The sequence below is a fragment of the Rhizophagus irregularis genome, chromosome 9 (assembly GCF_026210795.1).
Source record: "Rhizophagus irregularis chromosome 9, complete sequence".
In the NCBI taxonomy this organism is placed as follows: domain Eukaryota; kingdom Fungi; phylum Glomeromycota; class Glomeromycetes; order Glomerales; family Glomeraceae; genus Rhizophagus; species Rhizophagus irregularis.
In genome coordinates, this window is record NC_089437.1 from 3893000 (window position 1) to 3951878 (window position 58879).

The 58879-nt window shown below is 32.4% G+C and overlaps 21 protein-coding genes across 21 annotated transcripts; 6 read left to right on the forward strand and 15 right to left on the reverse strand.

Annotated features, from left to right (window-relative positions):
- Positions 1 to 1346: 1346 nt before the first annotated feature.
- On the forward strand, positions 1347 to 1800 carry OCT59_029911 (uncharacterized protein; the record flags this gene model as incomplete). Its single annotated transcript, XM_066146302.1, has 2 exons — positions 1347 to 1436; positions 1552 to 1800. The coding sequence occupies 2 exons, from the start codon at positions 1347 to 1349 to the stop codon at positions 1798 to 1800; spliced, it is 339 nt and encodes a 112-aa protein (XP_065994959.1).
- Positions 1801 to 12568: 10768 nt separating this feature from the next.
- On the reverse strand, positions 12569 to 12877 carry OCT59_029912 (uncharacterized protein; the record flags this gene model as incomplete). The annotated part of the gene is made up of 1 exon (XM_066146303.1): positions 12569 to 12877. The coding sequence occupies one exon, from the start codon at positions 12875 to 12877 to the stop codon at positions 12569 to 12571; it is 309 nt and encodes a 102-aa protein (XP_065994960.1).
- Positions 12878 to 12942: 65 nt separating this feature from the next.
- On the forward strand, positions 12943 to 13302 carry OCT59_029913 (uncharacterized protein; the record flags this gene model as incomplete). Its single annotated transcript, XM_066146304.1, has 1 exon — positions 12943 to 13302. One exon carries the CDS (start codon positions 12943 to 12945, stop codon positions 13300 to 13302), a length of 360 nt encoding a protein of 119 aa, XP_065994961.1.
- Positions 13303 to 14433: 1131 nt separating this feature from the next.
- On the reverse strand, positions 14434 to 16247 carry OCT59_029914 (uncharacterized protein; the record flags this gene model as incomplete). Its single annotated transcript, XM_066146305.1, has 3 exons — positions 14434 to 14669; positions 14827 to 15270; positions 15503 to 16247. 3 exons carry the CDS (start codon positions 16245 to 16247, stop codon positions 14434 to 14436), a joined length of 1425 nt encoding a protein of 474 aa, XP_065994962.1.
- A 357-nt stretch (positions 16248 to 16604) lies between these two features.
- On the forward strand, positions 16605 to 17123 carry OCT59_029915 (uncharacterized protein; the record flags this gene model as incomplete). The annotated part of the gene is made up of 1 exon (XM_025328833.1): positions 16605 to 17123. The coding sequence occupies one exon, from the start codon at positions 16605 to 16607 to the stop codon at positions 17121 to 17123; it is 519 nt and encodes a 172-aa protein (XP_025164939.1).
- Positions 17124 to 17188: 65 nt separating this feature from the next.
- OCT59_029916 (uncharacterized protein) lies at positions 17189 to 19166 on the reverse strand (the record flags this gene model as incomplete). The annotated part of the gene is made up of 2 exons (XM_025329690.2): positions 17189 to 18258; positions 18989 to 19166. 2 exons carry the CDS (start codon positions 19164 to 19166, stop codon positions 17189 to 17191), a joined length of 1248 nt encoding a protein of 415 aa, XP_025164940.2.
- A 21-nt stretch (positions 19167 to 19187) lies between these two features.
- OCT59_029917 (uncharacterized protein) lies at positions 19188 to 20039 on the reverse strand (the record flags this gene model as incomplete). Its single annotated transcript, XM_066146306.1, has 1 exon — positions 19188 to 20039. One exon carries the CDS (start codon positions 20037 to 20039, stop codon positions 19188 to 19190), a length of 852 nt encoding a protein of 283 aa, XP_065994963.1.
- Positions 20040 to 21319: 1280 nt separating this feature from the next.
- On the reverse strand, positions 21320 to 21961 carry OCT59_029918 (uncharacterized protein; the record flags this gene model as incomplete). The annotated part of the gene is made up of 1 exon (XM_066146308.1): positions 21320 to 21961. One exon carries the CDS (start codon positions 21959 to 21961, stop codon positions 21320 to 21322), a length of 642 nt encoding a protein of 213 aa, XP_065994964.1.
- A 988-nt stretch (positions 21962 to 22949) lies between these two features.
- Positions 22950 to 23382, forward strand: OCT59_029919 (uncharacterized protein; the record flags this gene model as incomplete). The annotated part of the gene is made up of 2 exons (XM_025312140.2): positions 22950 to 23028; positions 23114 to 23382. The coding sequence occupies 2 exons, from the start codon at positions 22950 to 22952 to the stop codon at positions 23380 to 23382; spliced, it is 348 nt and encodes a 115-aa protein (XP_025164941.2).
- Positions 23383 to 24026: 644 nt separating this feature from the next.
- Positions 24027 to 24608, reverse strand: OCT59_029920 (uncharacterized protein; the record flags this gene model as incomplete). The annotated part of the gene is made up of 1 exon (XM_025330975.2): positions 24027 to 24608. One exon carries the CDS (start codon positions 24606 to 24608, stop codon positions 24027 to 24029), a length of 582 nt encoding a protein of 193 aa, XP_025164942.1.
- Positions 24609 to 25414: 806 nt separating this feature from the next.
- OCT59_029921 (uncharacterized protein) lies at positions 25415 to 27829 on the reverse strand. The gene is made up of 3 exons (XM_066146309.1): positions 27594 to 27829; positions 27103 to 27306; positions 25415 to 27039 (listed from the first exon to the last, which is right to left on the reverse strand). The coding sequence occupies exons 1-3, from the start codon at positions 27819 to 27821 to the stop codon at positions 26059 to 26061; spliced, it is 1413 nt and encodes a 470-aa protein (XP_065994965.1). The 5' UTR covers positions 27822 to 27829; the 3' UTR covers positions 25415 to 26058.
- Positions 27830 to 28550: 721 nt separating this feature from the next.
- Positions 28551 to 29492, reverse strand: OCT59_029922 (uncharacterized protein; the record flags this gene model as incomplete). Its single annotated transcript, XM_025332951.2, has 1 exon — positions 28551 to 29492. One exon carries the CDS (start codon positions 29490 to 29492, stop codon positions 28551 to 28553), a length of 942 nt encoding a protein of 313 aa, XP_025164945.1.
- A 54-nt stretch (positions 29493 to 29546) lies between these two features.
- Positions 29547 to 30122, reverse strand: OCT59_029923 (uncharacterized protein; the record flags this gene model as incomplete). Its single annotated transcript, XM_066146310.1, has 1 exon — positions 29547 to 30122. One exon carries the CDS (start codon positions 30120 to 30122, stop codon positions 29547 to 29549), a length of 576 nt encoding a protein of 191 aa, XP_065994966.1.
- Positions 30123 to 30366: 244 nt separating this feature from the next.
- On the reverse strand, positions 30367 to 33239 carry OCT59_029924 (uncharacterized protein; the record flags this gene model as incomplete). The annotated part of the gene is made up of 5 exons (XM_066146311.1): positions 30367 to 30427; positions 30513 to 31281; positions 31398 to 31832; positions 32810 to 33122; positions 33225 to 33239. 5 exons carry the CDS (start codon positions 33237 to 33239, stop codon positions 30367 to 30369), a joined length of 1593 nt encoding a protein of 530 aa, XP_065994967.1.
- Positions 33240 to 33818: 579 nt separating this feature from the next.
- OCT59_029925 (uncharacterized protein) lies at positions 33819 to 34022 on the reverse strand (the record flags this gene model as incomplete). The annotated part of the gene is made up of 1 exon (XM_066146312.1): positions 33819 to 34022. The coding sequence occupies one exon, from the start codon at positions 34020 to 34022 to the stop codon at positions 33819 to 33821; it is 204 nt and encodes a 67-aa protein (XP_065994968.1).
- Positions 34023 to 34153: 131 nt separating this feature from the next.
- On the reverse strand, positions 34154 to 35395 carry OCT59_029926 (uncharacterized protein; the record flags this gene model as incomplete). The annotated part of the gene is made up of 1 exon (XM_025330976.2): positions 34154 to 35395. The coding sequence occupies one exon, from the start codon at positions 35393 to 35395 to the stop codon at positions 34154 to 34156; it is 1242 nt and encodes a 413-aa protein (XP_025164949.2).
- A 72-nt stretch (positions 35396 to 35467) lies between these two features.
- OCT59_029927 (uncharacterized protein) lies at positions 35468 to 36643 on the reverse strand (the record flags this gene model as incomplete). Its single annotated transcript, XM_066146313.1, has 1 exon — positions 35468 to 36643. One exon carries the CDS (start codon positions 36641 to 36643, stop codon positions 35468 to 35470), a length of 1176 nt encoding a protein of 391 aa, XP_065994969.1.
- Positions 36644 to 37533: 890 nt separating this feature from the next.
- On the reverse strand, positions 37534 to 38169 carry OCT59_029928 (uncharacterized protein; the record flags this gene model as incomplete). Its single annotated transcript, XM_066146314.1, has 1 exon — positions 37534 to 38169. The coding sequence occupies one exon, from the start codon at positions 38167 to 38169 to the stop codon at positions 37534 to 37536; it is 636 nt and encodes a 211-aa protein (XP_065994970.1).
- Positions 38170 to 38193: 24 nt separating this feature from the next.
- OCT59_029929 (uncharacterized protein) lies at positions 38194 to 39892 on the reverse strand (the record flags this gene model as incomplete). The annotated part of the gene is made up of 2 exons (XM_066146315.1): positions 38194 to 39538; positions 39882 to 39892. The coding sequence occupies 2 exons, from the start codon at positions 39890 to 39892 to the stop codon at positions 38194 to 38196; spliced, it is 1356 nt and encodes a 451-aa protein (XP_065994971.1).
- Positions 39893 to 42345: 2453 nt separating this feature from the next.
- Positions 42346 to 43372, forward strand: OCT59_029930 (uncharacterized protein; the record flags this gene model as incomplete). The annotated part of the gene is made up of 2 exons (XM_066146316.1): positions 42346 to 42387; positions 42557 to 43372. 2 exons carry the CDS (start codon positions 42346 to 42348, stop codon positions 43370 to 43372), a joined length of 858 nt encoding a protein of 285 aa, XP_065994972.1.
- Positions 43373 to 43926: 554 nt separating this feature from the next.
- Positions 43927 to 46450, forward strand: OCT59_029931 (uncharacterized protein; the record flags this gene model as incomplete). Its single annotated transcript, XM_066146317.1, has 7 exons — positions 43927 to 44022; positions 44105 to 44524; positions 44596 to 45342; positions 45407 to 45533; positions 45595 to 45706; positions 45976 to 46059; positions 46132 to 46450. The coding sequence occupies 7 exons, from the start codon at positions 43927 to 43929 to the stop codon at positions 46448 to 46450; spliced, it is 1905 nt and encodes a 634-aa protein (XP_065994973.1).
- Positions 46451 to 58879: the final 12429 nt, after the last annotated feature.

The following is a 58879-nucleotide window of genomic DNA, read 5'->3' on the forward strand; positions in this document are numbered from 1 at the left end:
CTTTCATCTTTAACATTCCCATTCCTTTGTTAAAATATGATATTTAATATCCCTTTATTGAAATCAAATATATTATATGAAAAAGTATATATCAAGAATGAATCATTTTTCTTTTTTTTAATATAAAGTATTAATTTATTATTTTTAATTTTATTTAATAATAATATAGGTAAGAAAAGACATGAATGTTGTCGTGATCATAAATTATCAGTTTTCTTCGGTGGTAAGAACACGAAAGAGTTAAAAGGGATAAAATCGAAAGACGTTAAGGGATGGTTGAAGAATAGATTTTCTTACAATTTTATACATGTCAGAAAGGATCCTGATTGGGGGTAATGAAATAAAATAATTAATATATACAATTTTTAATTAATAATTTAATTAAATGAACATTTGTTATATTTAGGCATGGATTTGTGCACTTCGAAAATAGAGCTCCGAACAGGTCAGCCAAATTCAGGTAACCTGACCTGACCTGACCTGAAATTCAGGTCAGGTATGAGATTTTTAAAAAAAATTCAGGTCAGGTATGAAGATTGACCTGACCTGATTGACCTGTTGACCTGAAACTATTGATTCTACTATATAATAAAAGTGAGTTGCGGTATTGCGATTCACTTTTTTATATAGATTCTATATAAAAAAAGTGAGTTGCGGTATTGCGATTCACTTTTTTATATTGATTTTATATAATAAAAGTGAGTTGCGGTATTGCGATTCACTTTTTTATATTAATTCTATATAAAAAAAGTGAATCGCAATACCGCAACTCACTTTTTTTATATAAAATATATATAAAAAAGTGAATCGCAATACCGCAACTCACTTTTTTTATATAGAATTAATATAAAAAAGTGAATCGCAATACCGCAACTCACTTTTTTTATACAAAATCAATATAAAAATGTTGAATCGCAATATTTCGAGAAAAAACGTTGCGAAAACGTTTTTTCATAATATTATATTAAAAAAATGTTTCGTAACGTTTTTTTTTGATATTTCAATAATAACGTTGCGAAAACATTTTTTTCATAATGTTATATTAAAAAAAACGTTTTGCAATATTTTTTTTCAATATCTTAATAAAAATGTTGCAAAAACGTTTTTTTTCATAATATTATATTAAAAAAAAAAGTTTTGTACTGTTTTTTTTTAATACTTTAATAAAAATAGTCCTGAAAATTTTCAGGTTTCAGGTCAGGTCAGGTCAGGTCAAACAGACAACCTGATATAACCTGACCTGACCTGACCCATTCGGAGCTCTATTCGAAAATGATGATGATAAAACTAGATTTTACAATTTTGTGAGAAACCAAAAATTTATCAGACCTCTAAGTAAAACAATCATGTTCGCAAAAGCCCATCCAAAAGGAGGAGATGATGATGATTATGATGATGATGATGATGATGATGACGACGATGATGATGAACGATCTGTAAGCACTATTATTACATTAATGAAATATAAATCAATGAAGGAATTATTACTTATTAAAATTTTTTATAAAAAATTAGAATACACGAAACCAATCATTACAATTCCCGGTATAGCCACCCCTATCACAACCATCACTAGAACTACTGTTACAACAATTACTACAATCTCCGGTACAGCCGCCCCTATCACAACCATCACTAGAAATACCGTTACAACAACAATCACCACAATCATCACCGTTGCAACTACCGTTACAACAATCATCACCGGTACAACTCCCACTACCACAATTACCACAACCATCACAATCACAATTACCAGCTTACAATATTTTTGAAGTCGAAAGTAATAGGTTTTATTAGTTTATTTATATTAATATTAATTGTTTTTATTAATATTTTATTTACTTTTTTTTTAGTAAAGCTGTTTAATTGTAGATATTTTTATTTTTAATGTGAAAAATCTCTCTGTTGATGTAAATATTAATAATACGAAACTCATATTTGTCAAATTTGAGTATGATTTACTCAAAGATCCTGAGGGATCCCATTGCCTATTAAAAGAAGCAGTTTTTCCAGACAAGGAAGTTATTCTAAATCTGGAATTACCCAAAAGGCAAGTTTATATATTAAATTAGTAAAATTGTAATTTAATTTATAATTTAAAAACTAATAATTTTTTTAAAAATTTTTTTTTTAATTAAAAAAAAAATAGTATAGACACGGAAGAGAAAATTACCGTCAATTGTGGACAAGGAATTGTAAGAATTGAATTAAAAGTATCGCAAAATAAAATCAAAAGATTAAAAGTAAAAAGATAATATTTGTAGAAATATTATTCTGAATAAAGAGTTCACAATGTTCAAATACGTTAAAACACGCAAATGTAAATAAAGTTAAATTTAAATAAAATCCTCAAATGTCATTAGTAATTTCTATGTATTCAGTTATGTAAGTATTTTAAAGCAACATTATCAGTTATTATTCTGATTTAATGTATTCTGATTTAATTTTTATAAGGGAAATGGGTCTTTTTGTGTATTTTGTCTAGTTTTCGCGACATAAATTTTTTACTTCAGCTGATCATCAATCAGCTGATTTTTTAGTATCACAAAATAATTTTAGGTCCGATCTATTATTTTTTTTTAAGATTTAAAGACAATATACAGTACATGAATTAAATTACATTAAGGATCATGTAAATGTTTATACTATTTATTATTAACATTGTATTTGTATTATATCTCCTAATATCAGGTTAATATCTATCATCGATTGAAATTCCATCCAAGGATCTAAGGATTCTGCCGACCTACGTTGAATAAAAAAGTTTCGAAGCATCTGCTTCGAAACTTACCAATCCAAAGACCAAAGCCCAAAGAACCGCTACAAAATAAACGAAAATAAGTTAGTTAAATAAAAAAACCTTTAAATAAAAAAAGTTTCGAAGCTTTCGATTCAAAACTTACCGATCCAAAACCTAGGGAGTGAACCGAACTGATACCTACATAAGATAAACGAATAAGAACAAATAAAAATAAAAATAATTTTTTTAGAAAAAAGGTTCGAAGCAAAAGTTTTGAAATTCAATTATCTAATGCCCAAGACCCGATACCTACAAAATAAAGAAAATATAATTTAAAAAAAAGAATATAAACTCACACATCCAAAGGCCAAGGAACCAAAACCGAAACCTAAAAAATAAGCTCTGAACTATTTTATTCCTTGTATTTCTAAGTTATTGTTTTATCTTCAATAATTTATCTGGAGATCAAGCTTTTTGATAAAATTTTTAAAATTCTTCATAATATCATAGCAAATGCACATGCCAGATATAATAAACATAATTTTAAAGAGTTATATATTTAAATTATGTTAATTTCTTGCTTTTTATTAATATATATTTAAAAAAAAACTTACTTGTTAAACACAGACAGTTAACTATCTAACGAAGGGTAAGAAATGGGTTTTTAATAGGAGAAATGGGTTTTAAGCGACTATGTTTCGAGATATAAATTTTAGATGATCATTAGTCAGATGACAAATCATCAGATGATTTTCTGTGCTACAGCATAATTTCGAGTATGATTTATTTTGGAAATTTTCTACTTTAAACTTATTAATTCCAAATCGACAAATCCGCCGATATGCTATAAACACATTATGTAGACCGGCCGGTAATGAATTTGGAGTTGTTGGTATTCAAATTGCTGGTTTAGATATGCGATTAAATGTTTTGGTAAAGGATCTAGGTGGTATACCATGATATTTCCATCCTGATCATGCTGAAATCCCAATATCGCTACATTTAACAAACACTAAATCCCTTATACGTGTTTTATTGAACCTAAGGAACGTTATGATTGTAAATAAAAGTTTAATAACACAGGCGTTAAATGAAAAACCACCTCGTAATACTAGTCAAAGTTCTACTGTCAGTACACCCCCAGATAATTCCATGTATTATAATAGTTATAATAAGAACTAGTATTAAACCTTAATTAATAAATATAATTTTACCAAAATCACATTACATACAATGCTGGTATATATGAAATGAGTAAAAAAGTCTCAATAAACTTCCTTTTAGGTTTTTTTTTCATTTTATTTCTTTTAGAATAAAATACACTAAGCCATCGTGTCCTGATGTCGAATGTTTGATTGACGTCGAATCAACGCTCGTCCGATGTTATCTTGATTCGCATAATGTTTGTGTGATGCCAGATAGACATCTGTTCGATGTCATTTCGATGTTTACTTAATGTACACAAGGTGGGGAAATAAACATTTTTCGACATTAACTTAATATTGAAACAATGTAAGTGCAATGTTATTATTCGATGTTGAATTTTTCTGTAAAGTAATTTACTAAGGTTTTAATTTAAAGATTAAGCGGTATCAAGAAAAATTCGCTTGAACTTTTCTTGCTATTGTTCAAAGTATACCATTATTTTTTTTTTTCAAAGTAATTGATTAAACAATGGCTAGAGCTCCGAATGGGTCAGGTCAGGTCAGGTTAATTGATAAACCTGACCTGAAATTTTTTTTCAGGTCAGGTCAGGTCAGGTTATATCAGATTGTCTGTTTGACCTGACCTGACCTGAAACCTGAAAAATTTCAGGACTATTTTTATTAAAGTATTGAAAAAAAGTGGTACAAAACTTTTTTTTTTAATATAATATTATGAAAAAAAACGTTTTTACAACGTTTTTTATTAAAATATTGAAAAAAAATATTGCAAAACGTTTTTTTTAATATAATATTATGAAAAAATGTTTTTGCAATGTTATTATTGAAATAAATATCAAAAAAAAAATGTTACGAAACATTTTTTTAATAGAAAATTATCATTTATCGCGTATGCGATTCATCGCTAGTATCCATTTGTCATGTGATATGTCACGTGATATGAAGTAATGATTATCAAATCTCTTCCCATGCTTTCTTTTTATCCTTAAACTTTTTTTATACTTCCCACGAAACTTTTTTATCCTTCTTACGAAGCTTTTTTTCCCTCCTTTAGCATTTTAACTGACACAAGTATTTATAAAGTTATTTCATTCATTTTTACTCTTTTTATCTAACTATTCCTTATAAAAACACTGATATTTTTACCCATAACCTACTACCTTAATTACAACAACACCACTTCTAATATGAATGTAAATGAACGAGCTTATACTGACGCTACTGACAGTACTGGCGATACTGATGAATCATCAAACTTATTAGCAGCTGCAGGTATCTTTGCTATGAAATATGTTGTTTTGAATTCATGTTAGTATTAGAGTTAGGATTAGGGTTAGGGTTAGGGTTAGGGTCTGGTTAGGATTAGGGTTAGGGTCTGGTTAGAGGGTTAGGGTCTGGTTAGGGTTAGGGTTAGGATTAGTTAGGGTTAGGGTTTGGGTTAGAGAGGGTTACAGTTTAGTGTTAAGATTTCGTCATATTTACTAAAATTTTTATTGTTTATTTTGCGATTATATAATAGGTATTGATAGATTACTATTGCTTAATGAAAATAGTGATTCAGCTTTGTTTTCAGGAAAGAAATTTACTTCGTGGGATGAATGTGAAATGTTTTTAAATGAATGGGCAAAACAACAAGGCTTTCATTTAATAAAAGATCGTGTCACTCGTGATGATGGTGTTATTCGTCGAAGAACATTTATCTGCTCTCATGGACGTACTTATGAATCAAATTCATCAAGAAATACTGCTACAAAGAAATTAAATTGTCCCTTTTCCATTAATGTTTCATGTCCAAAAAACAAAAATCCCGAAGGTCTGGTGTCTATAAATAAAATCAATGAAGATCATAATCATCCATTAAATAGGTCAATTATTGAATTTGAGGAATCAAAGAAATTTACTATGGAAATGATTGAAGACATTAAGTTTATGACCATTCACTGCAAGTTTGGTGCTACATCTCAACGAAAGTTTATTGAAGGGAAATTTCCTTCACACCCTATATTTTCGAAGGATCTTTATGCTACTATTAAAAAGTTTCGCCCAAATAGCAAATCTTTGTCAAATGATGCTGCTCAAATTTCTAATTGGCTTGATAATGAAAAAGAAAAAGATTCTCGATGGGTTGTGGTTCGGGGATGGGACGATGATAATACATTAACATATTTATTCTGGATGACTCCAGTTCAAGTAGAAAATTGGGTACGTTATTCTGATTGTGTCATAAATGATATTACTCATAAGACAAACAGATACGGCATGGCCTTATCATTAGTTGTTGGTTTTAATAATGATAGACGTAATGTTTTACTTGCGCAAGCTCTTCTACTAAATGAAAGTTTCGAATCTCATGTTTGGATGTTTACCCAATTAACGAAATCAACTGGTATGCAGCCAATTGTTATAATAACTGATTCTGATCCAGCTGTTGATGCAGCTATTCGACAAACCCTTCCATCAAGTTATCCTATTCACTGTGCATACCATATTACACAAAATTTACATAAAAATCTCAGAAAATTGCTAGGCAATGATTATCAAGCATTCCTAACAGCATTCTATAGTTGTAGAAATTGTATTGTGGAAAATGTTTTTGAGCAATGGTTCAACAACCTTTTACAAAATTATCCTAATGCTAAAACATATCTGGAATTTATTTATAAAACAAAAATGTATTGGGCTCATTGTTATACTAAATTCAAGTTTACAGGAGGAATGATAGCCAGTTCTAGAGTTGAATCTGTAAATGGCTGTTTAAAACGATTATTGCACAATTCCAACATACCATTATGCGATCTTGTAGCTGAAATTCAAAGACTACTTGATTTGCAAGACAAGGAAAATGAATATAATTTCTGGCGTTTATCGATTCCTACCATACGACATCAGAAAAATTCAAACTTTTTATTTTCTAAAATCGATCAAATTCTTCAACATTATCTTACTCCTACAATGTTAAAAATGCATCGTGATGAGATGAACCAATCACTATATTATGTAGCAATGCTGGTTGAACGAAATTGTGAAGTAATGGAAGAAGAATTATTAACTAAAAATTCTGATGAAGCATCAGAAATTGATCTTCCACAGGCTACTTTAAAACAAATAATAAGTTATGTTGGTCTAAATAATGTTAAAGAAATTTGGGCTGTCAGTGTTGGTAATTCGTCAAAGATCAAGCATTACATTTTATTATTACAAAATTGGGGATATATTTGTTCTTGTCTTTCAATTGTACAGAGTGGTATTATATGCAGACATTATTTTCAAGTGATGTTAACTACAAAAGAAGCAGTTTTTCATATTATATTTATTTCAACGCGATGGTATAATGAAGACAGAAATGCTGTACAAGAATCATTTATAACTGTTGATAAGTTTTTACAAGACAATCAACAGATTGAATATAATACCGACGAATTTGTATCAAGTTTATGTTTATTTGATCAAAACAATAATGATTATTGTGAGGAAAGATTAACAGTTCTTGAACAAAGAATTGTTTATGGTAAATTACATGGTGTATATAAGAAAGCCTTAAATAAGGCTTTACAAACAACTTCTAAATCGGAACAGCTTATCAGTTTACTACAAGAATTTGCGGATGATAAAAATGATGATGATGAAACGGACTCTGAAGAATTTTATCAATATGATGACACAAGTGACAAGGAGAATTTCGATCCATCAATACCATTGTTACAGAATCCAAAGAAACAGCGTGGAAAAAGGGAGACCATTGGGTACGAAAAGGTTTAAGTCATCATGTGAAATATCTAGTTCTAAAACAAAAACACAACGTCGATGTAAAAAATGTGGGAAAGTTGGGCATTATCAAAAGAATTGCAAAGAACAATGAATAGATGACTAATTCATTAATATTATTATAATGTATAATTAATGTACTATTTGCTGTAATAATGTGTATAATAATATATTATTTTTTTTCGCTATGCTAATAAATAATAATTGTTCGAACATGTAAATATATCAATCACGTGAAATTGTTTATCATGTGATATTTTGGGGTGTGGCGATATTTCGCTATGGCGATAAAAAACAAAATCCTTTTTAATATAATATTATGAAAAAACGTTTTCGCAACGTTTTTTCTCGAAATATTGCGATTCAACATTTTATATTAAAATCATATAAAAAAGTGAATCCCAATACTGCAATTCACTTTTTTATATTGATTTTGTATAAAAAAAGTGAGTTGCGGTATTGCGATTCACTTTGTTATATAGATTCTATATAAAAAAAGTGAGTTGCAGTATTGCAATTCACTTTTTTTATATAGAATTAATATAAAAAAGTGAATCGCAATATCGCAACTCACTTTTATTATATAAAATCAATATAAAAAAGTGAATCGCAATACCGCAACTCACTTTTTTTATATAGAATCTATATAAAAAAGTGAATCGCAATATTGCAACTCACTTTTATTATATAAAATCAATATAAAAAAGTGAATCGCAATACTGCAACTCACTTTTATTATATAGTAGAATCAATAGTTTCAGGTCAACAGGTCAATCAGGTCAGGTCAATCTTCATACCTGACCTGAATTTTTTTTAAAAATCTCATACCTGACCTGAATTTCAGGTCAGGTCAGGTCAGGTTACCTGAATTTGGCTGACCTGTTCGGAGCTCTAACAATGGCAAGAAAAATTCGCTCGAACATTTCTTGCCATTGTTTAGGCTGCTCCAATTTAATAGTTTGTTTAACGTCCTAACTTTATATAAAAATTGAGGGGGGGGAGGGGGTCAAATTAAGTAAACATTTAAAAATAAACATAGTTTTTTCTTTATTACTCAATGCATTTTTACTAAAAATACATCTTAATTTATTACAGATAATGCAATTATAAGTTTACATATATTACTTTTATTAATTATACCATTTTCTTTGGTAGATTCAAATACACTGGAAAGAAATTCTTTTAAATATTATACAGATCGGTGATGTTATTATAAGTCACGTGATATAACATATGTTTGTTTATTTTTAAAAAATTTTCAAAAATGAGGGGGGTGGGGTACGTTAAACAAACTATTAAATTGGAGTGGCCTTAACTCAAGTCTATTATTGTTTTTTTTAAAGCAATTGATTAAACAATGGCAAGAAAAATTCGCTCAAACTTTTCTTGCCATTTTTCAAAGTAGCATTTTTTTTTTAAAGCAATTGATTAAACAATGGCAAGAAAAGTTCGCGGCTCGAACTTTTCTTGCTATTGTTTGAAGTAGCATTGTTTTTTTTAAAGCAATTGATTAAACAATGGCAAGAAAAATTCGTTCAAACTTTTCTTGCTATTGTTCAAAGTATACCATTGTTTTTTTTTCAAAGTAATTGATTAAACAATGGCAAGAAAAATTAGTTCGAATATTTCTTGCCATTGTTTAACTCAAGTCTATTATTATTTTTTTTAAAGCAATTAATTAAACAATAGCAAGAAAAATTCGCTCAAACTTTTCTTGCTATTGTTCGAAGTATATCATTTATTTAAAGCAATCGATTAAACAATGACAAGAAAAATTCGCGCGAACTTTTCTTGCCATTGTTCGAAGTATATCATTGTTTTTTTTAAAGCAATTGATTAAACAATGGCAAGAAAAATTCTTCTTGCTATTGTTCAAAGTATATCATTGTTTATTTAAAGCAATTGATTAAACAATGGTAAGAAAAATTCGTTCAAACTTTTCTTGCTATTGTTTAAAGTATGCCATTGTTTTTTTTAAAGCAATCGATTAAACAATGACAAGAAAAGTTCACGAATTTTCTTGATACTGCTTATTCTAATTTAGTATTAAGGTTTTAATTTAAAAATTAAAAAAATTAAGCAGTACCAAGGAAAATTCTCGCGAATTTTTCTTATTATTATTTAATTTATCGATCATGCTTTCAACTATACAGTTAAAAAGTTAAACTGTTAAAGTTGAGCGGTATCTTAACAATCGTAATTATCAGACTTAGAACTTTTTAATCATATTTCTGATCAAATTATGCACATTTGTGGTTATTGTATAGATTATTGTATAGGACTATAGGCTATTTACTGTCTTAAAAATATTTTTTCTGGGTTAATTATATAAGAACAAAATTATTGGCTGATCAGTGGATTACCACGTGAAAATTAGCCAATAGATGATTGCAGATTATTTGTTTTTGTAATGTGAATAATATAAGTTTGGAAAAATACAAACTCTTTCTTTTATTTTGTTTTTACTTTTTTACTCAAGTTATTATTATCTCAGATATTACATTTATTTGTTTATTTTTATCATTGTTTTTTTACTCAAGTTATTATTATTTCAGATATTACATTTATTTATTTATTTTTATTATTTAAGAAGAAAATTTTATTAAACTGATTCTAAATAAAAAGTTAAAAGAAAAACTTTTACAAAAACATTTATACGTTTGTGAAAATATTTAATGTTTGTGAAGTTATAATAGTTTTTTATATTTAAGTATGATGGTTAACTTTCAGTTATTACTAATTATTTATTTTGACTTCTTGAACTTTTCTAATATAGATATGTTTATATACTTAATAAAGAAGGTACAGTCATTTATTTTCTTTTCCTTTTTTTGTCTTTATTTAGCCTTTTCTTTTATTACTACTAGTTTTGACTTCTTTTAATCATTACTAATTTTATTTTACTAATTTTATCTTTTTATTACTACTAATTGTATCTCCTTTTTATTGCTACTAATTTTATTGCTACTAATCTAATCTTTAATAATTTCATTCTTTTGTTACTATTAATTCATCTTTAATTACTACTAACTTCATCTTTTTATTACTACTAACTTCATCTTTTTATTACTACTAACTTCATCTTTTTATTACTACTAACTTCATCTTTTTATTACTACTAATTTCATCTTTTATTAATTTTTTATTACTACTAATTTTATTTTTTTATCACTATTAAAATTGTACATTCTAACTTTCTATATTTGATTGTAGTATTTTTAATTTAATAATAAAATTTAATAATTATAAGGACAAATTTTCATGTTAAATATATAAATATATAAATTTATATTATATATAAAAATACTGTAGTAATAATACTTGCAAATATGATAAAATATACGTATATTATGCTGTTAGCAAATAACCACCAGTATAAAACATACGTTGTACACTGAAACATAATACTGTTCGCAAATAACTACCAGTATAAAACATACGTTATAAACTGAGGTATCATGCTGTTCGCAAATAGCCACCAGTGTAAAATATACGTTATAAGATGAGGCATCATGCTGTTTGCAAATATCCACCAGTATAAAACATACGTTATAAGCTGAGGTATAATACTGTTCGCAAATAACAACAAGTATAAAACATACGTTATAAACTGAGGCATCATGCTGTTCGCAGATAACCACCAGTGTAAAACATACGTTATAAACTGAGACATCATGCTGTTCGCAAATAACAACAAGTATAAAACATACATTATAAGCTGAGGTATAATACTGTTCGCAAATAACAACAAGTATAAAACGTACATTATAAACTGAGCCATCATGCTGTTCGCAAATAACCACCAGTGTAAAATATACGTTATAAGCTGAGGTATAATACTATTCGCAAATAACAACAAGTATAAAATGTACGTTATAAACTGAGGCATCATACTGTTCGCAAATAACCACCAGTGTAAAACATACGCTATAAACTGAGGCATCATGCTGTTCGCAAATAACCACCAGTATAAAACATACGTTATAAACTGAGGCATCATGCTGTTTGCAAATAACTACCAGTATAAAACATACGTTATAAATTGAGGCATCATGCTATTCGCAAATAACCATCAGTATAAAACATACGTTATAAGCTGAGATATAATACTGTTCGCAAATAACTACCAGTATAAAACATACGTTATAAACTGGAATACCATGCTGTTCGCAAATAATCACATACGTTATAAACCGAGAAGCAGCAGAGGGCGCGGGCAGACTAAGTAATCTTAATCTGGGACCCCAGGAAAGAAAGTTATTAAAATTCGTATTTCAGAATCCCTCTGCTGCTAAAAATGAATACCTATTAATTTCACCATTCTAGGGCTCTCAAAATATAGTTCTAGTATATCAATAAATTCGTATTCTTAGAATGTTTTCTAGTTCCCTCTTTCTTAATAAAATTACTAATTTGTTTTCTTGCCTTTACCTTCCTGATTATAATCTTGATATAATAAAAATGTACACCTAGTAGTAAGTATGTGTAGACCAAGTTATTTTCGCCTGAGAACTTCAAGAATGATAGTTGACAAATAATGTACTCCAGCCCTTCTTACTTATCTAAATCATAAATTTGTTTTCTTACCTTTGCGCGCCTTTCTGATTATAATTCTGACATAATAAAAATTTACACCTATGGTATGAAAAAAAAATTCGGATATAGATAGAGAGTATTACTATGAGTGTAAAAAAAATGGGTATGGATAGGAAGTATTACTATGGGTGTAAAAAAGTCAGATATAAATGCGTGTTCGATATAGGAGAATAAGTATGCTACCTTATTTAATGTATGCTATTATATGAGGCAAATAGGATTACCTTTAGACAAAATAATATGATATAAATGCATATACATGTATATATTGACTTCCAGGATCTCCAACACTAACCCGTCACTAACCCTGCTCTCCTGCTTCTTCAGTTTTGTCCGCTGACAGCTCTAGAAGCAATTCATCAATTTTCATCCAAATTAAATCATCGGCATTAGCTTTATCCCGAAGCCTATTAAAATATTGGGTTACATAATAGGTACCAGAATGCTTTCTACAAAGGCCGGGTTCAGAGCTAGTTAGCTTGTCACAAACCTTACAGGAGATGCGGAGTTTAGCTTTCCAATACTCAAAACACCCTTCAGGCTGACGACAAGTCCGCCCACAGACGTATCCAGTCATAAGTAAATAATTGCAATAATATTCGCCTATCATGGTAATAAGAAATAAATATTTTATTTTAAACAAAAGTTTTTGCTATATTAATACAAACATTCAAAATGGTTAACTATAAAGATATCGAATTGGCATTAGTTGAGATAATCAAAGTAGCATATAGCCAAGGCACGAAAAAATATGATAAAATGGGATTGTCATATGTGGGCTATTTGAAAATAATGCAACGTAAAAAAGATCCAGATGATCATTGCAAATACGTAGCAAAGCAGCGAGCTCCAAATGAGGAAGTTTATAATAAAAGAATGGCGGATTTCAAAGACTGGTATAATGAAGAAGTGTATCAGAGTCTTGAAAAGTTATACAAATTATATCTTTTATTAGCGAACCAAGAAGAGGTTGTGCAAAAAAGATCTATAGAAGAAGTAAATGAAATGCTTAAACTTCATGACTTAGAAATCTAATTCGCAAGCACCCATCGAGGTGGTAATTATACATCCTTTATGATTTGAAGTTTCTCTCTTACAAAGGATCTTTTCGGGCTATTGCCCTCATCATCTATTAGCCAGTACAAGACCGGCTGATTTTTTTGCACTAGAGATTCACGAATATGATAAATTTGGGGAGACTAATTACAATCAGTTGCACGTCGTCTCCCACCTTCTAATTCACCAGGATTAAGCAAATATCTTACTAAGACATCATGGGATAATCTAGGCTCATCAAACCCAATAGGTCCTTCTCGTGGCTTGGAAGCTTTAGCAAAGACATGTTTTTTTTTTCGAGCTTCAGCAGGAGAAATACCCAGAAGTCGAGTTACAGAATTGTCAAGTTCTACAAGAAAAATTGGAAGGTTTTTTACCCAAGCTCGACAGCGCTTAGTAGGAGGTAATCTCATTTCAACACTATCTTGAATAAAGAATGCCCATTCTTGAAGTGTACGATTAAATCTCTCAACAATACCCATAGATTCTTTAGAATTAGCTAGTTGAATTTGGATATCATGTTCGTTCATTAGTATGATAACATTACCTTGGAATTCTACGCCCCCATCTACCATTAAAACTTTAACTTTAGACCAGATAATTGGGCATATTCGGGAGTTAAAAAGTTTCACAAATCCTTTAGCCACACTAGCAGAATCACGTCTAGTTAAAGGATAGGTCCATTTAGTGCGGGTAGCAATATCTACACAATTAAGTGCAAATTTATAAGTTTTATTACCAATTCGATCATAAGGCATATAGCATAAATCAGCTTGAATAACTTCCATAGGTACGGTAATATTATTAAAAGATGCTTGTGGAATATACTTAGGCCGAGGCTTATGAATCTGATACAAAGCCTGTTTGTTAAGCCATTTTTTTATCATAGATAGAGTGAACTTATACCCGGCTTTCTTGCAAGCATCCAGCATTTTTTCAGCAGTCTGATAGTAACCTTCAGGTCTATAATATATCTCTTACAAAGTGAGATCCTAATCTAAGTTTTGAGCTTTTTGAGGATCGATATAAATAACCGGTCTTTCGGCTTGGCGTTCTTCCATTCCAATTTTTATAATTACGAAAAAAAGCTGATATCTATTAGGTCAGATTCTACCTATTAGCTTGAACATTTTTTTCCTTGCGCTTATGCCTAGCCTCTATTTCCTTCTGCAGGTTTAGGGGAGTGTCAAACCTTAGGCGGATTGCAAGGGGATCATCTTCTGGCCTAGTGAGATCAAATACGACAAACTCACCTTTTCGAAGGTAACTATTAATAACCATAGATGCATTTTTTACATCATCAGTATAGCGTCTAATAATCTTGGAAATATCTTCATGTGAGCTACCTGAGTTAAAAAGTACTAAGTGTAAACTGTTTTCACGAATAAATATAGGGATTTTGTGGTATTTTTGCACTACATATACACATGAAATATTCTGATATCGCCCATTCCCAAAAAATTTGCCGATTTGATTTTGTATATATTCTGGGGCTAGACATACATGATATATCCTCAAAAACAATCACTGTGCTTCGTTCTGGTGAAAATGCTCTAACACTAGGAATTTTTTCTGGCGATATATAGCTAAATCGTATATTCTCATAGTAAGGCGCTTTTGGATCTTTTGAAATTATGCCATACATATATCTTACAAATGCCCACTTTGGCTCATCAGGATGATAACCGCAAACTATCAAATCATCACATGCAATATATCTAGAGCCATACGAAGTGCCTTTTGGTCCTTTCTTATCTTTACATATGCATTCAGCTTTAGTACCAAGAAAAAGATTTCCCAAGATATTAGTCTTACCTGATCCACTCATTCCAATGACTGGCATTCTGAAAGGCCATGATGGACTTGCAGGATGAGATTGAATTCGGGATGATTCGTGCTTTGTGGCCTCATCCATATCCATAAGGTAAAGTTTCATAAGAGGTAGTCCTGTCTTTTGGTTTTTCTGTGTATCGGATTAGGAATCCATAACTCTGATTTCTATTTAAGGGTATTTTATAGTTCGAAATATTTTTTTCTTCATTGTAAGAAGAATTTCTACGAGAGAATACACACCATAAAATGCATATGATTAGTAATACTATTACGAAGATGATTGCATACTGAAAAAATAAGTAATAAGGTGAATCTGAGGTTGTTTTAGGACTAGTGATTTCGATACCTTTCTCCAGTCCTTTATCACCTCCAAGCACTTCACACTCGCTGGATGTTTGGGAGATCTGCTCGGCTAAACGATCATTAGCTTCTTGAAGAAGGGAGTCTTTTTCTATTAATGCTTTTTGCGCTATGACTAAATCATCTTTTATCTGTGCCACTTTTTTTTCGGTCAATAAGTCTTCTAAGTCATCTTTTGCCAAACTTAGACCAATATTTTCAGTAGTTAGTTCCACATTTTTCAGTTCCAATTTGCGTTTGAGAGAAACTATTTCTGATATCTCATTTTGTGCTAAAGAAGCATCCTGCTCTAATTCTTTTACTCTTGATTGGAGAGCCTGTATTTCTTCCTTTGTTATGGATTGGAAGGCTTGCATCTCTTCCGATTTTATAGAGAATTTGCTTTCAGCATCTGCAAGAGAAATATCCTTGCGAGTAATCTGAAGCATAAGCTCATTTTTATCTAAATGCAATTGTCTTATCTCTTCTCCAAGTTGGTGCACCCGATCGGAAAGTTTTTCATTTTCATTTTTGGATTTATCCAAGTCATCCTGCATGCGCTTGTTTTCTCTATCTAAGACATCATAGTTATCCGCAAACCGACTTTCCCAATAAATAGCTACTTCATGATCTTTTTTTGCACAAGAAAGTTGCTCTTCAAGATCTGTTCGACTGGGTGGATAATAATTAGCTGGAGTATCCCCAAGTTTATTACCATTATCCAGATCTTTTAAAGTACGGATCTGGGGCATTTTATTGGTATTTTTTTTTTTAGGCAAAAAAAATCAGCTAGGGCCTTAAACTTGTAAGAAAGTGGATTATTTTTGGCAAAACTAATGCTTATTGATACTCATTGAAAAAAAAAGATTACTGGTGCGTACTGAAGGGCATTGAGACACATTCATACTTATTGATGCGCACTGAAAGATAATACTGATATGCATTGAAGGATACCGATATGTATTGAAAAGCACTGATTCGTATTGAAAGGAATTGATTCATATTGAAAGGCATTGATATGTATTGATCACCAGAAATATTGATACATATTGAAAGATATTGAAAAAATTATTGGTAGTTTTTTTGCATATATATATTCTAATTAAAAAATGGTCACCCATCTCCATGAAAAATTTTATCGATCCAATGCCACCCCATTATCAGAAGCCGACATCAAGGAAATTAGAGAATCCAGAGACAGGATACCCAATGCATCAAAAATAATGGCTGAAAAATTCCATGTTGGTGCTCGGCGTATTTATGAAATATGGAACAATAGTGAACGTCTCCAACAAGGACTTATTTTATCTTCTTTCGATCAGCTTGCTTTGGATAAAAATTCCCAATCTGATAAGTCAGAACAGACTCTTGAAGCAGTATCATCTATATCCCTTCTGGCTACAGATATTCCAAAAAAGAATGGTCTAAAAAAGAAGGTTAAAATAAATGAGAAGCCGGTTACTGAGGCAACTAGTATAGTGAAAAAAAATAACAAAAATGGCATGGTCTCTTCCTCTGATAATTCGTTTGATACATCCCGAGAAGACAGGGCAGAATCTCTTTTTAAAAATCTAATTAATCGTGGTGAAAAGCTTAAGGGTTTAACAGCTAATACCCTCCTTATATAAGGATTCACATGTATCAGCAAGAAATTTACCAGTACTTAAGGCCAAATAGAGCATTTCTTCAGTCTTTATGAGGCACTTTTCAAGTTCTTTACACTTTTTTTTAAATCTTCCTCACTAGTCGGATTAGAAGAATTAGCTGATTCCTGATTTTCTTTTGGCGGATCCTTGACTACCGGAGCCTTGCTAAAGGTTGGGATAATATAAGTTTTTCCATGATCCTCTATGCAGAACTGATTTTTAGTTAGATTGGAAATACCTTTGACTTTTCGAATTCCTGTCGTTCCTAACCATAGCATTGGCTTAGGCTCACCATTGTCAACACAAGCATAATTTCCAACAATAGTGATAATCAGATTCCCTTTCATGTCTTTTAGAGTGACTGCTACATTCGTATACCATCCCAGTGCTTTAGAAATATGTTCAGAATTACCTTTTACAGCAAATTTGGAAGGCTTATCAACTTTCCATCCAAGTTCTTCAGCAGTAGCTAAATTAAATCCATCAAATTCACTTCCGTTATCTAAAAAAGATTCAGAGATTGGTAAATCATTTATACTAGCATTCAGATATTGTAATAACGAAAACCACTCATCTTTTTTTGACTTTTCCTTCTGAGCCTTTCGAGATAGACACATTTTGCGCATTGCCGGTGAAAGTTTTGGCAACAGCTCATCATATGTTTCGGGTTGGCTAGATTCTGAGGGTGAGATTGCATTAGTATCACCAGCCAACTTATACGAAGCGCTTCTTGGCTCATTTACCTGTTTTTTTTTTACCGGTGGGTCATATCCAGTCCATCTATTATTGTCCTCATCATAACCATCCCCCTCATTATCTGAAGTAGGAGGTGTGTGTTGGAAATTTATAGGTGTAATAGGCTTAAAATAACTCCTATTAAAATTAGACCGAGCTACCGGTTTATGTATATTTAGTTTCTGGAATTGGTTGCTTAATTGATTTATAGAATCCCGAGTTTCACTTACAGCATCACGAGTTTCATTAAGCCTTTCCTCCATTCTATCAATTCTAGCAGAGTTATTGTTTCGTTGTTGACGAGGTCTTTGAAAAGGTTTTACAGGATAATCTGCATCTAGTTCAGCCTTATTAAGTACACCTATTTCTTTTAATTGCCGATCTGCATGTGATCGATAGAATTTACATAGTAAAATGCGGCATTATGTTAATTAATAAAAAAAATGCCGTTTGAAATCTCTGTTTTCCCAAGAAACAACAACGTCAAATACATAAATAACTCTTAAAAAACTTGTTGCAACTGGCGCTATTATATCAGAACTTCATTATTATGTCCATATTTATATGACTTGTTTGTTATTTTTTAAGAAAAAAATTCAAGATAACTATTCCTATTTTGAAATTATGCTAAAACTTAATAAAAGTCCTTTTATTATTCATATATTTTATTATATTCATATTTTTTACAAACTGGACATATTTGTGAAAGAAAAAGAGATATAAAAGTGCGTAGTGTTATTAAAAATGTAATAGTTGACAGAAATAATAATCAAAAAAAGTTTTATAAGCGTCAAAGAAAAGTTAAAGAGTTTATACCATAGAAGTAAAATAGTAGTAAATACTATGAAATATCTATTTCCTACATATAAAACTTTATAAACTGCAAAGAAAAAAAACTTTTTATAAAAAAATTTTTTTTTCTAAGATCTTAAATGTATATTGCAGGTGTTAAATTACGCAATTGTATAACAATATGGTTGAATTTTATTTGATATAAAAACATGATCGACATGGCTTATATATAAATGTTGCGCCGCATTTTATTATATAAATTCTATCGATCACATGCGGATCAGCAATTAAGTATTCTGATACATAATAATTCTTGAGACCTTCTTCAGTCTGTAATGAAGATGGTGGACCTTTCGGCTGTCTAACCGGTTCAACAGTTTGTGGAGCAGGTACTTGTGTTTGCTGAGTCATTTGTGATTGTAATTCTGTAACTTTCTTTACTAATGCCTGGTTTTCAGTTTTTTGTTGTGCCAATGCATTTTGAATTGCTTTTTGCATATCTTCTAAAGAAATTCCTTGCTATTGCGGGGCTGAAACAGGCGAAGGTTCATATATTTCTTGAGATGCTCGATTAGATACTAGAGGGTCAGGTAATCTATCTCTTTTATGTCTTGCTATTCGGCGTAACTCTATCTCATAAAGCTTTTTAGCTAATTCATCCAATGGCAAATGTTCACCAATATCCTCAGCTTTTTCAAGCCATGGGAGTGGAAGCGCATTTAAGAACTTTCTACGTAATTCTTCAGGTCTATAGTTGGCTCGTCTACCTATTCGTAATATTTTTCTATATAATTCATCTATAGTCATGTCTCTCTTTCTGATTGTTCCATACATCAAATCCCGAAGTTCCTCTTCTACTATAGGGAAATGAGTTTTTAGCCACCATACGGCTTGACCAAATCTAATACCAGCTACAACTACTGTATTTCCAGCATTAGCATTTGGTGCATTTACAGGAGCATTAGTAGGACAGCCACCTGCTATACGCCAGTCTTCATTCCAAGCATCTTCTACAGCTTTTAACTTGACTATTGCATTTCCTGGTTGGCCAACAGCCTCATTTAATGCATTAGCTCCTATCTGTACTGCAGTTCGCCCATTTACTGCAACTAAGTTAGCCTGCCCTGTATTATCGAGTAAGTTAGTTAGCTCCCAATTCTGCTTTGTAGTAATCTCATCATCGAACCATTCTAAAGTCCTTCCTCTCATACAGGCTCTTAAATGTCCTATTGCATTATCTCTTCCTGTTGGAGGACCTGCTACATTATCATTTGGATCTATTCCCTGATTCTGCAAGTTTAGTCTAAGTTGTGCAAGAAAGTCTGGGATACTATCATCCCAGTCGAAATATGGATGAGGTATTCCTGCCATGTTTACTTGATTAGGTGGATTATTCTGAAGCGCCAAAATTTGTCCCTGTAAATTTAAATTATTCTGGCGCTTTACTTGGGTCTTATTTTTCCATTTCTCATATCGTTCATAGAGCCTGTCTCGATTAAATTCTAACAGACCTATATCCTCTCTACTTCGCTGTAAGTAGTGGGCATTTCGCTGATACAATAATTGTAAGGCAAATTTTTCTTGTACTAGTACACCTATACGGGCTTGTTTTCTTGCTATATTACCTATCATTCTATTTATCTGGTTTTGAGTATTAGTTTGATATTGATGGAGATCACCAATAACATTAGTTATTCTACCTTCAGCAAGTTGCCTTCGTATAATTTCATTATCACGTTCAGCTTCTGCATCATAACGCCTTCGTTGCTTTCAGCGGACTAAATCCTGATGCAAATTATTTTCTTTTCGGCGTATCTGCCTTGTAGCTCTTTTTATTTGGTCTATAAGAATATCCCTAGTTGTTGCTCTATTATCCACATAACCATCTATAGCATTTGCTAGCTCTGTGATTGTGGCCATATTATCATCAAAATTATACAAGTCTGGAGAATTCCCTCGTTCAGGCGAATTTTTTCGTGATGAGATGCTTCTGATCCAGCATCGCAATTTCTTAACTTGTTCCTCAGATTCTACTAACTGCTCTTCTAAATTAGAAATATATTTTCCCTTATCTCGCACATCATTCCTAGCTTGATATAGCTGACTTTTTAGGGTAGAGATTTCAGATTTTAACTCTACTATCTCTTCTTTTGAAGCATTTTCAAGGAGCTTTATCTCCTTATTGAGATCTTGAATTTCTTGCTCACATCGGGTATAATCCCGTTCCAGTTGATTAATTCATCTCTCATTTTGGCGATTAGTATCAACTTCTATCTGCAATTCACTATAAAGATGATAGTTCTCTTCTTCCAGCTCAGCTTTATGTTCTTCACATGTTCTTCTCTGCCTTGGGTGAGATCTGTGAAATGACATTCTTTTTTTGTGATTAATAAAAGAGAATAGAAGAACCCCTTAGATCAATTTATATCAATCTTCAGAAAGCGCATAATCTTAACCAGGATCTGGGTTAAAGACTAATCTGAAAAATTTGGCAGGTGATACATAAAATGTATAGCGCCTTCAACCAATTTTACTAGGCGATCATGTATGCAGATTATTTAGCATAAAAAATAAAGTATAAGTTATACATTGCGCTTTTAGCTAAATGATATTAATCTTCAATAGTCTATAATTAATATATTTCTCAGTCGTTAAACGAATGTGATTTTTGTACCATCTCTCAATCTTAATGCGGGCTGATTAAGATGGTCTATAGATGGTAATAAGTTATTTTGTTTAGCATACCGAGATGAGATAAATATTTCACTTGTAATCCCTTGCTCTGAGCGCCTTTGGCTAGGACTTGATGATTGATAAGAAGTTGGTAAAATCGTTTCTTGTCTAGTAGGTAAAATATAAGCTGGCTCGAAATTTGGAGCATTTGGCATAATATCTTTTGCTTTAGATTGTGCATAATTTTCATAGCTAGCCGTAAAATTCGAATCATGATCATATGATACCGATGCTAATTTATCCTTTTCTGAGTGTGGAGTAGATTGATAGAATAGCTCTAGGTAAAGATGATTTATTTTAGCCTCTTCACGTAATATGTATTGTTTGTATTGCCAGATGCTAAATTCTCTACTATCAATAGATTGGAGAATATCCTTTCTTCTTGCATGTTCGCTTGAAATAGTATTTCCATTAATACATCTCTTCAAGTGGTTATCTCGATAGTGATCATCAAAACGACCATTTGCAGGTGTGTAAACTAAGGAGTCGCATACACTACAATATATATAATTGGTTGGTAGATCGTGAATCCTATCATCTTCATATAGCTTTCCATACATTGTAATATATCCATTTTTAGAAAGGATTCCACTGGAATAGTTCTCTTCTAGTATTTTCCTAAATGGATCACGAATACGAGAGCATCACATTTCTGGTGTTTCATGATCATGTCTTTCTGCTAAAGGCAATATTGCAACAATAATTCTTATATATTCTTCAGAGCCTCCAACACTATTGTGTGCATGAATTAACTTGGAATAGGCTTTACTATCTAAATCCATATTAGTGTTTTGGTAGATTATAACAGAATATAACGATTTTATTGATTTATACTGTTTTTAGCGATTTTAGCCAATTTAGCAATAGTATACTTTAATAAATATCAGATTCATTTTTATTCGATTATAAGCATACTGAGGATTTATATAGGGCCATATCTCGACTATGCTAATTTTATATTTACATGCATATGCACAACGCCTTGGCTAAATCAGTTTGTGGTACAATGTATATCATATCACAGTATCACCCTAACTCCCTGCCAGTTCCTTGATAGTTCTAGGAGAGTTCCGAGTTTTCATAAATCACGAGATGATCGGCCAATCAGATTTCACCTCCCTTGATCTATTGATATGATAGCTAAGCCACCGTTATTATTCGTTACATTGATCAATTAATTTGCCTTGTAATGATCTAACATATCACTCGATATTGTTTTTATAAAATAGACCCTTAAAGAATCTTCTCACCATGTAAAAAGAAATTAACTATAGAGTTCTCTGACGCTCAACTTCGCATCCTCATTGACGAACGAAAAAATAGAAATGCGAAGTATCATGCTACTACAAATAAGAAGAAGTATCTCTTTTGGAACGAGATTGGGGAAAAAAATAATCAAGAAAATACTAATTACTTCACTGGCGATGAATGTCATAAAAAATTCTTAAGCCTCACGAAAGCTTTTTACGTAAGTAGCATGGGTTCTCTTGGACTACCCGTCTATCTTCTATGAACTGTTCGGTTAATAATACTTATTATTTTTTTTAGATGGCAGAAAAGTATAAAAAAGGAACTGGGAACAAAAGAAGCCTAGTTGGGAAGAGATCTATGAGGAGTTCTCATCAAAGTTCTGGCTAAAGCCTGGTATGATTTTAGAGAAAATATTTCGAGAGGTTTTTCATTGATAATAACATATCTATTTTATTTGATAGAATCACAATCCGGACAAGCACGTAGTGGAAGCGTTAAGAGATCCCTAAGCAGGACAAGTTCATCATCCCGCTCATCAAACACTAGAACATCGGATATTATGGATTTATTTGAGACCTCTCCTCCACCATTAAGACTGGTAACGCCATCCGTTGAAACACCTATTAACTCCAGATCCGTAACCCCAAGTACCCCTTCTTTTTCGCAAAATGCGAATGTGATCAATGTTACCATCAATTATGGTAAAGGGTCAGACGAGCAACAGGAATAAGATTTTTTCATTAAATGTATTATGGGTGTGAGAATAAGCATTAATAATCATTATTCTAGCTATGATATTATTTTTTCATAACTGCGTGTACATTATAGGCGTAGTAGAATAGTATAAAACAAAATGTAATCGTATAATAATAATAAATTCAAAGTCTACTGCCCCCTTGATCTATCGATCTGCAGGAGGAGCTAGATAAATTTTTTACGTGATATTTCTGACTTCAAGCTTGCGAGAGGCAGGCAGATTCATTGATTAAAAAATACTAGACGGAACCATTAAAAAATGAAAAGTACTTTTATTGTAAATTAGTGCTGTCGAAAAGCTAAATGCCAATGTTCGACATACCCAGCTTTGACATATAAGTTTTGTTATCCCTTCATTCGCTACAAATTTATCTATTATGTTCCTATTTATCAATTATGAGAAAAAAAAAGATCACACAGACTAAAAAAGACTACTGAATGGAAGAATGACATATCTACAAATTTATCTAGTATGGTTTTATAATAAATATAAAATCACGATGCTAAGAGCTTCTATTGAAGGGATATATGACATATAGTTATACGTACAACATAAAGATATAAAGACATAAAAAGACATAAAAAGACATAATAAAACACTCGAGGTATTTCGCATATTCATGGCGTCCCAGGCTTTGGTAATTTTGATTTTATAAAGTTGACATCGTCTTCATTAAAAGTCGAGAGCTGGTCTACAGAAAATGAACGAACAAATTGAATTCTTGATGGATCATCACTAAAAAGTTTAACCATTTTTCTAGCCTTTTTAATTTTATCCTTTGCCACGGCTAAAGAAGTACCAAGTGGGAAATAATCCTGAACTTCCTTATTTAATGCATGTTGTGCTCTCTTCTTCCCTTTTCCTATTAATTCATTGAGACGAAGGGTTAGTGCTAAGCCAAATTCGTAATAGCAATAGATGGCATTGGAATCGGCCTTGCCGACTCTTCGAGATAATTTTCGTAGAATCACTGAGAGCTGGTCCTGAGGGATTACTTCTGATGAATTGCTATCAATTTCCATCACTTCAGTTGACACTTCATGTATAAAAGCTAACAATCTTTCTTCTCTACTCATATTTTTCCAACTGAGTCGTTCAAGCTGATCGATAACATTGCTTTGGCACTCTGGACATCGTTCTTTGCGGACTGAAGATGCATTGCAACAACTAATATGAAAAGTATGACCACATTGGAACATCGCATATGAGTTTATAATTTCCCTTTTGCAAGCCAAACAAGGTTCAGCTAGGACCCAGAAATATGTATATAGGGGTCAGGTGATGAAAAAATTTTTTTACTATGAGCTGTACGCATTTTTTCAGGGCCGGAATTATGATAATGTCAGTCGGTTACTATAATAGGAAATAAAATTCTGACTGGAATTATCAAAAATTATCTAAAAAAGGAAAGATTTTCATGATTTTTTTAGTTCAAAATACGCAAACTCAAACCTGACCCTTTTATATATATTTCTGGGTCCTGTTCAGCTCTCTGGGGGGGTTTAGAGAAAAGATCGGAAGCTACTCTATGACCCAAACTCATTAGGAGCAATGCGATTGATTCCCGGGACACCATTAAGGCGAAAAAAGAGTTTATGTCAGTCTATTTATACTTCATGGTAAGGGAGAAAATAAGGTAGCATACTGTATCATATGATAATCATGAAGATTCTTCTCACTACCAACCAATAAAGCAGGATCTAACGATTAATCATATTTCGTTATATGTAATACACTTTGATAATATGGCATAATAAATAAGCGATTAGTAAAAAAATAATTTTCTCTTTTTTATTTATGATCGATTATTATTACATCATGTGTAAAAGATACATGTGAAAATAAATCGGGAGTTTTGTGATACATGCTATGCCATATGATAACCGTGAAGACTCTTCTCATTTCTAGCCAATAGAAATATGGGATCTGCCAGCTAATCATATGATAAAAATTAGTGACGTACTTACTGCGCATGATCCACTTGATTCGAAAAAAAACTCAAAATAACGCTCAACGTGGGAGAACTTTATTAATCTTTGTGTTTATACAGAAACGTTAAACTAATACATAGAATGTGACCGAGTTACATGAGTCATTGACAGAAATAGATTAAAAACGTCCAAACCAAAATGGACAGATTCTATTAACATTATGTGTCTTGCTAACCAAATCTCGAAACTTCGGAGTGCTAAGAGTATCCCGTTTGAATGATGCTTTTGCCAATGGCGGACTTGGATGACAGAGACTTGTATATAAATTGTTAAAGGATTCACGAAAAATTTTTCGTACTTTTAGAAGCAATTCCATTTCATCAACAAACGAGAGCATCTCTTTTATTGAAGCAGGAAATGTTGTATGACCAACATGGAGCATGGTATATATTCCTTTAACTAGATCCATAATATAAAAATCAACCTTGTAGTCTACAAAAGCAAATTCAAAAAAAGCGATTAAAAGAATTATATGAAAGAGTAAAGCCATTTTATTATTTGTCTTACCAACACATTGAAAACCTATTATTTTCACATCAGCGCCTTTGTCAATGGCCGAATCTAAACAGTCCTTCATAAAGACACCAACGCGGATGAGATCATTACAGTTTTTAAATACTTTATTTTTTTGTGACGGAGGACTAACTTCTCCTACAAATTAAACTGCTTTTGTTTGTAACTGATGAATGACGGAAACTGTGAAATCGGGTTGTTTTGTTCGACCTTCAAACTTTCTGGCCCTACTTTCTTCCAGTGCTGTGTTCGGCCATTGAACAATATGTCGATTCGGATCATCAAAGAATCCTCTCATGATCCGGTCAAGATAATTCGTGATATGAGTCGTTTCGCTATGATCGTTTTTTATGGTTGACATAGGCAATGTCCTTAAACAATCCGAGATGGTACAACCCGCATTCTCTCTTAAATTGTTTTCATTGGCAAGCTGTCCATAGAACCAATTTGTGGCATCCTCACATGATTGTTTCATTGCCATCTTAATGGCTTTCCTAAATGTCGATTCACACTTAGGATCTAATTCAATTTGTTGCTCTGGCATGAATTCTTGATGGATTTGCTCGAGTGACGGTGAGCCAAAAAGATCAATCATGACGTTTGAATGTGAATTCGTAGTTAGCAACAAGATCGAGGATAATGATAATATTTCATGTACGTTGGTCTCTACAAATAAACCCTTAGTTCTCGCAAGCTCCAGTGACTTGTTTTGATAATTACGGAATAACAGAGATACATTAGTTTCTCCTATTAAAATATCATTAGTCGTAACTTCATTTTCAAACGTCAGATCACATGGGATATCATCAATTGATAAAATGGTATCGCTTTTCTCTATAAACGGATTATTATCGATATCAACAAGTATTGTACTTTTAGGTTTTACTCTTGGAAGTTCTACAGTCGAATTTAACATTGGGCTACGTGGCGATGGTGTAACGTACCCATCCAGCTGGTGATACTGCTCTTGAATATTAGAATTATCATCTGGTGGCACCAAAGTGATACCAGACAGTTCCTCATCATTATTCACATTATCAAATGATCGTTGATCAGGTTGAATATTGTTACGCACAGGGAAGAAATGCTCAATTTTGGTACGTTTCGTTTTCCGTTTATGATCACTCTGTAATATTAAAATACGATATGATTAGCTTCCAACTTCTGAATAAAAAATGCTAGTATATACCTCGCCCAATATTTCTTCATCCGTCTGCTCATCATTCGTCTGTTCGGGACGCTTTTGACTATCATAAATGAACTGTTTCTGAAATATATCAATCTGATTTGCGGAATTTTTGATCGCGTTAAGCTGTTGCTTAACTCGCACAACTCCAATCTTTTTGTATGTTCGATTCGACTTATATATTTTTTTCACCGGAACAGTCCAATTCTTGATAAAATAGAATATGTGTTAGTAATTCATTCTATAACGAAAAGTTTTCCACTAAAATATACCAAAGGGAGTTTCGAGCTAATAGCCCACCACACTCGAACGAATAGTTGAGGTTACCACTGTAAACTAATAGTTTCAGCTCCTCCCAAAGGAATAAAAAGAAGTTTCGAGCTAATAGCCCACCACACTCGAACGAATAGTTGAGGTTACCACTGTAAACTAATAGTTTCAGCTCCTCCTGTTCCTTACTGCAGACTAAAATCTCACAGGAACCATCAGCTCACCTTCCAATTGTTGATAAGTTCTTGAGCTTTTATTCTACGCGTTTCGTCGAATCCGAACTTAACATCTGCCACGTTAGAAAGATTTTTCTTTATGTCGTCAAGAACTTTTGCTAGTTCTAGTTGTATGTTCAATTCCTTACGATAATATTCAACTATGTTGGTACATGTCCATTCTTGGACCGGAGTAACTTTGTAAAAATTCATTGTAGACACGGAAGTCGATAGCATTTGGTTTTAAAAAAAAAGATTTGTGAAAATTTTTTAGCTTATATAGAACTTGGTTGTCACACAAGCGATCGTAACACGCACAATACGCACAATATCAAATCAGTTGTATTACCTATTATCTGGTATCACGTGATTTTTCCATAACAATAAAGTTTGATCTGAGGAAGGATAAAAGTCCATGGATCTTCGCTGGAATCATATTGCCCAATAATTTGCCGATCCAGATTTCCTAAATTACCTGCATTAATATGCATATATACTCGAGCAATAAAAAATTAGTATGTACATTGAATCGCCACGAAAAAAGTATTTGACTACATTGCTTAGTGCCCTAAACGTTTTTATTTGCAATACATTGAGCTAAAATAAATTACATGGTGTGGGACTAGACTATTATACACGATTGTTTTTTTTGAATGATATTTCTCTATTCTAGCTTTTTTTCTTTAAGACAAAGTTCGAGACATAGTCCATGATACATGCTATGTCATATGATAATCGTGAAGAATCTTCACACTTCCAACCAATAGAAGCGGGATCTACCGGTTAACCATATGATAAACGTTAATTTCAATGACGTACTCAGAAAAATCTCGGCAAGAATTTTCCCGATATCAACACATCCGATTCCACATGACAAAGTTTCTTTTGCATAAGCCACCCACGTGATTCAAAAAAAGAAATAAACCTATCAGTCTATGCGAGTATGCGATTCACCCAATAATTCTTCTAGGCAGTTACCGGAGAGATAATAGGGCTCATCATTGGTGAGACTTTCCTTTCATATCTTCCGTCACGATAATAATAACCTCTATCACATTCACCATATTCATTATATCCACCGTAACCATTATATCCATCATCATCCGAATCGTCTGGCATCTCTTCTTCAGAATAACTGTCGCGATTACAGTCACTATCATCGTCTGTCTTAACTGATTGCAAAACAACTTCTTCATTCATTTCTTTCACTGGTGCAGAATCAAAATACTCACAATCCTTCGCACATTCTTCCAAGATCATTTTGTAGTAATCGTCCACAGCTTTGAGCGAATTGTTTGGGCCGACTTCTTTGGAACCATCAGATGAATTAGAGTCATGGACTAATAGAATAGGTGATGTTGGAATGCTTACCTCAGCTGAAACCAAGGGATTCGCTCGCACCTCCGACGTATCAGTTTGACTGGAAGAATCATCGTTAATAAAATTGTCCTGATTCTCAATGAAATCCGTATTGGGTTTATTTGAGAAATGATCCATAATCTTTTGGATTTCATCATTAGTAAACTTTGATATTTCATTCGCACTATACGACTTGATATACTGGATTTTATCTAATCCTATTTTTTCGAGAAGTTTATAGATCTTCTCAGCTCTCTGAGTTTTTTTGCGTAAACCATCCCTTGTTATGTCTGGGAGTGGCACCCCTGTATCTTGAGATCTTTTCTTACGAAGGATATTAACTTGCTTCACGACTTCATCGTATATTAGACCTCTTGCCTTCTTTTCGCCAATTTTATTTTTATCACACAAGACCTCCAACTGAAATACGAAATTTCTTCCATAGTGGTACCAGCATAATATTTCTTCTTGATTTGCTTCCAATCTATGCTCTTCAGCAATAAGCGCTTTATCACATAACTGGGCCAAATGCTGAGATATCTCTATCATACTAGTCCCATGAAATGAAGACACTAATGCATCTGAATTATCAGATTTGCGGGATCATGCGGTCTCGGAAATTTTAGTCACATGATTTTCTTTCGGTACGGATGAAGAGATTTCTTGAATCAATCCCTGCCCATTTTTTTCATTCTTCTTCTCCTTATTGCGTCTCTTTATTTCACTACTAACGATTTTCTTATGAGCCTCAAGCAAGAAACTATCCATATCTTTCTCTTCCAACAATGTGCCATTAAGATGCTTCGCAGAGTTGGCAGGTACTGTTGCCACCAATTCTTGCTTATTATAGCAAACCTCATCAGGGAAGGAATTATCTGTTTCCACATCCACCAATGGTTTCTCATGATATTCTGCAACTGAATTAAAGTTAGATGTACTATCGTCAGAAGGATTATCATTATACGACTGCTCTTCCACTGGTAAGGAAGCCTGTTCTACTATTGCAAGTCTGGTCTCAAGCTCCTTATTTTTTTGCACCAGTTCCTCAACTCTAACATCACGTCTAGTATTCTCCTCCATAATCTGCTTTAAAAGTTCAGCTTTTTCAGCCTCAAGCTCGGCATTCTTAGCCTCAAGTTCAACGATACGCTGTTTCAATACTTCAAGCTCGGATGACATGATTGATAAATTTTATACAAGTGAAATATTCAAAAGTTAGTTAGTATATATATACATAGAGACTGTCATTTTACTAAGAGAAATAGGTTATAAAGTCACCAGATTTCTGAGACCGCGTGGTCCCGGAAAAATGCCAAGAAAAAAATATTTTATTAATACATGCGAAAAATAAATACAAATGTTCAGGACATTGCCTGTGATACATGACGCTTCTATATAAATGTCTAATGTATATCCCTACAGTCTAACTAACCACCTGACATTTACGTGACTTGGAAATTCGCCCCTCCTTCTTTACGAAATGTCTGTAAAATACATGATTATTAATTATAAGAAACTAGGATTACAAGTAATCGTTGTACAGGAATTTGTAAAATAATAAATTCTTACACAATATATCCATCTAGCAATTGAGATAATTTGAGCTGTTCCTCCTCGAAAAGCTTTCTCTTCTTTTTTGTATCCTCCCGGCTTGCCATCCCGAAGTCAATCAGGTATAGGGCACCTTTATCGTTAATTAAGATATTTTCCTCCCGAATATCATTATGGAGGATGCCATGTTTGTGGATTGCTTCCAATCCCTTAATAGCCCTTGCCTTTTGCTGTTCCGTTATTTTTTGGTCGCTCAACATACTACCAACAATGGTTAAGCCGATAACGAAGCTCATGCCTCCTCCATAATATCCATAACAGACCAGCTTTGGGATATACTTGCCTTGAATATCAGCTAGATCTTTATACATCTCTACTTCTTTCTGCATTTCTTCCAGAACATACGATGGGGCCTTCGATAAGTCTACACTCTTCAAAGCAATCGTTTCACCACGAAACTTGCATAGAAGTGTTTTACCACTTCGACCTTCACCTAGTATGCTCTTAAACTTGAAGTCTGCGAAGCTAAACTTTTGCTGGTTTACTGGGACGTTAGAAGATGATTGTTGATTCGAAAAGGTGCTGGAAGCCTGATTAGTTAATGAAGAGCTGGATGATGATTTTGAGTTTGATCGAAGAGTACGTGAATTATTATCCCCTTGAGCCGGCACTAGTACTTGAGGTTTAGGAGAGTTTGGATTCTCTTTCGCCTGTCGAGTTAGATAAGCATATGCCTTGAGTACGGGTGGAGATTCGGATTCCAGTGAAAGGTTTTTGAGATCCAAAGCTTCGTGTGTTCTCGGCATAGAAACCAGTGATTATCATAGGTGGTAAGAATACCGTATCTAAGTTCGTTTCCTCCCATATAATTATAGATTTGCTGAATCACATCCTTGCCCTTACTTGTATTATAAAACTCAGGAAATGTCTGTTCTCCCATATCTTCTAAAACATGCTTTCTTTTAGCCTCAATCACCAAGATCAATGAACCTACGAGATGACAGGTGAAGTCCGGTACGCCAGGAGTATTAGGTAAACGTCTTGAAAATTTATATTCTGATCCCATAAGTCTATTTAACACCAAACAAATGTTGGAATTCAAGGCATCACGAACATCCTCTTCATTATCTACTTCTCTGTCTTGGCTAAATTGTGGCCTCTCGAATATCAGTTGTTGGTCGAAGCGGAATTGATTCACTTTATCGAAGAAGTCGCCCCATAGTTGTACACTTGTCGGTGGGTCACCATTAACCTTTGTAGTGGTCTTCGATTTAGTACAGTCCGGAGAATATGTTATGGGTGGTGGAATACACGACAAAGCCTCTTCTAAGCTGAGAACTGGAAACGAATGCGTGTTAATATTACAAGGGCAAATGACGAAAAATTAGACTATACCAGACACTCCAGACACTTACGTGACAATTTTACGATGACATGGATATGTTTTTTAGGAGGCGAAATAGGCCAGTAGTCCCCAATATCATTTATTGCCAACATCTCGTCACTGTCCTGGAGTATTAGATTTCTTAATTGATCGTCCTGATCGCCAGGGATCGACACCTTCCATAGCTTGAGCCTGTCTGCGTCTATACCAGCAAAGTCATTTTGTTTTTTCTCTTTAATAGCGTCCTTGAGGTGGCTAACCAGCTTTTCCCTATCAATATCTACGGCAAAAGCACTAGCGGTCGTATTTCCTTTGATGAGACATAGTAAAGTGATAGACATGTTTTCGGCTTATATAGTATTTTTTTGCGAAATGTTATTGGCTCAAAGTGCGGTATGTGAGGACAAGAGTAAAAAAGAATTTTATTTGCGAAAAAATACTGAGGGCTGGTATATGAGAGAAATTCAACTGTCGCACAAGAGACCGATCAGCCAGACAGCCACTTTGCATCATAAGTGCAAATCACTGCGCCTCCCTAACCGTGAAGACTCTTCTCACTTATCACCTGACGTTTTTATATAAGCTAGTGGCTAGATTGGTTCGGATAAAAATATTAGATTTATGCTTTAGCGTCTTCGACTAGTCCATGGACCGCACCATTACACGTAACCCTTTCTCACAATAATAATACTTTATTTATGAAATAAAAATGTTGCCGGAACCAGCTTAACATTACATAAAAACTATTACATAGCATGATAAAAAAATACTAATTATTTCAGAAAATGGACAGCGCAAGCGGATCTCCTGTAGGGATCGCGCGAAGTTTGCTTTCTGATTCGCTAGAGTCCAATATCCGAGGGAGGCTTTTTTTCCAACTCCACCTGGGGGTATATGATGATGTTAATAGGTTTTAAGCCGGCTATTTTACCTTCTTCTAGAGGAAAAGGCGATGCAAAGTCTTCTTCCCCCAAGGAAAAGCATTGAGAAATTTTTTTTTGCGGGTCCATCCATACCCCTTGTCTTTTTTCAGGTTTATCGCTATTCACAGTATTGATTAGAACATTATTTTCTTGAAAGAAATCTTTCCTATATAGTTCGATGTTTATTTCTTCTAAATCTGGCCGGTCAGTTTTGATCTTAGCTTCTAGGTCACTAACGGTCAAATCCCTATCAATTATTACATTGAAAATTTTGACCTCACTACGAACGAAGCAAGTAAAGGTGCTAAACTTCTTACTTTCCTAAATTCATGGTCCATTGTGAGAACTTTTCGCTTGCATGTATACAAAACTTTGCCAGGCTGAAAGCACTCAGGGTAGGCGCTTCGCATGGCATATACATACCTTATTTTGCGACATTTTACGGATATTATTTTTGCGGAAAGTTGGCTGAACTTCCACATACTCTTACATGCTTTATATCTTGCTGGGAAAAAGTTAAGGAGGTATGAGGCGTAATTAGTATTATCGTATGATGCCAAGAGCTCTTTGAAAGCACATGTAAATGGAATCCTCTTACCTTTTCACATGTAGATCTACCGGAAAGACATAGTTGGTTTTACGCCTGGCGATCTCGGAATTGCGAGTCCCTCAGCCTTTCATAACATATGCTTTTACCGTAACTATTTACTTTTGGAGTTGATCCTGTGTTGCAACTAGACCTCCTTTCACATTTTCTCACATTTGTTCGGGAAAAAAATATAGGTACTGGTTAGTATGTTTTCTTTTTCGAATATATATGCAAAAATTAATATGTCGCACAAGACCTGACTGATGATCCACTTATTTTTCTGTCACACAGGAGTGACCCAGCAAATTCTTCCGAGCTGGTGATTACTGCTCCGGACTAGATAGATTGGTATTGTACCACCCCGCCATAGAGGGTCTTGCGCCTGTTATTTCTTGATTTTTTAGCCATTACCAGATAGATTGTCCGATTCAATTAATCTGATTAGCAGACATTTCTTGATAATTATTTTGCGCAAATTCTAACTCTCGTGCTAATCTGTCCAATGTTAATTGAAGCCCAATTATATAAACTTCTTGCCAATCTTCAGCTCTAACTCCATTTTGGAATACCGTTTTAATATTCTTTTTTACATCATCTATAATATCCTCTAAACCCACTATACCAGTTGTCATTTTAGTGATTTATTCTATAACTGAATATTTATCATGCCAGAAAAAAAATCTAATAATTATGTAAATACTGTGATTTGCCTCCTCCGACTTGCATATATGCACCATATCACTAGTCTAGCCATGGCAGTGACTTAGACTCGATGATTTCGGTTGCAAAGTAGACAAGTGAGGCGTACATTCCCTTTGATATGCCCCAAACTATTGTGGATTTGATCTACTGTCCACTGGGATATATCTCCTGGCCGATCCCATTCAAATTTCATTTCTATGAGACATAATGCGCATTTGTCTTCTTGAATACGTTTTAATGTGAGGATATAGTCAATTGTTAGATCGAATTCACGGCCTTTTTCCTTGTCCTGACCCATATATCTGACAAGTTTTTCCTGAATAGATGGTCTCAATTCATGCTCTAGCCATCTATTCTTTTTTGCCTCCTCAATCTCTTGGGCAATTTCAGGAGGTAATGGAGGTGCCTCAACCCGAATGAGTTGACTTAAATATTCCACACGACCAACTGCTAAATATATTAGGTTATCCCAAGCTAGGTTTTCATCAATGACCCAAACACGCTGTGGAGCTTTGAGAGTCATTCCTTGACTAGTGTGAATTGTCATAGCATATCCAAGCTCCCAATTTATGACTTTTTTGTCTGCTAACACATCTTTTAAGAATTTGTCAGGAAGTGTATTTAAGGGTAAGTGTATTATATCATTTTTCACTAGTTCCTTTTTTTCGGATGAGCTGGGAATCTGGACAAAACAATTTTGTTTGCGTCCATCTCTTGGCCTATAGATTAATGGGATCAGCACATTGGGATATTTTGCCTGATGAAGTTCTAAGCATTTTTGGGAAGCAATTCTTCGGGAAAGTAGGTGTGCTGATAAGATACGATCTGATGGCTTCCATTCACCTTCAAGATATTCCCATTTTTCTGTGACCGGAAGTGCTTCACGGAATAGGTCTGACTGCACTCTATTATTTTGCTGTCGCATTTTTTTCTTAAGCTCTTGTAATCTAGGACATTTAGCCCGATAGTCAGTCAAGACTTCCTCATAGTAATCAGCTTGCTCTTTTAACCAGCTATGAGGCATCTCTCCAAAGAATGGCGGAGGCTGAGCATCGTCTCCACAACAGATTACCTGACACTTCTGTTCTAGCAAATAGTTAATAAACATTCCGAGAATATGCCTAGGTACTGTACATACCTCATCCCAGATAACTACTCGTGGAAATTTCTTTTCTTCCATGCGTTCAGGAGTCCACTCTCCTACACCATTCCACCTAAAGAAGCTATGCCAAGTTTGGGCTTTTACCTTACGATCATTCTGGAAGTCTTTAGCCAATGCATTCGTATGAGTAAAGACTACCATGTTTATATCTTTAAAGATTCGGATTGCGCGTGTTATCTTCCCAGAACCACCGCCTCTATTGAGATATGAAACTCAGGATCTTGTAATTGGATCATGAATTGATGGAGCAGTACTCTCGGTAATATTTTTAATCGATTCCCAATGCCTATTTTTTGGCCAGTATACGACATTAGGATCTGGTCCATGAATCTTCTCACCTTTATCACGCCATTGGCCAAGCTGAATTTCTCGAATCTTTTCCTCTTTTAGTGGCTCAGACTCTTTGGTAACAACTTTACTAGGTTGGGTATTTTTCCAAGGACCTTGACGAAAGTACCATTCTCCAAAGCAAACAGCATATACAAATGGCTTATGCTTGTTACATAATAAATAGCCCGTCATTCTGTTCACGTAGTGAACCTTCACTTCTTTGGCAAATTCTTTGACTGCTTCTTTTGAATAAAAGACTCCTGCTTCACACATTGCACAAGAAGGAATTTTATGCGGACATTGAAACTTACTGGTATCTGCCCCTCCCTTATGATTGAGGGGGCACTTAGCTTGCTTAAAGAAGGCAGATACATTTTCAATCTTATATAAGGCATCTCTTCGTATATATATAGAATCCGTTGCGATTCTTACCACTTCATTAGAGCCAAATCTTCGGAGCATTTCTAGCAAGTTTATATGGGCATATGCCAGCATTGAGGCTCGCAAATGTGTATATTGGGGCTGGTGACCCTCATAATACGTAAGTATATGCCCAAGCAGACATTTATCGCTACCGGCATATGTTCCCTCTTTAATACAATCCTGGATTAAGAAATCGAGCTCGCCTTCGTCTATTACAACTCGATGGGTCAGACGCTTTTCTTCGACCTTATTTCCCTGAGTGAACTTCCCTATGATTGCACAACTAATATCCCGATTTTTAGGCAACCATACCTTTGTCTGCTTGGTAAGAGAAATAATAGCTTCGCCTATAGTTACACTTTCCAGGATATCTGCTTCGAGAAGATATCGTAGAAGTACAATAGGTGTCCAACCTTTTGTCTTTCCACATCCTTTTCCACTTCGACAGGCAAAATGTTTTCCATACCAGACAGGAATTACTGAATGGATGTTAGAAACAAATCTAAAGGATCTTACCTGCGCAAATCCTGTAATATCATCAGGTGGCAATTCTCCCTCCACTGCTACTCGGACAAGATGGTGTGTTGGATGCCCAAACCGCTTAAACCATGGTGAACACTCTTCTTGACCACGCATACTTACTGGATAGCATTCCTTCATATCTACAGTCAACTCTCTTTATAGTCACACATTTGGGACAGTCCATATTTGGTGATTATAAAGAGATGTGACTATATAAAAAATTTCTTATATTTGTATATCATAATTCCGGCCAAAAATTAACATAATTTTAGCCAGAATTATACTTAAAACTTTATTGTATCGTAATTTCGTCAATATTAATCGTAGAGAGATGATCTTACCGCCATTCGATTCGTCTTGATGAGACGGTTCTAATGGTATAAAATATGTCGAAATCCAATCACTAGATTAATTTCCGAAATTAAAAAAATATTAATGGTTTTTGTGTAATAACTCTGCCAATATTTATCCTAGAAAGACGATCTTACTACCATTCGATTCGTCTTGATGAGACGAATCTAATGGTATAAGATACATCGAAATCCAATCACTAGATCAATTTCCGAAATTAAAAAATATTAAATGGTTTTTAAGTAATAACTCCGTCAATATTGATCACAGAAAGATGAGATGAGCTTACCACCATTCGATTCGTTTCGATGAGGCGATTCCAACGAGCTATAAAACGTCTTTTTACAATCACTAGGTACTGAGAAATCTAGCAAAATGTTAAATGGCGCAGTAAACGTAAATCAAGAAATATTATAATGCCGATGTTTAACATTTTGTTGAATAACTCGTCAGCCAGTGGTCGGAAAAGGATAAAACTACCACCATTCTATTCGTCTCAGTGAGACGATTCTAACAAGCTATGATACATCTTTGTACGATTATTAGATGCCAAGTTATTTAATATATTCTTTATATAACTGTGATTATAAACGGTTCTTTTTAATATAAGATTTTTGAGGATAGGTGTGATAGTGACTATAGATAGATTGTGACTATATAGGATAGTTTTTAATAATAAAGTGTTTTGAACATTCAACTGGTGTGACTATATAGTAGAATGTGACTATAACGGGAGTGATTATAGAGGGAGTTGACTGTATACATATAATATCTTCGACTTGATAATTAGGTGCATTCCAACGTCCTCTATGCCCATGTTCGACACAAGATTGCTTTATATTTTCATGTACACTAGCCGGAGTAGGATGCCAATCATTGATCTTGTTGGCAAGTTTGCCTCCGGCATGATTAGCACCAAACACCTGTTCTGCTAACTCAACTATTTTAAGCGATTCTAGGGACTCCCGCTTTTTTTCTTCATTAATTATTTCTTTCCGAAATTGCCAGTCTACCGCATCTTCAAATAATTCCTTACATGCTTTTATAATATCTGTATGCTTTATCCATGTTCTAAATGTACGACCATCTTCTAGAACAAATTGGGATATTGATTGGATTTCTTCTAATGTTTCTCCTTTTCCGAGTCCAAGTCCAATAAGCCATATTGCTTGTGGTCCTTGAAGAGTTTTATTAATAGCCTTCCATGCATTATCATTATAATACTCTACCATTCGATCTCTTGGAAAGTGATGGTTTCTTGGGAATGCATGGCCGTTGTGGACTACCATTTCTATCTCTTCAAACCTACCTGTTCAATATTTTCCGCTATTAAAGATAGTGCCATGAGTAATGTCAAGTAATTTAATTGGCCTCTTAAGTATCTTTTCCAATTCTGCTACATCCTCTACCTGAGCACCAGGTTGGCGCATTCTTTTTTCCCATGTGCCAATTTTTTGCTTACGTGTACTGGTAAGCCCATATCCTCTTTTTGCTTTTTCAAAATGCTCTATTACTCGCAGGGCTATACAGTTAAGTGTACCATCCTTCATAAGCATTAATCGTTTACTATCTGGCTCCCGGATTCGATACAACCCATATACAACTGCATTTGCATCAAGTTCTATATATTCTGATTGTTTTTCACCTTGAATGATCTTAACTAAAAATTTCTCATCAATTCCTACCCAGAAGCCTGGCTTTGTTTTCTTTGTAAGGATAACATTTGGACCTCCTGGAATGAATTTCTTACCAGCTTTCTTTGATTCTCGAATAGGCTGGTATTTATCAACGATTTTAAATGCATAGTTATGCCTTCCATCATAGGAAGAATTATCTCTAACAAATTTTACTCTTATAAGAAACCTATTATCATCTATTGCATCTAAAATCTTCTTAGCATGCTCTTTAGTCATCCCAGCTTCATACATTTCTGCTGACTCAAAATGTTCTTCTATAAATGCTATCCATTCTGGACTTCCTTTGTCTTCTGCCTTGTATTCCCGTATTAATGACTCAATCTTTTCTGAAATCACCCACCCCACCGCACAACCCCTTTGTAAATATACCTCTTTTGCTTTCTTTGCTACTTCTTTTTCGCTTTTAGCAGTTAATAATATATTTATGAAGTCCTTTTTCAGAATACCTGCAAACCAGGTCGAAAATGTATATTCAGCACCATCTACTTTAAACATGTCTTTTGCTGTCTGAATTCCTTTTTGCCACACTTTCTGATGGCATTCTTTATCTGGAAATGGAACCGACCAGGGCACTTTTTTATCTAAGTCCTTGGGATCATCTTCAAACCCATCCTTTTGGTCAATAATCTCAGGAGCTTTTTTTCTTTGTTCTTCTCTATAAGCTTTAGTTGCTGGGCCTGGTCCGGCTTCAGAGTCTTCTACTAGTTGAAAAACTTGGGCTTTCTTTCGCCGTTTATTAGAAGACTTTCTTTCAGCTTGGCGCTCTATCAAATCAAACCATTCTGCATCTGTTTTGGGAACCTTTTTATTAATAATGATTGGGTTATTTTTTATTTCAGGATTCGCAAGCCAGTTAGCCAAATCCTCTATAGATAAATGCGTTGCTTGGCCTTTTTTAGACCTTTCCTTTTCACGAACATGGACTACAGGAAATGGAAGATTGGGTGTCAGTGATTGAGGACTGGATATATTAGGGTAAGGTGGCTGAACCGAGTTAGGTATTTGGGTTTGCACAGGTCAAAATCGAGGCTATCGGTTGCATATCGGGTACCAGATATATGTAGGATATGTATATGATATGTATACGATATGCAACAATTACACACATATCGGGTACCTGATATCTGTAATGTTTATGCAGAAGTTCGGTGATATATATTATAGATATCGTGCACATATTACACATATATCGGGTAGTATAATATCGGGCACATATCTTATACATGTCGTATAAATATCATATAGATATTGGTCAGTATAATATCGGACACATGTTATATAGATATCGGGTAAATATAGGATACATATCGTACATTTATCTGACAATACGATAGATAATTTTTTCATATAATATTATAATTTAATCTGGGCAAAATTATAATTTCAGATTAATTTTTAATTTTAATTCGGGCTAAAGTAAAATTTTATTACACAAATTTTATTCTTATTTTCAATTAAATTAAAAGTTTTATTGTTTTTTAATTAATAATAAAAAAGATTACAAAAAAATATATTATTCTATATAGCTATATAAATAATTAGATATCTGTTATCTACAAATAGCGCTTATTTTTATCTGTTTAATATTTAAAAGAAAGAAATAGTATTTTAGTAATAAAGATATTAGTATGAATAATGTATTCGTAAAAGAAAAAGAATAGTATTAAAAAAATGTTAGTAAAAAATGGTTAGTAATAGAAAATGTTATTAGTATGTTTAGTAGTAAAATATATTAGTAAAAACAAACGTTAGTAGGTTAGAAAAAAAGAAAATATAAATAAAAATTAGTAAAAAAATATACCTTTGTATTTATTTCACCTCTTTTTTTGAAGTTTGCTGTTTAAAGAGAAAATAGATCTTGTTAATTATTTTTCTTTAATAAATAAAAAAAATAAATATTTAAATTACCTTGATGTGCGTTACTCTCATATTCTTCTGAAGATATATGATTAGATCTTCTTTTTCTTGAGTTTACTATATATAAACCAAATTAATTTTTGATTAAATTTTTTTAAAAAGAATGCTTAGATTACCTTGATATGTGTTGCTTCCAAATTCTTTTGATTTAGAGTTTTTTTCTTGAATTCGCAGATATAGGATTACCATCTTGACGCACAGTATCAAAAAATGTCCGCCCTTGATGTGGAAGGTACTTAGGAACCACCTCGTCTCCCGATTAATGAGACCTTAAGTCAGAGGAGGCTAGCCTATCGGGTACAAGTACCCTACAACTTCATCCCTAGGTAGTCAAAAATCTCGGGTGGTTCCAGACCACAGCGTACTACATGATTAGTCTTTGGACATGTTGGGATTTGATAAGTGAGAGAAAAAATACTCCAGCGCCAGCGTTTTGTAAAGAATAATAAAATAATATTTTTAAGTTAGTTCTTTCTTTATTAAATTTTTGAAAAAGTTTTGTTTCTTAAAATCGTAAAAAAATGCTGGTTGCTACAACTGACGGACAACGACAAATTGTCAGGCTACCCCCGGACAAAGTAATTGGAAGGCAGAAAATGTCATAAAATATCCAGCCCTATTTCATAACATTTTCCTCCAGGCTAAAGCAAATATTACAAAAGAAATTGCAAATATATTTAACAAGCAATAGATACATGGCCGTTGAAAAATATATTCACACTTCATATTGTAATACCACAGTCTAACAAAGAAAGACAAGAAATTGCAAATATATTTAACAAGCAATAGATACATGGCCGTTGAAAAATATATTCACACTTATACCACAAAGAAAGACTCAAACCACTATTGTAAAGAAAAATATGAAAAATACGCGTATATCCTATTTTCATACCTTGCTTAACAGTTCCACTATTTATTTAAAAGAGAATTTTCTCTTTTTTGTATGTGGGTAGGGGTACATTTTTTCCTTTTTTTTATTCTTTTCTTTTGTATATAGTAGATGAGTATGTCTTACTATATTAAATATATAAACTAAAGTGCCAAAGTATTGTTAATATTGTAAAAGATAAGTAAAGTATACTTGGATAAAAGAGAAAAGAAGAGACGAACCGTAAAGCGTTAATAAAAGATAAGTAAGAAGAGAAAAGTGTATTTTTGAAAATAAACAAAAAAAATCGCGCATTAATTTTAGATATCACATGTAATCAAAGTGATTTTAATTGGTTATTAATATACATGCATAAATGTCATGTGATTTTAGTGACGAAACTGTAAACCTGCGTAATATTACGGTTAAAATATTTCGAAAATTTACAAGACTGTAAACCTGCGTAATATTACGGTTAAAATATTTTGAAAATTTACGAGACTGTAAACCTGCGTAATATTATTACTATTTGATCGTTAAAGTCTGCGTATGCAGTAGAACGTATACAAGGGCATGTGATACTATTGAATAATCAAAAATAATATTAACACCTTTTCTTTTAAGTTTGGGAAAGCAGATTTTTTTATTATTTACAATTTTTATGTTAAAAATTAAAGTAAATTCTAATTTTTATTATAACTTAATAAAAAATACACATTTGATACTTGTTCGCTACTATTTTACTATAAAATAGTATCCAGGCTGTACGGCATGAACGTCAGTATCAGTTACAGCCCAAAAAAACGTAAGTCTCCAGCCGATATTTGGTACGGACTGGGCCTAGCTATTCACTTAATTGCTAGTCCGGATAAGATCTGCAGTGACACATATAGCTATTTACTATAAAAATTGGGGAAAAATTGGGGATAATAACGTATAAAAAATATATTGTTTTTGAATCTCAAAGTCGTCTCTTTTTTATGGCGCCTAAAGCTCGTGAAATTGTTGTTACCTTGTTAGTAGTAGGTTCTATACTATTAGACTTGCACTATGGGCCATATTCGCGTCTTTGGTGGCAAAAAAATAGTGACAATAAAGAAAATGAAATCTCAAATTATTTTCCGATTCGTATTGGTCAAACCACAAAAGCTGTTCTAAATGAAATGGACTTTTATACCACTATTTTACTAGGAAATTCTGAAAACTCTTTTGCTCCTGGGTTTATTTGTACTTCAGGGCGTCTTTTCAAGCAGTGTAGAAAGTAGTTCTTCTGCTGCAGTTTCGAATCTATACGCTAGCATATTTCAAAAACGAACGCGTTTTTCTGGTCCACTTGTAATAGGATGGAATGATAAGGATATAATTTCACAATTATCTCAAAATATTCCTTTTTTTCCTTTCTCTTTTCTTCTTGGAAAATATCTAATATTTGTTTATAGTATTGGCACTTCATTACGCGAAAATTGGAATAATGGTGGGTTAGGATACAAAGCTTCACTCAACAATAAATATCATGATAAACTGGCAATATTTGTATCTACAATTGAAGATGAAGATTGTACACTTGAAATTTATCAAGATTACAAAATTAAAAACCGGTTTGTAGCCAATTCTCCAAATGAAGTATGGGAAATTTCAAAGTTTATAAAACAATATAAAGGAATCCAACTTTTTGGCCTTGAAAATTTCTTTACAAGAAAATTTATTCAAGAGAATTCAAAACCCACATGCTCGCCAGATAATTGGCACAATTTTCCTTTATTAAAATCTGTATTTGATTACAATCTTAAACGTCGAACACTTGCAAATGTAAAATGGTATCAATTCTTTGAATCTTGGGCTAAGAGTGAAAATCCAATAATTGAATTTACGTCTAGTCTTGAGAAACTTTATCCAAGTGAGTATGAGTTTAGTGATCGAGAATTGAGAGCATGGAAAACAACATTACGTGCTGCAGGTTGTCACAATATAACGCCTTGGTCATCTCATGAATCTGAGGTATGGTAATGTGTAAAAATTTATTTTTATGTATAATTTAATTTGTAAAAATATGTGTAGAAAATAGAGTAACTAAAAATTATTAGTATGAAATATATTTCAATAGTAATTATTATAATTTAATTTAGTAAAAAGATATGGCAAAATATCATGTAAAGAAAGTATAAATAGAATTTATCAAATTTTCGTTACGAAGTAATAAAAAATCTTATATGTTATAGTTGTATCCAAAAAGAGAAAAATATTCGAAGTATTATTTATACCAATTATTATTTTTTTTTTAAAAAAAAAAAAAAATTACGGGCAAAAAAAAAATTTAGATTCTCATGACCCGACCCATCAAAGAAAATTTATGATATAGCAAATAACCACCATTTTTTTTATTATAAGCTAATAAAATAATATTCTATCATCACTCTAAGTGGCAATTTTGGACGCGGTCAATTGATTACAAAAAAGATGAGAATTTATTATACATGTTATATAAATCAGGATTTCTCCAGACCAAGCCCCGACATATTCCAAACCAAACTCTAATTTTTTGGGATTGCTTTATACGTGCAATGATGATAAATAATAAGACTCCAGATGGCAAGCGACGTATATTATCAATTATTGCTGATGATTTTACATATGCTGAATTAGAATTACAATTGGGAGTAAGATATTAGTTTCAAATTATATGAATAATTAATTCTTTATTTTAAATTCTAATATCAGATATTAAATATTTAAATTTAGGTCAGTGCACATACCATTCTTGAAGCCCGTAAACATGCACGATTTATTGGCTATGGTGCTCCACCACTATTCAAACCTATTGTTCAACGAGTTAAATTATCAGAGGAATCATTAGTTCAATTTGAAGTTTTTTTTTCAAACAAAGAAAATGTAAATATGAGTAGTTATAAGACCGATAGTGAAACTGGATTGCCTGTACTGTACCTTCAAGATACTAAAGCATTGTTATGGAAGAAGTTTTCAGAATCATTCCCTAATGGTATGCGAAGAACTTCATTTATGACACGTCTCCAGGGAAATCGATATCAATATAAAGAGGATTTGGGAGGCCTATGCTCAACCTGTAATGAATGTGGATACGAAGTTTTTGTGGAGATTGAAGATTTGATTGACAATTATGTTTCTGATATTCAATTACGGGTATATATTTACCTATTAATTAATGAATAAATTATTTTAGTATTTATACTTCTAATTTAAATTTTTAATAGAAAGAATTAAAAATACAAGCACAAGTTTTGAGACGTTATTTGCGTAGAGATTTTGCAAAAGAATTGAATATTGATTCATCAGGTTGTGCGAAACATAGTAAATGTATCAGTCATTGCCTACCCCATGCATTTGGTGAATGTTATTTGGACCATCCAGATACTTGTGACAACTGCGAATCCCTTTTATCATTCTTTGATACTTTACAAAATAGCTTTGAACAAGAACAACAAGAAAAGTTACCAGCCTATCAAAATCGGTTGATTATTTTTATGGCACATCATGCTCGCAAATCTTACCTCAATGCACAGTTTAATGCTCAATTCTCTCAACTTGATTCAGATGGAGCTTTAATAATTGTAGATTATAAGATGAAAATTCTTCCCAAAAAAGCTCGTGAAACAAAAAATGAATGGTTCGGAAAAAGAGGATGGACGCTTCATTCTGTTCTTGTGTATACGAAAAATCTTGAAAATAATAACCTGGAAGTGCAAGCTTTTGACCATTGGTCTGGAGATACTCGGCAGGATGGGTGGTTTACGGCGTCCTCATTACATTCAGTAATAGAAACTTTGGAGCGAAAACCAAAATGGGTTACTATTATTTCAGACAATGGAGGACATTACCGTAATACAGAATTAATGATTATTATAGGCCATTGGAAGGAATGGTATGATATAAGTCCTCGTAGATGGTTATTTTTGGAAGCAGGTGAAGCAAAAACCGCAATAGACTCTCACCATGCTCAGGTATGAACAAATACCTGATTTTTTTGTATTATTAGTAATTGATACATATTATTATTTGTTTTAGATTTCTCACGCAATAAAAAGATGGGTAAAAATAGGACATGAAATAGAAGAAGGAGAAGACATTGAAAATGCCATCAAAGACCTTTCAGGTACTCATGTATCTCATCTTGAACCAGATCGTGATAAAGGTAAATATTTAGTTTCGTTTTTTTTTTGTTGAAAAAATGAATGATAATATATTTTGAATAGAAAAAGGAAAATTAGGAACAATAAATGGTATATCAAATTGGCATGAGTTTACTTGGCCTGAAACAGGAGGAGAACACTGGATATATATGTACCCGTGCGCTGCCAGAATTTGGTAATTGGAATAAAATTTCCCACTGTCAAATTGATAAAATTACAAAATCACGCACCTTTGAAAAACCAACTCCGATCTATACAACACATACACAACCTTCAAAATCATGGACTGTACCATTGACATCAAGAAAAGGTAATTTTTTCAACAAAATTGTTCCGTAATTAATTTGTATTGACAAACATCATGCTTTTCAGAAAATACCCAAGGAGATCAAGAAATTCAGGAAGTAAGTAAAACGAAACATATCAATGTTTATTTTTCGTCAGGATACCTGATAAAAGAGTTGTAAACACTAAACAGGTTGAAGAAGAACAAATTGAAGATATGGATATTGATCCAATATCAAAAAGGTATGTTGTACTCCTCTATATCGTCAGTGTTATTTGAATTATCGTGAATATATTCATATTTTTTGTTTGTAGTGCCATTGTATTTGGTTGTGGATGGGCACTATCTGAAAATTTAAAAGTGAATCAAAAAGTACCAACTAAACGAATCACAGAACATGTCAAGGGATTGCTTACTATAATGTTTCACTCTGGTACTGCTAATCCTAGGCTCAAAATGAATGCTAATGAAATGCACGAGGAGCTTTTGAAAAGAGTGACTGATAACGAAATTTCCAAAGATGACGTATCAAAAGTTTCCACAATTGCGAATTGGATAACAAGTACGTCACGATCATTCAAGAAAACCATGGCACTAAGGCTTCTTGAGGAAGCGGAGTCATCTGAGCAATAAGTTTGTATTCAATTATGCAAATAAAATTAGATAATTTTGTTTTTGTTTTATTTACTATATAATTTGTATCACGATCCAATATATGATTGTGGAAAGAAAATAATAATAATAAATCTATAGCTAAAAAAAAAAATTCTAATCTAATCGAACCTAAATCAATAATCTAAATTTAAAAAAAAATAAGATTGCGAAATATTCTCAAATTGCACAACAAATTCAAAAGGACTAAAAGATAAAGAATAAAATCAATAAAAAAAAATAAAAATAAAATCAGAAAAAAGATCACTTCAGAACCTCTAAAAAAATCACCGAAATTAAAGGATTCCAGGCAAATCGTTCCTAAAAGATAAAAAAAAAATATCAAAAAAGAAACAAATCGAAACAACACCCAGAAAAAAAGATCCCACTTCCGAATCTCATAAAAATTACCGTGAAATCCTAGGACAAAAAAGATCAATTTCCTCTCCAACTCATAAGAAAGACGAGAGCGATGAACTGTTACTAAAAGATAAATAAAAAAATCAATAAAAAGAGACAAAATAAAAAAAAATCTAGAATAAAAAGGAAAACCCTTCCCATCTTCGAACCTTAGAATAATATTTACCACAAAATCCAAGGATAAATCAACAAATTCTACTTTGGATCCATAAAGAAAGAGAAATAACGCGAGGACGAACTGTTTCTAAATATTGATCCACAAAAAAATTTACAATGAAATAAATCAACTAAATAGAAATATTTCCGACTTCCGAATACATAAACTGTTTCTAATGATGAAAAATAAAATCAATAAAAAGAAAAAAAAAAATCGTAATCACCAAAAAACTTACCACGAAATCCTTAAATCTAAGAAAAATAGAACTCAATGTTGACAAAAAAACTGTGGTGTCGTAACTTTTTGAGGAGTCTAAACCTTTCAAATAAACAAAATTTATATTACTTTACTATGGAAAATTGCTAAATGCATATTTTATAATTTTCATAATTTTCTTGGAATCCAGCATTCGTACATAGTAAAGTCGTTAAAAATACAACTAAAGACTATTTTACGAAGGCTTATTCGAATTCTCTGGCCTTTTTTGCATTAGATCGTATGATTTTTGTGTGCACAAAAATAGTTTGTGTAAACTTACTATTTAAGCGTTTTGTGCCATATTGAAGTGTTCAATAAGTGATCGGCGAAATTTTACCCCAAATTCTTATATCAAATTTCTGCTGATCATATCCGAATCGGCAATTAATAAATAAAAAAATAAAAATAATTATCTTCTTCTACGATACGTAGGTAAGTTTCTCCTTCTCCTACGATTGTCACGCGTAACTAAAATTGATCAAATTTATCAAATTTAAAATGCGAACGTAAAATAGAATGTAATATTAATTATAAAATTTTATTATAATATAATTACCTGGCCTCTTCCAAAATCTTGTTCTAAATTCATAATAATATTTTTGGCCAGTACTCATTCACAGCTACTGCCAAATGTGGCAAAAAACTGGCTTTCTGTACAAGTTACAGCAACAGCTTTTGATCTGGTTTTGGTGAAGTGATGAATTTGAAAAAAAACCAATATTTTTTTGAATTCATTTATAAACATTTTTGGGAGTTTATACAAATCTTTACAAAAAATATTATATATACGTATTATTGTATTACGCTAATTTAAACCTTTACATGTAAAACATTGGAAGATATCAACACTACTTAGATTTGTTGGTAAAATTGGAGTAGACAGTAAAATAATAGATATTATATGAGAAAAATTTCAAATAATAAAAAAAACCAAATAAGAAATATACACAAAATATTAAAGATAATTTCTTTTTTTTTAAATATAATTAAAAAAAAACTTACTAAATACTCGGCTTAATATTTAACCAAATGGTTTGTTTCTCTATAGGAGAAATAGGTTTTTTATAAGAAATTTTTATATCTTAATAATATATATATATTTATACAATAATATCATTTTGATATTTTTTTGTAAAAATATTATCAATAATACCGGTTGAAGAATATTGTTAATATTGGTCATGAATCGTCACACTATTGACCAACGGTAACGAAGAATCGGCTGATCGGACTAGTCAATTATGGTTTGTGTGCCAAATGATAATCTTTTTTAACTTTTTTCTTTTTTACTTCTTTTTTTTTTGTAGATATCGGCTTTTTGGATTGGTAATTTGAACGACCAGGCTCTTAAACGAACGAACCAAAATAAAGTTCGTTCTTTTTCTTTGTTTTTACTTCCAGGGAACGTAATTAACGTTCCCTTTTCTTTTTTTAGTGACCTGGACGAACGAACAAGCCGAACACCCAGGAACTTGAACGAAACAAAGGTATGTTTCGTTCTTTTTTAGTTTTTACTTGAAGGGAACGTAATTAACGTTCCCTTTTCTTTTTTTAGCGATCTGGACGAACGAACAAAAAAATTGGTGTATGGCAGTCTGCCAGATGATCAGTAATTGAAAGGGACCAATAAATTAATTAGCATAACGAAAACAATTTTTAAGAGCATTGGATATCATTTAAGGATCTTATAGAAAAGGCTTTAATTTTTAGCGGCGCTGAAAATTTTGATGATAGTCATGTATCAATTATTAAGTATTATTTGATTCTTGCATCAAATCATACTAATTTTATATAATTACAGAGATTTGTTGGGAAGATTTTGAAGCTCTGGAATGGTGCGTACCTATTAAAGCTAATGTATTAACATTTGAATGGGACGTAAGTACCAAAATACAAGATATTCAAAATTTTAGAATTACCACAAATATTTTTTGCTTGTAATTCTTATCAAAGTTACAGTTGCTAATAGAGCTCAAATTATTAATAATTATACATTTTAAAAATATTCCGCATTAAGTTTAGCATTATTTGAAGACTTTTTTATTTGGTAATACCCTCCCCTTAACTTTTCCTCGCCACTTTCATAAACGATAATAAACGATTGTGAACAATAATAAGAGATGGATACGATTGATGAGGTTGATCATGATGGCGTGTGATTAGCGATATTATAATCAATGGTGTATAACAAAAAGCTAACAAATGATAATAAAATGATAATGATAATAAATGATAATAAACAATTGTGAAAAAATGATAGAAAATAAAAACTCATTCATTATTATCATCATCGACTAAAAAAGGAAAAGAAATTAATAAATTTTGTATTTACGACTAAAAAAGAAAAAAAAATTAATAAATTTTGTACTTACCATTTCGATCTTCTGTATTTTGAGTATTCGTATTCGTATTTTGAGTATTCCGGCTCCCACGTGCTATAAAATATTAAGAAAATCAATAAAAATTTATAATTTGATTAAACTTTTATACTTTACATACCATTCCTTCTATTGTTTCGTCGGTGTTGAGTTTTATTAACACCAATTGAAGCCTGTACAAACTGATCATCTAGAAACATATTAAATCATATTAAATAAAACAATTTACCTCTTTAATATAATCATTTTGTTGATTATGTAATGTTGTTAGATTTAAAAGTTCTTACCTGGTTTTTCCCAAAACCGTGTATTCATGACTTCAAAATAAATGGCACCAGCACGGCTTCTTGCCCCTCTCGGATCGTTTGCAATCACTAATAATTGATCCTAAAGTATTAAGTGTTAAATAAGTATTAAAATTACTATTACAACAAATTTTTATTAATATTTAACTCACGTGATAACTGGTCACTAATCCATTGAATTTTGTTTGGCACTGTTTGCCCGAATAATTGCTTCCACACCTCTCATTTACTTTATTCGCAACGGAATTCCAGAATCTTTTTCTACTTCTTCCTGCAATTTGATAATGGTACTCGAAGTTTCTTGACCTCCGCTGCTCAATCAAAACTGCGATTTGGTCATCCGACCACTCCACCCGGCCGGAAGAATAAGTTATAGTGTCGAAAATGGAGGTAGTATTGACATTGATGGTATTGGTATCATTGACGGTGGTTGAATCAGTTGAAGATGAGGACATTGTTTGAAATTTTGTTAAAAAATTGTTTAGAATATTTGGAAACATATTTGATAAAAAAAAATATGTATTGATTATAAAAAAAAATATGTATTGATTATTAATTAGTATTGATTATCAAAAAAATGCGAGAAAGTTCTTGTAACAATTCTAATTATGCCATTCAATTATCATGATATTACATCATTTCATTTTTTAATTATTAGTACAATTTTTAATGTAACACCATTTCAAAATGATTTTGTTGATTCATGATATTATATCATAAAATTCACAAAACAGAGAATTCGTAAAACTCCGTCTCTTGTCCATTAAAAGTGATTAAAATGTCGATCTTCCATTGTTTTCCATCGTACAAAAAAAAAATTAGCCATTAAAAGTGATTAAAAATTTTGTAAATTAGGCCCGGTATTATTCTTACGTAAAAATTAACATTTATTTATTACGACTTACTAATGCGAAAAAAAATTAATTAATTTTATTAATTTTACATCTTGGATTGATTTAATGTTAATTTTCAAAAGTTGAATTAATGTTGAGCGCGTTAAACGAATTCGTTGAGCAAAAATTATGCTTATGTAATACACGATTAATAATTTTTCATTTGATGAAAGTCACGAGACATACTATCTTCTTGCTTATATTATACACGATTATCACTAAGCTTGAAATGGAAATCAAATGTGTCATCATTTTCTTTATTTGGTGTGGCATACTACAAGTTAAATCTTCTATTCAAAGGTATAATCGACAAATATTTTTGTTTTCCTACCGTAATATTTCTAAATTTTGTAGCTCGACATAATATCCTATGAACCGCTAACAGGTAATCACAACCTTCTTGAAAGTATTCAGCTTTCCATAATTCGGTATTTGATATTTCTGGCTCCATAAAACTATGTTTAAACCGAATACTAAAAGAAGGTGCAGGTTTATACCACTTGACATATGCTAGGAGGTGAGTTTTCGTTCCTTCTGGAAATCTAAGGGCATGCTCGAAATAATATTGGACTTCACCCGGATAAGTGTCAACTGAATCATCATTAGCTGCTTTCCATTTTGCAAATATATTCGCATTTTTTTCATGGCGACCAGAAATCATAGATCCAAATATTTCGGCGCCAATTTGTAGTCTTGCATGCTGATTCATATGCAAATCCATAAATCCTAACACATCTTCTTTTTCCTTTTCATATAATATTGCATACCATTCACATAGAAATCCTCGCAACTCCAAAGGCATAACGACATTGATATATGATGGGTTAAGCATTTGGCCAGGTAATGGTTCAGTGCCATATATTTTGGAAACCATAGACGTATTATGTCTGCTGAATAGAAAATGCTGCAGTTCCTCCCTTTCTGCTGTGATTGCTAAACTTCCTACAGCTTTTTTTGGTACAAGAAGATGGAGAGATTCATCTAGAAGGCCAGATGTCCATTTACATGATAAGTGATAATCCACCAAAGTGTTTTTAAGAACAATTTTCATTAATTCGGGTTCTATTTGTCGGTTACTATTAGGATATGATCCTAAATAACAGGAATTTTTTTAATAAAAGGTACTAAAGACAATTGAAAGACACTGAAGTAAATTTACCTATATATCCATTAAGTCTTTCAAACGGGAAAAGCCAAAAACTATATATAGGACCATAATCACGACAGCAATCAGGGATATGAAGTGCGAGATGTATATTGCTTGTTATAAATTCTGGTCCATATGTATATTCTATAAGGTAGGCCATATCTTTTAACCTCTCTTGCGCCTCCTTCAAATCATCATCTGTAATAAATCTTGCTACTAAAAGATTACAAGCTCAAACAAAATGCCCTAAGATCTTTCTATCATTATCATCTAGCATATCCCATAATATAGATGTAAAATAAATCATAATAAAGGTCTTCCATTGATCAGCAGTTAAGTTAGAAAACCCATCATTTCCGATTGCAATCTTTGGAGGAATTCTACCAATGTCAGAAGGTAAATCAATATTATCCATTCTGTTTTCTGCTACACGAAGTTGTTCCATAGTTAATTTTTTTTGGTTTACAAAAATGGATTTGATTATCCATTTTGCAACACCGAGAAAAAGACAATGCATAGGATCCACTACAGCAAATCGTATAGGATCCATGTATGGTAAGCGAAGCACTTCAGTCCATCTTATACCTACGTACTTTAAAATGTGCTTCTGAGGACTTTCGAGTTACATTGCAACCATTCATGCGAGCATATTGTCTATGTAATAAAAGATCTGCAGGCTTTGTTACCCATTCATTATAGTCTTGCATTCCTCCGTAATGAGTTTTTCTAAATTCCTCGCTATAAGTCGGTACGTTTATCACACCTATAGCATTTCATTACTGCAGATCCATGACCAAATAACTTTCGTGTAGCTGGAGTATCAGATGATCCAACAATTAACGCAACTTTTATTTCTAAACCATTGGAAAATTGGTGAGTTTTTGGTACTTTCCACCCCTTCCAAAGTTCTAATAACTCATCTACAATAGGAGCTAGATAATGATTAATGCGTTCCAACCCTGCTCTTTTGGTCCTGGTAAGAAACCCAAATATATAATATTTTCGGGCTTATTCCTTTCTGACCTTGGAAGATTGCAAATAGACGCATAAATAAGCGCCAGTACTATGCTGCGTGTAGGAGAACGGTTGGAACCAATCAAGATTAGAGGAAGAAGGCCACCAGATGGGTTGTGGCAGTCTCTGTTAAAAAGTCGGTACTACCATCAAATGGAAAATTTTTCCATACCTTACCATCGTAAATATCTGAATAGATATTATTTTCGTTTCTTTAGTCCTGATAATTTTAACATGTTCTCAAAATCTGGTCGTTGATATAAAATGCTCAATTGCTGACGAATGTTTGGCTTAGGATAAAACATGCGAGGTACCACAATTGTTGCATCTTTATTTTTTGAGAATGGAAAGTGGATTATTGCATTGGTGATTACGACTTGATATTGGATTATTTGGATACTCTTTATACGGGCAATTCATTATAGCAACTTTTCCTTCTTCCTTATATGCAATAATATCTTTAACATTATGCAATTTATGGCAATCGGTACATGCAGCTAATTGCATTTTCGGTTGAAAAATGTTTAACCATATTTTTGCCATATATAATGAGGTAGGAAAATTTTCAAATTGCAACTTATCAAAGCGCATAAGAATTATATGAAAAAATTTTATTAAGGATTCAAGTGCAATATCAGGCAATCGAAATCTTTGTTGAAATTTAAATAGCCATATTATAATCTCAGTATTAATAGAATCACTTAAGCTTTCCACTATAAATGCTTCTTCATTGTCATTGTCAATCTTAGGAGATGCGAAAAAATCTTCTACATCATCATTCTCCTCTCCTTCATCCACATCATCATTCTCTTCCTCATCCATATTATCTACATCATCATTCTCCTCTCCTTCATTCACATCATCATTCTCTTCCTCATCCATATTATTTACATCATCATTCTCCTCTCCCTCATCCACATCATCATTCTCTTCCTCATCCATATTATTTACATCATCATTCTCTTCCCCTCATTTATATTATCTACATTATAATTCTCACCAAAATAATTGATTTCATCATTATTTTCATCAATTGTAGGTGCTGGAATACGAAAACATGAAGGTTTTGATGAAAATAATGTTATATTTTCTTCAATATATTGGAAAGAAGGACCAGGATGGGAAGAAAGTCCTGATCTGGACTAGATGTACCGGAGTAATTATTTCTTTCTCGCTTTTTTGATATATTCAATTTTATTTCTGTATTTATATATGTATTATTAACAGATGATGTTTTTTTCTTTCTTATCATGATGGTATTTTCCTGATTTTTTCTAGAATCTTTTGATCTCGATTCCCACAAACTATCATCATACGTATGTTTCTCTTGAGTGCGAGAATCAACTTCTGCACCTTTGCAACGAGCACAATTGCAAATATACAAATACTTTTTTTTGGGCTTTATTAAATCAGCCACAAAGGTTTCAGAGGTTTCAACTTTACGTTTTTTATTACTCTTTATTAATCCAGATACAGAGTTACATTTTTTATTACTCATTTTTATTAAAATGTATAAAATATATTTTTTATTCTATCACTTTTAATAGTTAGTAATCAAGACGTTCAGAAACGAGCTTTTAATAATTCTTATCATACATAAGAATTGCACAAGAATTTTATGAGCGCGTTACTTTTACCTGGTGAGAATTGCGCAAACGCGTTACTACCTCTGAGCCCTTGATCTGCATCCTGAAATCTCTGAAATCATTATAAATTTGCACACAAACAACTTTTCTCACGTTCTGAAATCTCTACTTTATACGGGATTTTTTTATTTTACAAAATAATAAAAAGATTTTATACTTCGTAACAATGAATAGTGATAATGTATCATCTAGTGATGAATCATCCTCCTCCTCCTCCTCCTCCTCCTCTTCTTCTTCTTCCTTTTCTAAAAGTTCTTATAACACGATAAAAGCAAGTATTTGATTATTTTATATATTATTTCTGCTTTTATCCTATTTACATTTATCTATTATTTTACAGAAAGAAGTGTTTATTTGGAGCGACTCCGAGCTAAAAGACGTATACAGTATTAACTATGAGCTCACATGGGCTGAGCAAAAAGATAACATAGTCACCAAGTTGCTTCCACCACTTTACAAACTCGTAAATAAAAAATATAAAGTCTCAAATAGTGATTTATTAAAGATGTTATATGGACGTTGGCGATCTCACCATCACGTTAGTAATATTAGAAAGCAAGGGGAAGCCCAAATAAAACGTAACAAAAGAAGAGCAATGAAGAATTCAAGGATGCAGGATGTAAATTATTTAATTAACAGAAGCTATTAAATTTAGTTTTTTTTTTAAATTAATTATATTGTGCTTTATAATTAACATTGTTAGAAAAAAAAGAAGAACAAACGCGGCCAATTACCTAATACAAAACAAAGATAAGTACATTTGCCGATATCCTGAAAAGGATCTAGTTCAAATTTTAAAAGATTCAGGCTACCATTCCGAAGAATGGGAGGAAACCGACGAAGATGATGAAGATGATGAAAATGATGAAGAAGAAGTAGTCACAAAAAAAAATTCGATATATATTTATGAAAGATGGTGGAGATCTCCTGCTGTATGTATATTTTATTATTTTTTATCAAAGTATAAACACTAATTTATAGTTTAATTTCTTTATTTAAGCTTCAACGTTTATTACATAATCGTATTGATCCAACGGTAGAGTTATTAAGGAAAAAACCACCAAACTTAAAATGTAAAAGAGTTCTAGACAAAACAGAAACAGTTAGTGTGCCACCTGCCGGCGCACCAAGCTGGTGTTTGAATAGAGAAGCACTTGAAAAATTCAACCGTTTAACCAAAAATATCCCGGTTTATGATTATGATACTGATGAAAGCATCATTCAAGACAACAATGGTGCCGATGATGATGTTGATAATAACGTCGTAAATAACAAAAATAACAACAAAAGGAAAAAAAAGAAAAATAAATCTAAATCAAAAAATAAAAAATCAAAAAAATAAATTTTACAATTATTACACTTTTGCCTAAATAGGTTTATCGTCAAAAATACTAATCAGACTTTAATAAAAATCAGAATTCAAACATTTTCATTTAATTTTTTTAAAAATTGATTGATTAAATTAAAAATATCATGGTTTGATAAAGCTATAGATTACAGTTTATTTTTATTAATAAACAAGTTACGGTATTGATTACTTTATTACAGTAACAATTTAATTACGGATAAGGTATTTAATAAGATATCAAAAACTGATTAATAAAATTTTCTATATTAACATACGATAAATTAGATTAATAAGCTAAATACGATAATATTATTTTTTCAAAAAAATTAAAATGAAAATATACACAAATTTTTGTTTTTGGTATGTAAGTCAAATTAAATTACTATATGCTTAAATCATAACTCATAACCCAAAGTTGAGGATTAACCGGGTACCTTGCTTTAGATTCAGCGACACTTCCCAAGTCAGATGAGGTGCCACAGGTACGCTTTAAGAAAACTCGCTATGATAATAAGGATAAGTATATTCGAAAATACCAGATATGAATAAACATAGGATACGATGAATAATCTCAAATAGAAAAATAAAAAATAAAAAAATAAAATAAAATAAAATAAAAATATAAAAAATAAAATAAAATAAAAAAAATATTTTCAATTAGACAAAGCATCCTCGTTCCTTCCTGGAATTCTCATTTGACTAAATTATTATTGTTTGTAATTTGATCCATTTGAATCCACCATAAATTGCCAGACAGGGCGAACCCTTATTAGACAATTATAGCTTCATCACCAAATGGCTGCGATGTGTTTAATGATATGGCAACCTGTTTAATTCATTTTTAAATGAGCAAACGTGGCCATAAAACTCATTAAAAAGGTAGGCTACAGAGTGCAATGCAACCTACCTAACCTAACAAGTAGGTCTAAGGGTTAGGGAATAAAATACACCCTAAACCCATGCAGTTGGTATGGAAATAAAAGTTTACAAACGGAAGTTTCAGACTGTGCCTGACGACAAAATGGGTGAGGTGCAATCAGGACTTTTTCCTCTAATCCAGCCCGGAATTATAGAGGCAACATTGTTATCGTACAAAGCACATCGACGAAAACGTCTCTCAAAGAAATTAATCAATAAAGAGTATACTTGGGCAATAGCCGATCTTCATCGTCACCCTATAAACTCCAAAAGGACAGGGATCAGCGCAGGCATTTTGGCTTACGTATCTCTTTAAAGATTAATTAAATTGAAAGATAGGATCCAAATTCAATATGACTGAATCGATCGCCTCCAGTTATCAAACTTCCATCAGAAGTGATCGCTAGAATCAAAGATACCAATAATCACCCTTATCAGTAACGATCGAACTAAAGATGTTAGAGAAATAAAATCCATCATTTATATGGAATTAGTTTGTATTACAATTTTATTACGATTTGGGTAAAAAAAATATCTCCTTAAAATTTATTTTTTTTCAGGTATCCTGGCTATATGGAAAGATTCCTAATATGGTAATAGTACAATACACCTTATACGCCATTTTGCAAATTCAGTGTAATAGTTTACAAAGAAAAAAAGGGGAACGTATTTATTTTTTTGCCATGAGAAATTTAATTACAATAAGTGGATTTCAGAAAATCGCGGTAATTTGAATAATTTGTATATGCTTTTGATAACGGGTTTGAAGTTTAGGTATTCTCTGGCCGCACTCTTGTATTACTATGATCACTGAGAGTTGGCTTATATAATAATCTTATCATTCAATATTTCCTAAAAAAGTAAATAAACATCATCTATTTATAAGTATTCATGATTTGGAAAAACTCCGTATGAAGTTGTGAAGATAAATGATACTTGGATCAAGCACTCCATAGCAATTATCTTTTTTCGTACACTGTATTACATTTTTACAAAGTACAAAGCGTACAAAGCCAATACCAAATAGACAGAAATCAGTAGCTGTTTTCTATACTACGATAATATTAAATAAACACACAAATTTTTTTAAAGATCGTACAAATATCGGTGACCGATATATATTAGATAACGGATCGGTGACTAATAGTTTGGATATCGGACACTTGGTAATTTACATTTTTTTAACCATATTTGAAATTTGCGCATTATGTGACAAATCGGGTACCCGATATGTTGTTAATATGTAAAAATGCCCGATATGTACCTAATTAGTCACCGATATATAGGTACCCGATATGTGTGAGATAGATCGTTTTTTGACCTGTGTTGCTTGCATTTAAACTTTCTGTTAAGATGGTTTGTTAAATCACGAGTCTTTTTAAAGTCATTCTTTCCACATCGAGGACATTGAAGTACTATTTTTGTTAGTAAGTGAATCAATTCAGTTGTTTGTATTGATAGTACGATAACATTTGTTCAAAATAAATTATTTATTTCACTCCTTCGGTCAAGACCTGATCTTTTCAAAAGATATCCTAATTTATTAGGTTTCTTTTTTTGGAACTATAGTGAGAAAAAAGGGGTTTCGTGCGGCAAAGCCTGACTAGCTCTGAACCTGGCTTTTGTAAAAAGCATTCTGGTACCTATTATGTAACCCAATATTTTAATAGGCTTCGGGATAAAGCTAATGCCGATGATTTAATTCAGATGAAAATTGATGAATTGCTTCTAGAGCTGTCAGCGGACAAAACTGAAGAAGCAGGAGAGCAGGGTTAGTGACGGGTAAGGTTGCTTGCCGAAACCTGTTTGGCCTAATGCCGAAAGGTGAAACCTTTTATATAATGCCGAAACGCTGAAACGCTGAAACTGCGAAACCTGTCAAAATTGCGAAACTGCTGAAACATGCCGAAACCTCTATAATAGGTTT

Bases quoted from the DNA above. Each gene is read 5' to 3' on its own strand.
- OCT59_029921 (XM_066146309.1), bottom strand. From the start codon at position 27,821: ATGCTATCGACTTCCGTGTCTACAATGAATTTTTACAAAGTTACTCCG. The intron at 27,307-27,593 runs GTGAGCTGATGG...TATTTTATCAAG, and splicing joins AACTTATCAACAATTGGAAG to AATTGGACTGTTCCGGTGAA. The intron at 27,040-27,102 runs GTATATACTAGC...TTAATATTACAG, and splicing joins ATGAAGAAATATTGGGCGAG to AGTGATCATAAACGGAAAAC.